The sequence below is a fragment of the Erigeron canadensis genome, chromosome 3, assembly GCF_010389155.1.
Source record: "Erigeron canadensis isolate Cc75 chromosome 3, C_canadensis_v1, whole genome shotgun sequence".
Lineage (NCBI taxonomy): Eukaryota > Viridiplantae > Streptophyta > Magnoliopsida > Asterales > Asteraceae > Erigeron > Erigeron canadensis.
In genome coordinates this window covers 44,628,612-44,700,700 of record NC_057763.1, presented here as the reverse complement: position 1 = coordinate 44,700,700, position 72,089 = coordinate 44,628,612, and the positions used below count along the sequence as shown (strand labels likewise).

General features: G+C 32.1%; 4 protein-coding genes and 1 long non-coding RNA gene across 7 annotated transcripts; 3 read left to right on the top strand and 2 right to left on the bottom strand.

The window, feature by feature from the left end:
• The first annotated feature begins 5,363 nt into the window (after nucleotides 1-5,363).
• LOC122590912 lies at nucleotides 5,364-5,799 on the top strand. Its single transcript, XR_006322629.1, has 3 exons — nucleotides 5,364-5,436; nucleotides 5,518-5,636; nucleotides 5,722-5,799. It is a non-coding gene; the product is annotated as an uncharacterized LOC122590912 (long non-coding RNA).
• Nucleotides 5,800-12,823: 7,024 nt separating this feature from the next.
• On the bottom strand, nucleotides 12,824-18,592 carry LOC122592952 (transcription factor TCP24-like). Of its 3 annotated transcripts, XR_006322776.1 has the most exons (3): nucleotides 16,958-18,592; nucleotides 15,579-15,709; nucleotides 14,343-14,633 (listed from the first exon to the last, which is right to left on the bottom strand). XR_006322776.1 is itself a non-coding variant. In XM_043765285.1 (2 exons), exon 1 carries the CDS (start codon nucleotides 18,170-18,172, stop codon nucleotides 16,994-16,996), a length of 1,179 nt encoding a protein of 392 aa, XP_043621220.1. In that variant the 5' UTR covers nucleotides 18,173-18,592; the 3' UTR covers nucleotides 12,824-13,101; nucleotides 16,958-16,993. The 3 variants fall into 3 exon arrangements, 2 of the variants coding, with proteins under 2 accessions (XP_043621220.1, XP_043621222.1); XM_043765285.1 differs by lacking the exons at nucleotides 14,343-14,633; nucleotides 15,579-15,709 and adding an exon at nucleotides 12,824-13,101; XM_043765287.1 differs by lacking the exon at nucleotides 15,579-15,709.
• A 4,711-nt stretch (nucleotides 18,593-23,303) lies between these two features.
• Nucleotides 23,304-32,179, bottom strand: LOC122593262 (probable inositol transporter 2). Its single transcript, XM_043765650.1, has 6 exons — nucleotides 31,883-32,179; nucleotides 31,690-31,760; nucleotides 26,065-26,400; nucleotides 25,080-25,187; nucleotides 24,277-24,873; nucleotides 23,304-24,117 (listed from the first exon to the last, which is right to left on the bottom strand). The coding sequence occupies exons 1-6, from the start codon at nucleotides 32,013-32,015 to the stop codon at nucleotides 23,617-23,619; spliced, it is 1,746 nt and encodes a 581-aa protein (XP_043621585.1). The 5' UTR covers nucleotides 32,016-32,179; the 3' UTR covers nucleotides 23,304-23,616.
• A 22,774-nt stretch (nucleotides 32,180-54,953) lies between these two features.
• Nucleotides 54,954-55,370, top strand: LOC122592210 (glutaredoxin-C9-like). Its single transcript, XM_043764408.1, has one exon. The coding sequence runs from the start codon at nucleotides 54,954-54,956 to the stop codon at nucleotides 55,368-55,370; it is 417 nt and encodes a 138-aa protein (XP_043620343.1).
• Nucleotides 55,371-59,120: 3,750 nt separating this feature from the next.
• LOC122593157 (cell division cycle protein 27 homolog B) lies at nucleotides 59,121-68,791 on the top strand. Its single transcript, XM_043765522.1, has 16 exons — nucleotides 59,121-59,348; nucleotides 59,585-59,708; nucleotides 60,047-60,119; nucleotides 61,126-61,235; nucleotides 61,354-61,400; nucleotides 61,580-61,677; nucleotides 61,822-62,123; nucleotides 62,232-62,390; nucleotides 62,839-63,273; nucleotides 63,672-63,737; nucleotides 63,892-64,011; nucleotides 64,238-64,314; nucleotides 64,406-64,525; nucleotides 64,637-64,856; nucleotides 65,298-65,579; nucleotides 68,323-68,791. Exons 2-16 carry the CDS (start codon nucleotides 59,604-59,606, stop codon nucleotides 68,368-68,370), a joined length of 2,262 nt encoding a protein of 753 aa, XP_043621457.1. The 5' UTR covers nucleotides 59,121-59,348; nucleotides 59,585-59,603; the 3' UTR covers nucleotides 68,371-68,791.
• Nucleotides 68,792-72,089: the final 3,298 nt, after the last annotated feature.

Genomic DNA, 72,089 nt, shown 5'->3' with positions numbered 1-72,089 from the left:
TAAAGTTGTTAAACATAATTCTAGTTGTAGATTCGTTTTAAAAAATATTAATGTAGAACTCATTATTAAAAAAAAATTATATCCTTAAAATATTAAAAAGAAAAAAAAACACATGTGAGGATCGAACTCACAATGGCTACATCAACAAAGCCTTTCTTAAACCAATGCACCAAACTTCACTTCTAGTTTATATTTTCACACTTAAAACTTATATCTGTTTAATATATTGGTAAAAACTCAATAAAACTAACCCTAATAAGTTCTATCTCCCGCCCCATTTTCATTCTTTAGGTTTTCAGTCAAAAGGAGGGTGATTTGGCGACGGACGACTTCATCTCCCGCCCCTTTCTTCATTACGGTTTCACTTTCCTTCAATTTCAATTCCTTGTTCCTTGTTTATAGATAAACAGATCGATGTATATATATACACACACAGATCGATGTATATATATATATCAAGACCTAATTTAATTGTTTCTCTTTTTCAGATTTGTTTCTTCTTCTTGACCAAATTTCAGGTTCGTTTCTTTTTTCAGACTCAATTTCGTTTCTTCTTCTTTTACAGGTTCATTATATATGTATATATATGTATATATATACACTTATATGTATTATTGTTGTATTTGGTTTAATATGCTTAGAGTTTACAGTAATTGAAGAGAAAAAAACTTATTTTTATGAATTAAAAACCGAACTAAGTCGAGTTCAATTACATAGTTTAGTTTTTGATGTCATCAATTTATTTATTCAGTTTTGTGGTATGTTTTGGAGTAACGATTGGTGTTGTATTTTATGATTGTCTAGCTCACTAGCTGCTTACTTATTTTTATGGATTAAACAATCCTTCTTTTCAAGTCGTCTTGATCATTTTGAGCGTTGAATGATATGTAAATGCCTTGTTTTTGTTTAAAGTGAGTGATATTTTGTGTTTTCTCAGTTGATTATTTGTTTTTATAGTAGTGCTGTTACTTTAGGAGTATGTCGACTAATGATAGGGGATGGATGTACAAAAGAACAGAAGGTAGATTTATTAGTGAAGAATGGATAACGAGACTAGAGACACAATTTTTGAATACTACCTTTTCTAACGAAGCAATTGTTAAAAGTAAAAATGTTGGTGGAACCATGATACAAGTTATTAGATGTCCATGTTCAAAATGCAAATGTAGAAAGTATAAATGTAGAAATGATGTTCATTTAGACTTGATGAAGTATGGGTTTCATCCCGATTATACAACTTGGTGGGCACATGGTGAAGTATTTTCTTATGCTCAAGAGGCTGGAGAGTCTTCCAATACGACGAGGGATGATAACGACTTTGATGGTTGTACACGCATGGTGTTGGATAACATGCATCCCGGTGATTTTCATAACTGGGAAGAGCAAGCCCCAAATTCATCAGCAAAGGGATTCTATGACATGTTACAAGCTGCTGATAAGCCTTTGTATCTTGGTTGCGAAACATTTTCAACATTAGAATGGGCTACAAGATTGCTGAATTGGAAGTCAGAATGCAATGTACCCGTGTCCACCTATAATAGATTGCTTCGGGACTTGAATGAAGCATTTCCCGTGGGAAGTAATGTGGACCAGAACTTCTACCAGACAAAGAGAAGATTGTCTAAACTTAGTCTACCGGCTGAAAGAATTGATGCTTGTAAAAACCATTGCATGTTATACTACAAAGAAAAGAAGGAGCTGGTCAATTGTGAAGTATGCGAGTTATCTCGTTACAAGAGTAATGGGTCAAGTAAGATACCGAATTTGGTATTGCGGTACTTCCCAATTGCTCCCAGACTTCAAAGAATGTATATGTCAAAAAAGACGGCGAAAGACATGATTTGGCACTATGATCATCCTAGAGAAGATGGTAAAATGGTACATCCAAGTGACGGTGAAGCTTGGAAGCATTTTGATAGGACTCATCCCTCATTTGCAAATGAAATCCGAAATGTTCGCCTTGGGTTATGTACTGATGGTTTTACTCCGAATAACCAATCATCCAATCCTTATTCATTATGGCCCGTGTCTCTAACAATCTATAACCTACCTCCATGGATGTGCTTGAAAGATGATTATGTTAACTTAAGCTTGGTTATTCCAGGAAGAAAAAGCCCGGGTCAAAACTTAGACGTGTTTCTACAACCATTAATTGATGAGCTTAAAATGTTGTACGAAGATGGTGTTGAAACTTATGACAAATATTGTAGAAATAATTTTATAATGAGAGCTATCCTTCTGTGGACAGTTAGTGACTTCCCTGCATATGCAATGTTGTCGGGTTGGAGCACGCATGGAAGGTTAGCTTGCCCAACTTGCATGGGCGATATTGGCTCATTTCAGTTACATAACGGGGGGAAACCATCTTGGTTTGACTGTCATAGAAGATGTTTGCCTAAAAATCATCAATTCCGTCGTGACGTGAAAGGTTTTACAGTTGGAAAAATAGTATCATGTGGTCCACCACCACAGTTGACTGGTGATGAGATATGGGAGCAAGTTAGGCAAATTCCAACGGTATATGAAGGCGTTCCTTACAATCCAAAGAATAAAAAACTCCAAGGTTTCGGGCAAACTCATAATTGGGTTAAAAGAAGTATTTTTTGGGAGTTGCCCTATTGGCGAACTATGTTAATCCGCCACAACCTTGACGTCATGCATATAGAGAAGAATGTTTTTGAGAATCTTTTTCACACTGTTATGGGTACTTCGAAATCTAAAGACAATTTGAAGTCGAGAAAGGACATTGAATTGTATTGTGATAGATCGGAGTTGCATGTTTCCAATGTCAACAATAAACTCATGAAACCAAAAGCATCTTACACACTATCCAAGCCACAAGTCACAAAGGTATGTGAGTGGTTAAAGAATGTTAAGTTTCCGGATGGGTATGCTTCAAATATAGGAGGGTGTGTAAACCTTACAGATCATACTTTTTATAGTTTTAAAAGTCATGACTGTCATGTAATGATGCAACGCTTGCTTCCGATTGCATTAAGAGGCATGATACCAAATCCAATATGGGATGTAATCACGGAGTTGTGTACATTCTTTCGTGCAATATGCTCAAAGGTTCTCCATGTTAATGATTTGCAAGATTTGGAAAAAAGTATCACAATCACAATTTGCAAGTTGGAGAAATTTTTCCCTCCTGGATTCTTCGACTCAATGGACTTGTAATACATTTAGCACGAGAAGCTATTCTTGGTGGTCCAGTGATCCATACGAGAGGTAGTACTTTAAGTCTTTCTACTTGTTAAATTAAGATAGTTCACTTACTTAAATTCTAAAACTTCTATTTTACTTACTTTAAGGAAGTTGGGGTCATTAACGAAAACGGTGAGAAACCACTCAAAGGTTGAGGGGTCCATTGTTGAGGCTTATCTTGTCAAAGAACTTTCTACCCATTGCTCGCTATATTTTGATCCAACTGTAGAAACCCGATTGAACCGTGAGCCGAGGAATTATGCCCCCGATATTCCTTGTTCTTCAAAGGTCGATAATCGATTAAGCATATTTAAAGTTGCATCCCGAAGATTATTCAAATACGGAGGAACAAAAAGATCTTTGATTGGGGATGAAAAACATAAGGCTCATACTTATATCTTGCTTAATTGTCCAGAGGTTTATCCTTTTGTAAGGATGTTCAATGAAGCAATGATACATAAGAACCCTTGTATTGATGATGCAACACTTGATAGGGCTAGAGACAAAGATTTTGCAACGTGGTTTTATAATCACTTGCTAAATGAGCCGAATGATATCAATCAAAATTTGAAGAATCTTGCACGAGGACCGTTACGCTATGTTTTTTCACATAAAGGATACTTTGTCAATGGCTATAAGTTTCACACGAAGCAATATGGAGCCGGAAAGGTTACACAAAATAGTGGTGTATGTGTGAAAGGGTCTGTTTATGATGACTCAGAGTGTGACTACTATGGATCTTTGGTCGAAGTTTTGGAGGTTGAATATCATGGTGGAAAAGATGATCGGTGCATCGTTGTCTTGTTTAAATGTGATTGGTTTCATCCCCACGAAGGGGTAAGGATCATAAGCAAACATAGTATGGTTGATGTCAAATTCAATAAGAAGGGATGTCTTGAAGACCCATTTATCCTTGCATCACAAGCACAACAAGTCTACTATGCAACTTATCCTTCAATGACAAAGGACTTGAAAGAGTGGTGGGCCGTTGTAAAGACAAAGACAAGAAGCGTATATGAAGTTACAGAAGCTGCTAGTGAAGTGTGTGATGATGATATCATGGACGGGGAACCTTTTTTTCAAGAAAATGAAAGAATAACATGTGCACCTGACTTAAGTACACATGAACAGGTTTGTCTTGCAACCGATGAACCATCGAGGAGGTTGCACAAGGTAGCAATAATGATGGCATCGAAGATACCATGGAAGATAGTGACGAGGAAGCAGAGTTTCAAGATATGCTTAGTGACTCGGATGAGGATTGTGATGACGATCTTGTTTTTTCAGATCATTCATCAGATGAGTAGTATTTATATCATGTGGGTTTTTTATTTATTTATCTCATTGATTATGTTCATTGATTGTATGTCTATAGACTATATGTTTACAAAATGGATATTTTATTTCTTTCTTTATTGATCTGGTTGACTTTGTGTTTACTAATTAGTCATTTCTTTGAATAGTATTTGCAAAATTTATGGGCCATGGAGGTGGAAATAGCAAGAGAAAGAGTTATGTTGGACGACGGAATACTACTCAAGGTAGCAACAGTTCAGTACTTGAGCATGAGCATGTGTCGTCACATATGGATGTCAGAACTGATGATAGCTCTCCTAATACCCCTTCCAATACTGATGATTACACTAGTGAGTCGTCACAACGTCTAGCTCTTGGGTCGAACACAACACCACAAATTGGGTCAGACACAATACAACACATGTTTGCTGGTTCATTACATAAGACCTATCTCCTTCCACTTGGGAATGTGTATAGCAAGGTTCCAAAAACCAACCAAGACTTGATGTTTGAACGTTTCCAAGTAAATGTTCATGTTTCAAGGTCCCTTTTTTATTTTTTTTATTCTGAACTTATCTTCTTTTAATCAATATTGACAACCGATCAAACAAAATGGATTAGTTGGTGTTTCTGTTAGTTTAAAGCTATTGCTGCTACTTTTTTCTAGTTTTTGTTTCGGTTGGTCTGTTTAACGCTACTCTCTGCTGCTAGTTTGCTATCGTGTTTTTTATGTTTTTGTTATAAAACATGTGTTGGTCTTGTTCTGCTGGTCTGCTTGTGCCTTGGTCTACCGTTTGCCTACTGTTATATATATTATGCTTACTGCTCCTTTTTTCTAGTTTCCGTTTCAGTTGGTATATAACATTAAAAGAGGGGAAGACGGCTAGACATTCTGGTGGTTCAAGGAGCATGATCCATACGCAAGTGTACCTGGTAACTTGTAATTGCATAATATTATTTCTGTATGGTGTTTAAATTATTTATGATTTATAATCTCGATTACAATTCTTGTAGGAAAAAAAAAGGGTGGTCCAGTGTCTTTCATAGACGTTTTTGAAAGCTATTACACAAAGACAAAGAAAGATCTCTCCGCGCCGCGTGAGTTTACTATTCCAAAAGCTGAGATTGTCCGGGTAACCTCTCTTTTGATTAATTGGAGTCTTAAAAATATCTGATAATTATATTAGTTGGTAGATATTGTGCTTCCAAATACTATAGGATGAGTATAAGCGACTCTTGGTGGAGGAATTTGGGTCGAGTGAGGATGAACATCCAACACAGATTGTGTCAAGTCTTTGGGAGAGGGCATGTAGAGGGATGAAAAAGGGAACTTTATTTGGGGCGACCAAAGATATATTGTCTATGGCTGGAGAGACATTGAACAACGGTAGTTTGTTTGGAAGTTATAAGGTCGGTCCTTCTACTGAAGAGGTTAGTTATTTCTCGACCTTATCCTTTATGATTAGCTTTCTGTATTTTTCCTCTTTATGGGTCGAATGTTTCCATTATAGCCTCATTCAAATATGCCATCAGTTTTGTTAGTATTAATATGTTAGCTTATCCGGCGAGATTTCCCTTGTTTAGTTGCTGAGTTGTCCGGTTACATATGTTGGATTAGTAAGTGAACTCGTCGGCCTGTCTAGTTTTGGTTGTTCGTGGTCGGTTTGCTGGTATGTAGGACAAATATAGCAGTTACAAGAAAAGGCTCAAAGATGAGAATTGCAACAAGTATATGTTTATACTATTAACTAAGTGCGACTATTCTCATCAGTTACTTGATTGGGTATCTATAGGGTATCTGGTCCGTTGGTTACTTGTATTAATATGTCCAGCTACTTGATCGGCTATATATATTTTTAGTTAAGTAATGGAGTTCAGTGTGAGTGTATATTATGTGATCGGTATTGTTTTTCTAGCTTAGCTGGTTTTAGTTTATATACAAGGCATCAAGGCCGAGATATTGAAATTTTAGTTGTACTGGCCTTATATTTGTGCATGGTGCCTTGGTCAATATATAAGAAGAGTCGAGATTTTGGAAAAAATTTAGATGTATTGGTTGTATGTCTTCACATAAAAACATTAATTGTACTCCTACTTGTGTGAGTGTGTCAGGTCGATTTCTCTGATTGCAGCCTAACTGTGATTTTTTGTGCTATTTCATTATGCTGCCTTTTGAAATCTCGTATGAGTTGGCAACAAAAGTATGCAACTTTAAGGTTATACACTATGATAGCCCATTTGCTTATAGCCGATATACTAGATAGCTCGCCGGGATGGTTGTAGTAGTTAGCAAAATCTGGTTTAATAATTTACATGTACTCCAGCTGCTAGTTATGTATGTACTTATTTTTATAGGTGGAAACTTTGAAAGAAGAAGTAAAAAGGCAAAAGAGTGAACATGAAAAGACTAAGAAACAAGCTGAGATAGCTGAGAGGGAGGCCGATGAACTGAAGTCCAAGGTAGCCGAGTTGCAAGAGCGCGAACAAGCAAGGGAACTTGAGATGAAAAGATTGGAAGAACGAGAGAAAACAAGAGAACTAAACCTAAAAGGTTTGGAAGATCAAATGGAAGTTGTTACCAAGTTCATGCAAAGCCAAGCCCAAATCCAACAATCTATCTAGTATGAATATAATCTAAGCCTCTTTTGTCTTGAATCTGATCTAACCTACTAATATATATATATTATATATATGTATTGATCTTTGCACGCTTTTGGAACTAAGATACCTTGTGCATGTGGATCCTATTGTATTTTGAAGTTAGAATTGGCAAATTGTATCTTGTTATGTAAATTATGAAATGGTATTTGGATGTTCGTAGTATATTTTTAGTTTCCGTTAGCCTTTCATTTTTAGCTTTTACAGCCTACAGGTAGGAAAATTAATGTGTATTTACCCACAGATTTTGTGTGTTAAAATTCTGTCAAAAAGTCGTAGGAATAAATCTGTCGGTAGATCTGTCAAAAAATGTTTAATAATTCGGTAAAAACTCTGTGAGAAATCCGTCACAAATTGTGCCAGTTCATCCTCGTAATCTATATTATTTCATGCATGTCAATAAACTTAATTAACCTTTTTAATATTTGAGTTCCATAGTGGTTTAAAAAATATAAATTTCGAAGATAGACAGGTTAATTAAAGCATAAACAAATAGAATGGTTAGAAAAAAGTAACAATAGAAAATATATTTTGGACCAGGAAAAATGTTACTACAGGAAGGAAACCAAAAATAATATCATACCATAAGATAGTGGTACTTCTATATATTTTTGTGGATGGAGGTACTATAATAATATATGTATGATATAGAATATGAAATGTAATTTGGAAAACAAATTCAAACAGATAAGACTTGATTGATTATTGATGGAAGTACCTCTTATACATTCATACATAGATAATTAAAATGAGATTTATCGCATATATGGATTTTCCCAGAATTACCTGTAACAGCTTATAGTTTATATATCGTAGTCTAGAGTACGTGCAAAGTTATTCCCTAATGTTGATTGTTAAATAATGACTCTGTTCAAAAAAATATACGAGTATATATGGATTTTATTTTATTTATAAAAGAAAAAAATTCTCAATCACTCAATAAATGTTGTATCTGGTGCATTCTGTCAATTTTATTTACTACAGTGGTACCATATGTGCGGCCTTGTCAGTTTTGTCCTTCCACGATCCTATACCAGAAGATATTTTGGATAAATATACAAAAATAAAGATGAAAGGGCAGCAATGTCACTTTTGGATTTATATAAACGGGGTAAATGAGTGGAGATTATTTTATTCAGATTATTTGACATAAGATAGATTTTTACTCGAATGTATATAACTTAATATCCGCATGACGCTAAGTTATTCTGAACTCTTGACAATTTCAGGGCTAGAATGTACTTAGCAAAACCTGAAGCTATAATATGTGGTAAAAATCAAGCCATGTCCTGCTAGTTAATGTTAGAGATCTTAGTTTAATTGGATTAACTCGTAGTAATATATCATATAAGTATGGCGGTGCGTAGTACACGCTTATATGAATTTATTATGACTTTAAGGGCGAGGTCCGGGGGCAATACCCCGAGGAGCGAGGTCCAAGGGGCGGCAGCCCCTGGCGTCCAAGGGGCAGAGCCCCTGGGGTCGAGCTTGAAGGACTACTTTTGTCAATCTTGTAAATTAATGTTTAACTGCTTAAAAGGCAGTTAAGGGCCCTAAATCCATTAGGCCTCTGCTTATAGGGCATCGTCCCTGCGTCTTCTATGCTTCCGACACAACCATTTGTTCAGATGCAATTATTATGGGTTGCGTCTTGTGAGCGTCTGAGAGGTGACTTCTGAAGTTAGACGCGGAAAGGAGAGAGAAGTGGGGCCCGATTTGTTGAATCGTTGAAGAAAAAGGAAAATTAAGTGTGTGGCTGTGTGCTGTGGTGTTTATATATATATATATCATCTATATGTATATACATTTGAAGAAGATGATAAGATTTGCTAAATTTTCATTTTAGCCCCCTAACTTTTGTTCATTTTCGAAATGATAACTAGAGTTTTGAGAGTTTACTTTTAAACCTTAACTTATATATATATGGTTTAACATTGTATGATGTTTATTGTCATTATTAATAAAGGTTTTCTAAATTAAAATGTGTTTTTTTCATTTTGTGAAAAATTAAAATGATACAATAAATTAATAGATAAATAGTGTTAGAAGTGGAGGTTATAAGGAGGGGTGTGTCTAGAAGAGAGAGAAACTGATGAATAGTGTTATATGTGGGTTAGAAGTGACTTCCTATAAGGATAGACCTTATTCAGTTGTTACGAATTCTTCCAAGAATTCTCTTTGGTTCACATACACATTCAACCACAAAAACATACATAAACTTCTTAATCACCGATTGTATCCGGTTGAAGAATTTGGGGGGAATCACCGAATTGATTAAATCTGAAAGTGTATCGTGCCTTCGGTGATTGTTCAATATCCATTTTGTTCGTTATCTACTGCATATCCCCAATAGTTAATGGTTGGAGTCATAGTTGTCGACTCGTAACTTTTCACTCGGCTCGAAAACATGATTTTTTGACTCGTGACTCAGAACGTGAGTCGACTCGTAAGAGTCAGGACATTTTTAAGTGCTACATAATATAGTATAATTATATATATGTAACGTTTGTAGAAGTATATTAAGTTCGTTATCATAATAAATTTACCAAAATATTACTTATTTAATAGGTTTTGAGGCATAAACTTACAATTTATCTCTAAATTCACAATAAAATGCTCAAAACTACATAGATAACACCTAAAATAATATAGCAAATAAAGTATAATATATAACCATAGTATCAAATTAAAATAATAATAAATTTGCAACTTGTGACTCGGTCCAAGTTTACATAACGACTCGTAAGAGTCTAGACAAAAACGAGTCATCTAACGAGTTGACTCGTTTTCGGTGTAAATTGACTCAACTCGTAAGAGTTTAACAACTATGGTTGGAGTATTATGTATAGACGAATCGGGTTAAGTATGGATCCTGTCATTAAAAACAGTGTCGGGGACTATAAATTGAAAGATCGTCACTGACATTTGTCAAGAAAACACAAAATGAGGGGGGCGTTTCGGAAAAGTTGGAGGTGTACACCAAAAAGAGACACAACACTGAATAAACACAAAGAAAACATAGACAAGATATACTAAACATGTGAATAGCCAAGTCGCGAGCAATTTGTATCATTCTAGAAATAAGGTCTAAATACTTGGTAGGAGATGAAAAGACAAAACTAGTCATGTGTCATAAGGTGTAAAAGTTTTGTCTTTTAACTCTTAATTCTTATAAATAATTTGCATTAGCCACTTGGTCTTAGATCAAGTGGCTAATTAAGGCCTCTTTGAAAGGCCTAATGAAAGGGATATTGACTTGGAGATCTTGGATCAAATATTAAATCCTTATGATTTTGGACATTTACCTTTTAAGCGTTCGGACATACGTGTTATTACTTTTGTTTTGCAGGAGTGCGCGAGTTACAACTTTCAGCGTACTGTCAACTTTTGATGTCTGTTGGGTTCGAATCATTAACATCTTACCCTTACCGTTCTAATTATTTTTTTTATTTTTTTTTTGACATTCCTTCTACCATTCTACGCAATCCAAACATCATCTTTTGTGTTTTGTCATTGATAAAGTCGACTTCTTTTTTTTTTTCCCCTGAGAGGTACAAGAATTGCAAACGAAAGCTTATTATATCAATTTGACAAAGACTATTATTATGATTTCGTACAGATCTTTCTTTTTGACAATCTTTCTCTTAGTCTGAAAAGAAATGCATTGAAGATATGTGCAAATTTTCCTTTGGTTGGACATCTCAATCTCCATTTCAGGTGGATTGTCTAGTTACATGACTATCACTATGGCGGTGGATTCGTATCGTGTTTAATTAGTTAACGATGTTTGGTTTGCGAGTTCAGGTATGCATGTGTGGATTACCAACCATAACCTACCTGTTAAGTTCACTTTAACACAAGGCCAAGAATGTGAAAATGAAATCACATAAAGTTTCTAACCAAAAGAAATTCTTGTGAACTATAGTTTAAATGATAAAATATTGTATTTTTCTATTTCTAAGCAAATGGTTTCCTTTGAGAAATGAATTCTATTAATTGCAGGCATTATAAGCTGTAAAATATGGTGAAATTGTTAATTTTAATATATAGTATTATTTTTCTATTTACCTATATATTAAAAAAAACTAGATGAGGGAATATTTTGTCCCCGGAACCCCTTTGTATTTTCATCATTCTGTCCTGTTGTGATGCAAGTAAAATACATTTTGTTTATACCCATATGATTTGGACATTTCTAAAGATTGAACCTGTGACTTTCAATTTTACATGTACCTGTCAAACTTCATTGATAGCAGGTAACACTCCATTATTGATAGATTGGTCATGTACGTATATGATAGGAAGTAACATACACAGTATTCTAATTCTTAAATCAATCAATAACAAAGTTTTTTTTTAGAACCTTTTTTTTTTGCGAGAACCTTTGAGAACTTTTCAAATTAAGCCCAACCGAAGATTGTTCTTTACATGAAAATTGTTTTTTAATTGTTTTCTGAATAACTTATGTGTAATTTTAAAGTTTATAATTGTGTGGAGGCATTGATTATCATCCGTTATACAATTATGTGGAGATTTGGATTCTTGATCACATGTGCACGTATATTGCTATGATCACATGTATGCAAGTCGATCACATGTAATCATAGCAATATTTGTGCACATATGATCAAGAATCCAAATCTCCATATAATTATATAACGGATGATAATTTATGCCTCCACACAATTATAAATTTTAAAATTACACATAAGTTATTCAAAAAATAATTTTCATGTAAAGAACAATCATCGGTTGAGCTTGATTTGAAAAGTTCTCAAAGATTCTCGTAAAAAAAAAGTTTTTAAAATAACTTTTCAATATATATATATATATATATATCAGATTCATGGTTTTAGACTTTTATTGTAAACCTTTTTTTTAGAGTAATACTGTAACTCTGTAAGTCATAACCTCAGAAATTCAGTCTCATTTTGAACAAGACTTGAAAGCCCACAACCATAGTAATCCATTGTTTCACGAATAAAGTTTTGCTTTCATCGAAAAAAGATTGGCCCAACTTAAGCCCATTAGACCACTTGCATAAAGAATGTTTTTAGTTTGAAAATGAAACTAAGGTTGTAACACAAATACACAGTCAAACTATTCGCGATTTACTCAAACTTAGACTTGTGGAAAGCTCGACTCAAACCAAGCTTAAGACATTAAACTCGATTAGGCTTACAAGCACAAATGAGCTTTTTATTTACAGGTATACAAAATAATAATTGTATAACGAAAGATGATACATATGCCTAAACTTATATCTCAAAAAGAGACCTAAATATAGATCAACATTTATGTTTAGATTTAAGTAGATTCAAGGTGAAAATAATGAAAGAGATCGAATGGAATCCATGTATTAAAATGTGGATGAATCCGGCATGTTTAGTCACATGAAAATTAAGACTATATAGCATTTACTCTTGTATAATGTGTGGTTACATATTAGATACGTATAATGTGAGGCTCGAGACGAGCAAGCTCGGGCTTGTTCTCTCTAAAACTAAACGAATCGAGTTCTGGCTCAACCCGTCCCGTCTCACAGCCCTACGTATTGAAAAAACTGACCAGGGTATGATCCTAAAAATTACCACCATCTCATTTCTATGATTTCTGACAAGCCTTAATTATCTCAATCTCAATTCTAAGATTTTGTAGTGTATATGTCAAAAATAATCACATTCAAAGCATAGAATAGAATCAACAACGTATTGATCAAAAGTCTTTACCGGAACATGACAGTTTGTACTCGGAAATGCAAAAACACAAAAATAAATAAGCAATGGAAGATGAGAGTTATTGTTTGATCCGCCTTGATTAATTCCTTGTGAAAACTATTACTTGTAAACACGGCAAAACAAAACACCAGATCTGCCATATGAAGCATCATAAGCTAGATCTTGTGGTAGTACCCAAACCACGCAATCAGCTTTCCATCTTCTGCATCACATTAACATAAATTGGTCAATATCATCAAATATAACAAACAAACCATATAAACTTCAACTATAAATGTACATCTTTCCATTCCTTACAAAAACAAAATAAGAAACCTAAAGTCTAAAACTAAAGTATCATGTTCAAAGCAAAATTAATATGAATCACAAGACAAGGCTGTCTAATTGTATGCATACTTTGCCAACTACCAACAAAGAAAGATTTATGTTCATGTGACTGCTACTAACATGTTTTTAGACTATTTGTAGAATACAATTTGATATTTTGATCCGACAAAATAAACTTTAGCTACCAGCCTGGAAACAAACATACATATTGTCAAACTTTAAAATTCCACTCCTGAGTATGCTTCCCAATTTGGGTATATATGGTCAAATTTACAAGTCTAATCGGCTTGAAGTTCCATACCTGGCTATTCCTTCATCTTCACATGAAGAATTCAAATGATTTATAAACAAAAAAACAGTATATGAATACATCTGATGTTCTGATGAAAAGAGTTTGCTAGAAAGCTTAATTGGAGAAGACCTCAATGAGCTTTACTACCTAAGTATAGTACTTAAATCATACACGCTAATTGTTTTAGAGCTACAAGTTTCTGTCATTTTTTTCTTCCTAACGCTCCACCAATTTATCATGAATTTTTGGCGACACGGATTACATGTATGAGCTTGTAATTCATATAGTAGCATGTTAGCTAGCAGCTCAAAGTGTTCATCAAAATAGGCTAATCTATGCCTTAGGAAAGGAGAGAGTGTTAATATCATGATATAAATCTCTTCTAATGCTATAGTTTTGTAATCCTACAGTTTTGTTCTGTTATTGTTGCACTTTCAAAATTATGATTCTACTACAATTGTTTTTGCAAGCCATTGTTTCCTTCCATTCTCAGTTCGTTGTGTCCATGTTCTTCAGTATCCTAAGATCATGATATAGATCTCTTTTATTGCTACTCTAACATCTTCAAATTGTAAAAATTTCTTGCTCTTAAATCCCAAATGCTAAGGTATACGACATATGCATCAGCTCATACTTTGAGCCATTTACAATTCTTGAAGGAGAACCAGAACCTTTGCACAGCTAAGACAAACTCAGTTGGCTACACGAGTCCTAAGTTGTTGCTCCCTAATGACTTTTGATTCATATCATTGTCATTTGGCTACCACAAATTACAAATACACCTTATACTAAAGACTCTGTCCAGAATTGGTTTACATGAAACATCCTGCAACTTTTGTGGTTCAAAAGAGGTCATGTGAGGTATACAGAATAATGTCAAGATACAAAAATCATCCCATGACTTAGAAATAGTATTACTATTACTAATAGTACTATGAAAAAAGTGCCCACTCGAGGGGATAAATGACAAGTAAATAATCAGCACACGTTTGATGTAGTTCAAAGAATAAAAACTGTAGAAGTTCTTAGTTACAACCACTTCATTTATCCATATCCAGATATGCAGAATAAAAAGAAGAATCTCCCAAGAGTATCATTTCTCCAGAAGTTTGCATCTGTAATTATATGCTCCAAAATCAAAATCATAGCTCCAAAAGAAGTAGTAAATAGGTGCCTAATGATGTTCAGTAGAAGACTAGAAGACTACTTAAAATGCAAGTGTCATCATAAAAACTATCTAGGATGGATTGATACCACCCAATTCACCTAATACATATGTTCACTGTCTTATCCATTGGTGGTCATCTTAGCTATTCGTAGCCCTTAACCATAACCTAGAGGCTATATTTTGCAAACTCCATATATTTGTTTTCAAAGTTGAAATACCTTTATGTAATTATCTTTTTATGTTTTACACTTTTACTTATGAATAAGAAACAATCAAATAAGTTAAGTTTATACCCAATCTTGCCTTTTTTTAATACAGATTTCTTTTTGAAAACATCATTGGGAAAGTATTTGCATAAGTCATCAGAATAAACAACTTAAAAGTTTGACCCTTACTAAAGGAATCTTCCTAGTGGTGTAAAGCCTATCTTTGTTTGACACTATTTTTGACCCTGCCCTATATGTGGTGGTTGAAAAGATGAAATGTCCAATACTACATGAAGTTTACATGTGTATTTCAAATTTTTAATTTCATTTGTCGTTATTGTCTCTCTTAGAACTTTTATTAGGGAAGACAAACATCTATAAAAATCTGTATACTTTTCTAATTTGTCTATGATAAACTATAAGCTACAACTTCATGATTGATAAATTATCTAAAATATTATTAATTTAAAAACCTTTAAAGTATTTAATTATGGCTTTTATATATGCATCAGTGGGTTTTGTCCTAGTGGCCTTTTACTACTATTGTTGTACAAGTAAATGGTGGTATCATAACAACTTTTCTATCAATTTTTTTCAACCTTTGAGTAGTAAAAATCATAATTGAAGCCAACATATCGTGAGTGATGCTTAACGGATTGACAATGATAGAAACTGTGAATGTTTACCTGATCTTGCGTAGGGCTTTCAAAACTCATTACCGGCACTGAGTGTGTGACACTTCAATAAACCATCTTCAATACGACCCGATATGACACCATATGGGTTTACCTATGATTCTAAACCTGATTTCTATGATCTGTGTATATGTCCATTTCACAACTCTTAGGCGTGCCGAAAAGAAAAACTTATATGAAACTAACATATGTCTTGAAAATCTTTCAATATCTCAAACAAAATCAAAGAATGTTCAACATTTTAAATTTTTAACAAACTTTCTCAAAAGTGACTATATGAAAAGCATAAAGATGTGTTTTGGGTGCAATAAGCACTGGATTAGTCACATAATTAAAGGTCATCCGTACGTGCATGGTGGTTAAAGAAAATATAAAATATACCATAAATGGCCCACCTATGTAACCCTAGGCCTAGGGAGGTATAGGGTCAATGAGATGAGGTGCGTGCCTGCCATATTATTCCCATTGCTCGAGAATCCAGTAGGGTGCGGTGACTCAGAGCCCAGTAACAAAAAAAATAATAAAAATTTCGGTTTCAGTGTAACACCACTCCCATTGGCTTTTAAAACAAGATTTATTTTTAGGAAACTTGTCGGATTATTTAGTATAAGTTGCTTCATTTGGATCTCAGTGGTTAACACCTGTCTTTTCCTCTAGACATGCTTGATATTAAGGAAACCAAACTACCATAATGTAAATACTACTACTATATGTCAATCCCACTAACCACATCCTAAAATGAAACCCAAATTTTGTAGCATTATAATAATAACATATATATAAAATATATGTATGTATGTCGTTTTTTCTTTCCATCATCCTAAAGTAGTAAAGTTGATCGAAAGGGACAAAAAGGTAACGACACTTAAACGTCGTCGTCCTATTGCCAAAATCCTCAAATGGTATTATTATTATCATTATTATATATTAATATAACAAAGTATTGTTGGTAATCCAGTTTATTTACCAGATTATATGAATGCTAGTGGTATATTTTTTTTTCTAGCTATAACAAAGAGTGAAAGACACTAATATCAAATATACTACACAGCTTTCTTATCTTTAACCGATTCATTATATGGATCGGCCGTGGACTTAATGTGGTTATCTATATACTCCGTATATATTATTCAAACAAACTATAATAGAATTTTAGTTAGTGTTGGAACATAAATAGTTGATGTCATGAATAATTAATTCGACTAGGTTCATCTAGCTTGATATTTTCCCTTACTGAAATCAGAATCCAAATCTCACAATTGCTAAAAGTAATAGCCGGCAGGATCATCATATATTAAAACCACAAGTAATAAAGCAAGCAAAATATATATTAAGAAGAGAATAAATCAAAAAGCTAGAGTACTAATTACCGGCCACATATATATGCTGGAGACAAATGTAGCAAGCTAGCTCTTGGATTTATCCTTGTGATGATCAGCATAGTAGTGCCCTCCACTATCTCCTCCGTACAGCCGCAGTCGCTGCGACTCAAGACCGGCTGCCAGAAATTGATTAGTACCACCAGCTGCACCACCCATGTTTGGAGCAAGGAAAAACGGAGAAATTGAAGAAGTAGAAGTAGTAGATCCAATATTATCCACCATGGGCAGTTGAAACCTCTGGAAAACATGATTATGATGATGAGGCAAATCAGACATTAAATTGGACTGAAGGGTCCCCCTATTATTGTTATTGTTATTGTAACCAGAATAACTTAAATTCTCTTGTAAAAAAGAGAAATGAGGCTGAGATTGGCTACAATTGTTATTGTTTCCAAATTGTTGTTCCATTTGAAAATAATCCATAGGAGTAGTACTTGAACTATCATTGTTTCTTCTAATTCCACCAGACATCGTCGACGTCAGAAGATCTGTAAATGAAGGAGTCGTTGTAGTCGTCGTTTGCGAAACACTATCTTGATCTTTTTTAGCCGCGGCTAACCCTCTAGCTCGTTCCCTAGCCCGAATCCGATTCTCAGATCTCGAAAGACAAAGCCCACCTGAACCACCCTTACTGGTCTCCTCCGATGCACTACTTGAATTATTATTATTATTACAAGATTTCGACAACATTAATTCCTCATCTCCAACCAATAATTTCTTTTCATAAGCAACAACATTATTATTGCTACTGTTGATATTATTGAAATGGACAAAAGACGGATCGAGTGACGGAAGCTCAGCAATAGAACTCTCAGCAGCTTTAATCAGCCACTCCACGGCTTTACTAGGCTGGTCATACCCTAACCGATCTTGCAAATCATAAAACTGAATAGCCGTCGGTACCGAAAGCCGTACGCGCCGATCTCGCAACCCTTTTGATGTCAACACTTTGCTATGCCTATCTTTACCACCAGAACCTCTTGAAACCCTAACAATTCTTGATGATGGCCACCTCCCATCTGTTGCTGCTGCTTCATATCTACTACTTACTTTATTCCTATTATTATTATTACTAATTATACCTATTTGGTTGTTACTACTACTATCAATATTATTATCTATTTTTTCATTATTATTATTATTATTGCAACAGATTCTTTGAAACTTACTAACTTGTGTTTGAAAACTCTCATCAACCTCCATATTCTTCTTCTTCTTCTTCTTCTTCTTTCATACCTTGTGTTTCCACCCCCCAATAGTACTACCTAGCTAGATCTTTTTTTTTTTTCCCTTTCTCTCAGAAAGAAAATATATATATATATATATATACTTATATAAATGTATATAGCTAATTAAAGAGAAAGAGAAAAAGAAAAGTTAGAAAGAGCCAGCTAGTTGTTGTTACTGTACTATTGCATTGATGACAAATATTTTACTGTGAACATACATATGACTTGATGAGTACATATAGATATAGAAGATGTTTGTATATATTTTGTGGGTTTGGTTTGATGTATCAGGTTCACAAGAGGTTTTGCAGGCCAGAAAAATATGTCAGAAGGGGAAGCTCCGTTTAAAGCTTATCTTTTTACAGTGTCATAAACATACAGAAAAAAGCAAGGCCTGTTTCTTTATTCAGACAAAGATAATATAGAAAGACAGAATTGAAGCAGTTAAAAAGTACAACAACTACTATCAAAGCATTTTTAATTTATAGTTAATAATTGTGCCACTTATGGGGGGTTTTAATTAATTAATCAAAAAGTTTATTTTCCTTGCATATTATAAATTACATCTAGGGGTGTTTAAAGTCGGATATCCGAAGTTTCGTATATCCGAATTTATGATATCTGAAGTTTCGGATAGTGGATTTCAATATCCGAACTTATACCCGAAATTTCAGATTTCAGAACTATCTGAAATATCTGAATTTTAAGATATATATATTCGGATATTTTCGGATAGGATCGGATATTTTTAGATATTTTTTGATATTAAATAATAAAATATTGAATTTTTTTTGAAGAATAAGGTTTTCGGATATTTCATATATCCGAATATCCAAAATTTTCAAAAATCACTATCTGAATCCGAAATTCTGATATCCGACTTTTCGGATATAATCGGATCGGATTTTCGGATATTCGAATAACGGATTCAGATACGGATAATTTTGAACACCCCTAATTACTATTCTATACAAAAGATTGTGAAATTTTCAAAAACACTCGTCAAGGCCTTTTCAAAAACTCCGTAAAATCCTATAATCTTTCCTAGTAAAATTTTTAAGCTGTATAAATAGGTGTATTTGTCTTCATGTGTGGGAAAAAAAATATTATGCAACTTTTGGTTGCCTTTTGCGGACAAATTTGATTAATGAAAGAAAATGTGATGATTTCTTGTAAAAACACTTTTTACAGGGTGGTAGCTATTGTAGCTACCAAATTTGGTACACGGAATTAAAAGGTTCCTGCCGATTTAGCCTTAGGTTGAAAAATAAGTTTACAACCAGTGTAAATTGTAGACAGTTAACTTAATTTTATAGGACCATATATTCGGGCAATGTAGGTTTTTAAACAAGCAATTTAAAATATTTTATGCAGATTACTGTTAGTTTTTACATTCTAGCCGTAAATTTACGGTCCATGACCATAAATTTACGTCTGGTGCAAAACTTGGTGACTGTTTAAGATATGTTGGATTGCTATACTTTAATTAAGTTGTATGTATGTATGTATGTATGTATGTATGTATGTATGTTTGTTTGTTTTATAAAAATTTTTATATATTTATATAAAATATAAAATATACTTTGGGTCGTTTTAAATTGGTATTGATTTTTTAAAAAGGTCAAAATGTCAGTAAGTTTAAAAGTCAACATTAGGAGTGATTAGACATGAAAGTACGTTAAGCACTTAGATGAGAAAACATAAAATATGTAACACAAAAAGAATGAAAGAAAATATACTATGAAAATAAAGGAATGACATATTAAAGAAACCTAACTATTAAAACGCTAGTGGTTGCCTGCATTTGTTGTTTTACCACTAAACATAAGTGCAAGTTAGGTAAAAACTGAAAGTTATCATGGGAAAAAAGTTCCAAAAAAACGAACATAAGATAAAGTTAAACTAGTGCCAATGGCTTTGTTGTGTGTATATATGTACGTGTAAGAAGGTTCAGTAATACGGAGTATTTAATTTATAAATGTAGTGTGTTAATTTGTAAAAAAAAAAGAAATAATAATAAGTAAAGAAAATAACAAAAGAAGTGAAGATGTGTTGTAAGGAGAAATATTTCAGTTTAATATATAGTTCTACTTATATTATGTTGAAATGACACAATTGATAAAAGTGAATAAGATATCGTGAGTGATAATTCGCTACCTTCAACAAAAAGAAAATGACAACAACATAATGATCTAATATCTGAGAAAGGACTCTAAAAGAGGTGTTATAAGAAATAAAAATAACAATATAAGTGAAGATTTGTTGTAAGGAGAAATATTTCAGTTTAATATTAATATATAGTTCTACTTATATGATGTTGAAATGATAAAATTGATAAAAGTGAATAAGATGTCGTGAGTGATAATTCGCTACCTTCAACAAAAAGAAAATGACAACAATAACATGATCTAATCTCTAAGAAAGGGTCTGAAAGATGTGAGATTTAGATAGTTTTGCTTTTATCTTAAGATAAAAAAAAACTTGTTTTTATGAAAACCTCCGGTCAAAAATAAAAAGTAAATGAAGCACTCCAAAATATCAGTCGACATTTTATGCTTGGTGTCTAGTCAATTATAGTGTAACATAGACAATGACACAACTTGTGTATATTATAATTAAACACAAAATCACAAAACTTTTTTTTATTATTGTTAGTAACTGGTTTAAGTCAATAAGATATTAATCTACTTTTTTTAAGTAACTAATTTTATTTTTATATTCATTTTATCATATATAGGAGTTGATAAGCGTACCATTGCTTTTAATATTTTACCCACAATATACTATACAAATATCAACTGCATAGTGTGATAATATGATTAAAAACATTGATACAAATATAATTCTCTTCATGTATGGTATACTAGTTTCCGATTGCCCTAATAACACAACACTTGTTTAAAAATGAAAAGGTAATAAAGAAAAAAAAAAAGTCAGTAACTCAATGTAGGATAGTGGGATATAACAAGAGTTTGTACTTGTAATATGTGTTTTGGGAGGGTTAACATCCACTAAAATTATTATTAACTTTATAAGTAAAGTTGATGATTTAGATATTTAGATTAAAAGCAAGAGTTCATATTCAAATATTAACTTTGAATCTTAACATTTGATTTTAATACAAATATCAAGATTCCTCGAAACGAAAAGGAGACAAAGGCCTCCACCTCCACCGAAATATCTAAAGCTAAAACTTTGTTTTTGAGGAAGCAATACATTGCAATAGGTACACTACTGAATTTTAGATGTACATTATTAAATGTATTTTATAGTATTATACAATACTGTAAAAACTTATTTAGTGATGTATTGTTAAAATCTGTTATTGTATAGACTAAAAACGACTAGCAACTTCCGCGACTTTAGTCTTTTGTGTTATTCTCGTTTAATCTATGAGCTTATGGACAAACATGGAAGGGTGCTAATTGAAAGTGCAAAGAGAAGAAAGTTTGGATATGCCAGGCTCAGTTTCTAGTATGTGCCCATATTAAAACATAAACATTAAGACTAGGACATTAAGCACAAATGCACATGTTAATATATAATTAATGAGCTCAGTTTTTCTTAAATAAACTAAAACTAATCCATTAGCCTTATTTAAAAATCTACTTTTAGTATTGATAATAAATATAGTTTTACAAAATATCAAGTTTATTAAATATTTATACAATTATATAAAGCAAACTACCCATTTCCCCTTTAGGTAATTAAGATTTTAAAATGACCATATTATCCATTTTCTTTATTCAATAATTTAAACATCTTCACATATTTACTTATAATACTCTCAATGAAATAAATTACAACATAGATACTCCAACCCACCCTCTTACATCAGTTACCACCACGCCACCACCATCATCACCGTCGTACATTCCCGCCAACAATGTCGTCGTCGCCACACCTTCAGTGTACATACATCTAGTTTTTTAACATGTGTCTCGAATAGCAAGTTAGCAAAAGCGTTGTAATTTAATTTTGTAACTTTATCCAATTTATTTGTTTTTATAAATGATAATATATGTTATATAATTCCTACTTTTAAATTATATGAATGCCTAAAATGCAAGTTAAAAGTTTATTTTATAGAAGACTCCATAAAAATACACAAGTGTTGAATGGAAAGATACAATGCATCTTTAACGTATGATGGAAGACTAGAATAAGGAAAATGAAAAGAGGCCTGTTAAAGTATCATAATCCATAAAGTCATAAACTATTTGTTAGCCCAATGAGCTCTGTCTTGGGCTAAGACGTCTTTCAAATTCAAGCCTAATGTGTTCATCATTTTCTTAGCTATTGCATAATTGTATCTATACTAACAAGAATGTCATCAACAACGTAATAATATGAACAAATTTCATAAAGATAGATTTAAAATTTTTAAATCTAGTACAAAGTTGGTTGAAGTAAATGGAACATAAGATATATAACAACGAAATAATGATAAGTATTGCAATTAATTAGGTGACATACATGCTATAATCATTTAATTTATATAGGTCGTTTTGGTTAATTACATAAACAGTCGAACACATATTGGCTACGAACTGGATTTCGTCTGGTGACACTTTAAGCTGTCTATCAAAACGACTTTTGTAGCGTGCCACTCTTTGGTTCACAATCATGCTTTGCTTTATAAAGCTTTGTGTCCCAGTCAAAAGTTTAAGGTCCCGCTAGACACGACTTTAGCAATGGCCAAACGTAGCCACGACTCTTCTCTTTATCCTTATTGATAAGTTATGGCTACGTACTAAGCTAGCTTTGTGCTTTCTTTTGCTTTTCCCCGTTTGATCATTATGTGCTATTGCGTCTTTGTCTCTCACAACGACGTGCTTGTGACCAAGAAATTTATGCTTTCTTAAATGGAATGGCATCATCTCTCACTTGATTATCTATAAACATGATTGTAAGATACATAACAGTGACATAGATTGTTTTATTTGTCATTTTAATGTTGTTTGTAACTTGTTACGTTTCTCTAAATGAAAAAAAAAAACAAAGAAGCTTTTTGGGAGTTTGGACGAAAGTTACACCAGAAGAAAAACCAGAAGTTACAGTACTGGTTCAGATTCTATATATATAAATAAATGCAACTATCGGGATTAATGGGCAAAAATTGCACTTTATGATAATCTTGATAATTCGTCGAGTAATAACTTCTCGATCAAACGGTGAATTACACTTGACGAATGATGACACCAAAGTGTTTTAGGCCTTTTGGCACATTACAATATTGTGCTCTTACTGGCACTTTCTTAATTAAACACAATTCATTCGACGGGATACCTAAAACACAATCCCCGTTAATTAGTAATCTAATACCAACTAGTTCGAATCTTCAATATCACTAATACGACGTTGCATATAACTATCTATGATACGCATCAATGGCATTTTTTTTTTGCAAACTATCATTCAAACGTCGGAAGTTTTCTTCACAACAATCGGCTTCTTCACAACCTCTGGCCTTTTGACCCAAAACTTTAACTGAAATGCCCTTTCTTCAAGCATCTTTTCAACATCTTCAATTGGCAGACCTTTAGTTTCTGGCACGAAAATGATGACAAACAACAACGCTACAACTGATATCACCCCAAAACCGAAGAAAGTCCATGAAGTACCAATGGCTTCAGTCAATGATAAAAAGGATTGTGCCACAATGAGGTTTGAAATCCAGTTTGCAGTTGCAGCTATTCCTCCACATACACCTCGGTATCTTAACGGATATATCTCAGAGTTGACAATCCATGGGACGGTACCCATCCCTGGGGAGAAGAATATGATGTAGAGGGCTAGACCAACTAGTGCAAGCCACCCGAGTTTGCTTGGACAGCCACGAGTGTACCATAATCGTCCATCGTTGTGGCATGTATCCTTTACCGTGTTATTTGCAATCAAACAAGCACCAGGTAGCAGCTGTCATGACAAACAAGATAATAACAGTTACTCCCTTTGTTGACTTTTTAAAGTTTTTTTTTTTTTTCTAACTTTGACCGTGAATATTTTGTTTGTATATTAGCACTATAAATTTATGATAATTAATTTTAGAAAAAGATTGAGAGTAAAGATTGTTACCTTATCAACAGATGAAGCACAGAAACCACAGTGTGAAACCTTTAAGCATTTCATACAATCCCAGTGAGCTGAAGGGGTAACCGACCCGAAAGCATGGCAGGTGAAGTTTCCAAAGTTAGACGTCTCAGCGACGCTAACAGGTGGTGAATGAGACGTGGTCTCGTTAAAAACAGCCGAAAGAAGTCCTAACGAGAGTATAACACCGATCAAACTAATTACCAAAAGTTTCTTTCTCCCGGTCCGGTCAATGAAATAAATGCTAACAATCGAGCCCAAGGCATTTAGACCGGCTGTCACGAGCGACAGAAGGAGGGCGGTTTGGTTTGATGCAATGCCGGCTAACTGAACAATGGTCGGGCTGTAGTACATAACGGTGTTGATTCCCACAAATTGTTGGAAAACTTGAAGCCCTACCCCAGCTATAAGACCTCTCCTAACGGTCTTTGTTTTCATTAGTTGGACCATCTCGATTTTCTGGGATGAACCCGTTTCCTCGACCTCTTTTTCAACTGAATCCTTGAGAGCTTCGATTTCTGCTTCAACATCTTCCGCAGGATATATCTTTTTTAGTATCGCTATCGCCTCTGCTTCCCTACCCTGCCATCATATCGTTACATACAATTAGTATATTGTTTGTATACTTTCATGTATATGTGTGTATTATTTATTACTCGTATATCTTTTTAGAATTTCAAGTTGTCATTGAGGATTTGTTAAATTTAAAGTACAAATCGTTCAAAGTTTTGCGATTGATTTAACGCAACCAACTTTGAACGATATACGTAGAGATATTGGGTACGAACCTTGCGATAAAGCCAACGAGGAGACTCGGGAAGGGCAAGCATGAGTACAAATTGCAAGAGAGCAGGGACCCCAGCAACTCCAAGCATCCAACGCCATGTTCCCGGTGCCTGATGAACCATCAAATAAGTACGAGTATAGTCTTTCTCAAACATCATACTAACTAATAACGTTACATAATGCTATAATTTAGAGCCTTCTCATTATTTAGTTTGCAACTAAAAGTACAAAGCATGATACATTTAGGAAATGATATACCAAGTTACTATATTTGATTCATTTGCAACTTTTATATATGTTCATACTAAAGTAACTTTTTCATAAACATTGTTAATAGGTGACCTTATGCAAATTTCCTGTTATTTTTTGGCATACATTTATATGAAATTACCGAACTCCCGAGTGAAACTTTGAATACAAGCACATTATGTCTAAATAAAAGTGACTTTTAGTTTTACTAGGTGAGTGCACAAGAGATACAGATACATCATGATATGATATATGGACTTGAGTTGATTGATGGGAGCATATTGCAAAATGCAAAAGTAGCCATTGTTTCCACAAGAAGAGGAATAATAAATAATGGAGTAGGGGAGCATATTGGTCACATGCATCTGCCTAATCAGTAAAGTCAATGGAAGTTCTTTCAAGTAATCATTTTCTAGTGTGCATATGTGAAAGAACCTATTAACTACCACCACTTAGTATACTTGGATTCTACAAATTTTAGTAATTCAAAAATACTAAAACTCTACTAATTATGTTTTCTTTTTCTAAGATTGAATTATCTACTTTGCATTGTAGTTGTCAGTTGACTTACAGTATCAAATATCAAAATGATAATTATAACTTAGAGATACAATGGATATAACTTGTGCAACCATTTTACTTGAGAAAAAAATTGGAGAAAAATGTTCTATGTTTTGACAAGTAAAAACACAAAGTCACACAAAATAAAATAGATGCAAGAGTAGCGGTTTCTCTTACCTTTGTGAAGGCCAAATTGATGAGGTAGGAAAGAAACTGGCCTCCAGTGATCAAAAACCCATTTGTGCTGACCAAAGCGCCTCGGATTTTGGCTGGAGAAGCTTCGGATATGTACAAGGGGGAGGTCATTGATGCCATTCCCACTCCAAATCCAACGAAAATACGACCCATGATAAGGACACTAGGGTTGGGTGCAGCGGCCATGAGGACAGCTCCAATGAAGAATAGAAAATCCGCAAATAAAAGTGCAAATCTCCGCCCATAACGGTCGTTTAGCCACCCTCCTATTGCCGCCCCAATGATTGCTCCTGCAACTGCCATGCTCACTATGCTTTCCTGTTGAATTCATCATGCATAAACTTGTCATAAATTATTACTCAAGTACATGGGTATAGACTATCTCATAAAAATATTAAATTTATCAAACATAACAACTATGCTACGTTTTATATGAGACGAATAAAATAAAATTGTTTTAAAAAGTTATTAAATCATCTACAACAACAAAAACATTTTCAAATAATTAAATATATTCCCTAAAATTATTTTTAATTTTACATTATTATAACTATAAAAAAAATATATAACATGCATGTCCCGATAGCATGTTTAGGCGTGAATACAAAAAAATAAATTTAATAACAATACATCATACATCAATATGTTATATTTATAACTACTAATTATATTATGTGTCACATGGACCCACAAATGAAGGATGCAAGTTATATATTCAAACATTATCAATCTTATGATCCATCATATATGTGTAAAAATGGTAAGTCAACGTTCATGAGTTTTATACGATGTGTGCTCTGATCGGTACTAAAAAAAGGTTCTCACACATTTACCATTTTTTCTAATATGTTTATCAATGCGAAAAATCTACTTTTATCATAAATGCCATAATATACACAGTAATCCGTAAAAGCTATATATTTGGTAAAAAATCTTGATAATTTATTTCTTTACTCCCAAGTTATTATCCCGGTTCTCGTTTTGGAATGTCCAAAATTGATTGTTAACTAGTTTTTTGTCCCCAGGCGTTGCCCCGGGAGACATTACGTGACATGTAAACATGTGAAAAATTATATAAAATGAAATTTTCATGACAAAAGTTAAAAAGTAAAAAGTTATGTGATAAAAAGTAAAGAAAAATGAAACATTTGTGGCTGAAGTTGAAAAAATAAAAGTATAAAAAGTAAATAGAACAAAACTGTGTGAAAAGTAGAAAAAATAAAAGTGATGTGGCAAAAAGTAAAATGACGAAAACTTCATAAATTTATGTAATAAAAAGTAAAGAGAATGAAACTTTCGTGACAAAAGTTAGAAAAACAAATGTATAAAAAGTAAATAACACAAAATTTTCGTGCAAGAAATAAAAGAAATAAAAGTTATGTGACAAAAAGTAAAAGTTTAAAAGTTTCTGTGATAAAAAGTAAAAAGAATGAATTTTCGTGGAAGAAATTAGAAAAATAAAAGTTTAAAAACTAAATAAAACAAAGCTTTCGTGCCAAAAATAAAAGAAATTAAAATTAAGTGAAATAAAGTTAATAGTTTTCGTCATAAAAAGTAAAAAAATGAAACTTTCGTGGCAAAAGTTAGAAAAAAATATGTTTAAAAACTAAATAAAAGCAAACTTTTGTGCTAAAAGTAAAAGAAATTAAAGTTATGTGACAAAAGTTAAAAGGTTAAAGTTATGTGGCACATATTTAGAAACCTAAAGTTAAAAGGTTAGAGTTAGCTGATAGGGATCATTGTTGTAACAAATTTAACAACAGGGACTAAAACTGCAGGAAAAAATTAACAGCCGTTAGCTGATGAGGACCATTGCTGCAACAAATTTAACGACAAGGACTAAAATTTTTAAAAATGTATGACACACGCAAACCGATTCATGCTTTTTAGTATATATAATAATTTATAGGTTTTATTAACTTATATTTTTTTTCATATACAAATGGTAAAAGGAATGTCATTTGGATCGATCTCTTTTGTTATTGGGATCTCCTTTTTATTATCATAGTTGTTATTAAAATCGTGTGTATCTATTTTATACTCATATTAGAGTTTTTGTTATAGATATGCATCGAATTGAGTATATTTTTTGTAATTGCTTAGTCATTTAATAGCATTTTTTTATAAAGTTTTAATGTGTTTAAAGAAGTCGAATATTATTGGTAACAGAAGATAAATGGACTAACATGGGATAATTACTGCCGTTGAAAAGGGATAATTACTACTAACTAAGGAGTATCAAAAAGACTTTATCTAAATATAGATAAGTGTAAAATAAGGTCGGTTGTTGGTTGACTACCAAATTAAAACGTCTATTAGTTTCTGTAACTTCTCTGGATCCTATTAAACCGACTAAAAATTAGTTGAAGCCTGACCCAACAAAAAAAAAAAACATATGATCAACCAATTAACCGCTAAAAAGAATGTCAGACTTGACTTTTTACCAGAGCCGGTGAAAAAGTAACAGTATCAAATTAATATCAAATTAACAGTTGGACTACTTTCACTGAGTGGATTTATCAAACAACAATAAATTTTCAGCCCATTAACTAAATCGAAAAATGGTCACAAGTTGCCAAGTTGGTAATTATCGAATCTGCAACATCTTTTTTAAATAGACAAATTTTCAAATTACAGAAAGACATTTTAGGAAAACCTTACGAACATCCTATCATTAACAATCAAGCATTCAAGCCCATGACTTGTGATTTGTAACTTATTAAACATATCATGTTAAACAAAAAGAATATATGTGATATATATAATTTGTAGTAATTATAAGTTTGTAACTTTGTATCGTACTCAATGTTTTAATAAGACATGGAAAAAGAGGTAGAGTGGTCAAAATTGGAGTGTCAGTTTCAATACACAAAATTCCAAGTCAAGACTTTGACTTGTTGAGTGAAAATGAAGCGACTAGAACCTACTCGTCTCATATTGGTAGGTCATATGTGTTGTTTTTGCTTTGCTTTTTCACATGACTCTTAATCATTTGGTATCTTTAGAGGGTAAATCGTCATGCCCATAATAATAGTATACATGTGATATATAATTCCACGAATTCATATATATTAAAAAAGGGGATATACATATATATATATATATATATATATATATATATATATATATATATATATATATTCTGTATTATCAGTTTAAATATGAACAAAATAAGTGTCAAAATTTTAATAAATACCTGATTTTACATCAGGATTAGAGCTGGCAATTTTCGACACGGACCTGTTAGCACGACACGACATGACCTGGTTTTTTCGTGTTTCGTGTCTTAACATGTCCGGACCTATTAAGACACGAATAGTTATCGTGTCTTAAAGACACGTTAAAGACCTGTTAAAGACACGTTAAAGACATGTTAAAGACACGTTAAGGACACGTTAAGAAACGATAAGGACACGTTAAGAAACGATAAGACACGTTATCAGGTCTCTTAACAAGTCCCTTATCGTGTAACTTTTAACAAGTCTCTTAACAGGTCTCATAACAGGTCTCTTATCGTGTAACCTGTTAAAAATCGTGTCGTGTTTGTGTTTGAAAAAACTGACACGAATAGCTATCGTGTCGTGTTCGTGTTTAACCCTATCGTGTTCGTGTCTTATCGTGTTCGTATCGGACACGATATGCCAGCTCTAATCAGGATACATGACATGGACATTCCAATAAATTAAGTTTTCTATTTAGAAATTAGAAGAATATTATAGTTCCTATTTATATTTTCTTTCTTTACAGCTATGTCTCTGACCTTTTTGTTCACTTGAAGTGTCAAAATTGGACTCTTCCCAAAGAAAACAAAATTGAAAATATTTTATTGTATGTTTCACAAACGACATTGCCAAGTATACTAGGAACAAACTTAACATATCTATATAAATCCAAAGTATCAAACTAATAAAACAATTTAACACTTTTAACAATACTTTTTACTAATGTGATATTTTATTATAAAATTTGAATAATAAATTATTATAAAATTCATTTTCTAGCCTCCAAAACTTCAAAAAGTTTTAAAATTCCTACTTTTAATCAGGATCATCAAATATATAATCAAAATACGTAAAGAATATGTGTGACACCTATTAAATGCGACTCACTACAATAGACAACAAGAACATATGTACCAAACACATCTTTTTCGTACGTTATTTTATATTATCTTTGCAATTTTAATTTAATCTTGTGTATTTTATATGTTTCTAAATATATATAAACATTTTCCTTTAATTGCTAAAGGAACCCTAAACACTTTCGTTAAAGTGCCTTAAATAGTTGTACACTTACCACAAAATTCAGGGGTGAGTTTTTAATATAAAAAGTTACAATCGTTTATGCACGTTAAGTGAAGTTAAGGTTTAATTTAGCATTTTCGTATAATTAAAATGTATGTCGTGATAGAAATATTTTTTGGAATAATTTAAAAGGGGATAACTTTAATACCATTCAAAAATTTATTCTCATTTAAATTATCCGTTAAGTCTTTAGAAATTAATACTCACTCGCCCTTACATGAAGTATTTTGACATTAATCAAGATTATCCAACTTAAACTAACTAATTTTTTTAAAATCTAAAAGCATTTCAAATTTTCAATTCGACACCAAAAAAGATTAAAATATTGTTTCCTCCGAATAACAGAATATACTTTTCATATAAAAAAAATGTTTGGATTAAATGCCATGTTTATCCATACATACAATTACTCAAAGCTAACTATCCAACTTAAACTAACGAATTCAATTAAAATCCAAAAGCACACTATTATAATCGTCGTCGTTATTATGTGTGTGTAACGAGCTACTAGCATGACTACATGACCCGGTTTCTTTGGTACCACAAAACACAATCAAATTTAAAGTTACCAAAAATAACTTAAGAATCATATCATATAAAGTTATATGGGATCATACTTTATCTTTTCAAATAAATGAATCCATATAAATTATATACTTATAAAATAAATATTTATACTATATTATAAAGCAGATTCCTTCCAGATTTTCAACATTGAGTTGAAATTTTCAACATTGATTTTAAGTACATCCTTAAAATACCCCTCTCATCTATTCTATATTTATCTAAAATAATTATAATATCCTTTATCTCTCCTCAAATCTCAACCAATCATCTTTTTTCTCTCTCCTCCATAAATCATTTATTCCTCCAATTCATTCAAAATCTTTTATCTCAAAAACCGTACATCGATAAATTATAAAAATTGTATGGGTGTTCTTAAGATTTCATGCATTTTCATTAGAGATGTTATTCGATATACTTTCGACAAATTTTTAAATCTGAGGGCCGAGCCCGTACGGCTAAGGCATTTGACTATCATACTCTATCACATATCAACTCTTATAACCTATCATACTTTATGAACTAGGTATTACCTCACCATCTCACCGCCGCAACGCGCGAGTACTTGCTCTAGTTAGGTGTAAAATACGGAGTATTAGGATCAGCAAAATGTTAAAAACATTCCAAGAATATTTAACATTCTCACTTAACCATTTTGACCATTAAATTAATTAATATTATAAGATAGAAGTACGTGTATTCACTCATTGGCTAACAAGAAAAGGCGAACGCTACTCACCTGTAAAACAGTCTTCTTATCCACAGACTCAAAGTCATCCCTGATGTATAGCAGGGCTCCAGATATCACCCCTACATGAGATCACCACAAAACGTACAATATCATCATATAATTTACAAACTATATACTCCATTTATATATATATAATTATATATATAGAGTGACAATAAAATAGATATAGTAGATAATATACCTGTGTCATATCCAAAAAGTAGTCCACCTATACCAGCAGAGAAAGCAAGTCGAAGAATATAAGGATTTTTCCATGCTAGCGAAAAACAGTCTCTGAAAGCCGAAGCATCAGCTGGGTGTATTCCACCTTCCATTGGACACTTATCTAATTATTAGACGACTACACCAATATGATTATTATTATTATTTTATGTAACAAACAATTACTATATATTATTATAGTATATAGTAGTAGTATATAAACAACTTATTGGAATTTATAAGAAGTTAATAAGTAGAGAGAAAATATAAAAAAACTTATGAGAATGAGACGAGTGCCGAAAATGGAGAGGCTAGTGGGTATTTATAGACAATCAATGCCGAATTATGTGTCAAAAGGCTTTTTATTTTGTTTCCTATTTAGCATTTCAATGTTTTAATAAAATTAAATTATTATTTAAGGTTGTTGTGATTAGATAATTTAAAATAGTAGTACAGGATATCGAATGGATATGGTAAATAAACAATTAACAAAAATAATTGACGGTAAATTCTTTGTTTAAAAGATAAATTAAATAATTGAGTAGCTACTTTTTTTCCCCTGATAAATACAAGTTTCCTTATTTTTGGCACATAAGTTTGTTGTGTGTATGTTAGGAAAGTTGGTATTTTGGTAGTCGTAGACTTCGGTATCAAGATCCGAATAATAAATTGGTATTGTTGGCGTTTGTATTAAAAGTGAAGATCAGAAGTCACCATTTAGTCAATTTTTGCCAAGAATAAGTTGCCGTGGTGAATCTACTCAATGATCCTTTTTTTTGGCTCCGATGGCAACTTTTTAGAACAATTGATCAATTATAATTTTAATATGGAAAATGTAAAAAATGAAGCCCTTAGGGCTTTACTTAACGTGCATAAAAAGGTTATACATTTTCATATTAATTGTTGGCCCCTAAATTTTATGGTAAGTGTACAACTAATTAATGCACCTTAACGAAAGCTCTTAAGGCTTTATTTAGTAAAACCTTTTTAATATAGGGAAATGCTAAATACAACTCTAAGGGCTGTATTTAACGTGCATAAAAAACTTGTACCTTCTATATTAAAAGTCCGCCCCCTGATTTTCATGATAAATGTACAAACAATTTATGCACCTTAAACACAGCCCTAAAGTTGTATTTAGCAAACCCCTTTAATATATTATGTGTTATTGTCAAAGTCAATGTCGTATTGTCTTTTTTTTCCACTAACCCACTCGAATTTCGTTAACATCCACACAATATAGGCTTCTCTTGATAGATATATATAGACTTGTTTTTCTTGTAAAATAACATCTGATGTTCTTGCAGCTCAACATTGTCACTTATGAAACGATGCTATACCCTGATATATTAAAGCCAATCATGCATTATCCAAATGAAGTTAATTTTCAAGGCAATATATATGTCATTCTACTTTATTACTCCGTATGTCAGTAATCAGTTAGCTTAATGTTCCCACTTAATGGTATTTTATTTAAAGCTTTTCTTTTCTTCACTAAGTTCATACAAAACTAAAAGTAATTCATAAATAAACAAAATATTATGAGTCTTGGTTAAGTATCGCATGATATATTTTGATATTTAAACAAAATTGTAGTTATGACACAATTTCATTAAACATATTCAATTTATTTGTCTAACATTTTCAATTGATTTATCAATTTCGTTTGTTGAATATAGATATATAATCATATAAATTTACAGATTGAACATCCGCAACTTTGCATATATCTTTACTCATCTATACATCATATCCTTATCATCCACCTATTTTACTATTTTTCAATCTCTGTCACATATATTATACCGAAATTTAACACGATAATATATTTTACTTTTAATAACGATCAATTAAGTAATAAGTTAGAACTTGTAACTACTTATGGTTGGGTTACAAGTCCGTTGGTTGAAAATAAACATTATTAAGTTTAGTTCTTCGTAATTTCTTATTAAAGAAATTTAATCCATCACCGACCTTCCATAATTTCTTGTTAAAAAGCCAACCTGTCACTGACCTGAAATAGATTATGACATTGATTGAGATAAGAAACCATTTCGTTTGCGGTTTTATGACACAAAATTTGTTTATATTGTCATTTTCGAAGAATTTGCCAATCTCTTGTTTCTCTAATTTTGGTTAATGAGCACTGTTTAGGGTCATATTTTCTATAACTATGATCCTAAATAAAGATATTATTAAGATAAGTTTTTGTTGTACACGATAATACTTTTTATGTTTTGCAGGATCCTAAACTAAGGATCATTATCCAGGATATTAAGGAATTAGCCAACGGTCGGAAATAAATGTCTACATTCATTCAGCTTATTGAGCAAGAAAATAAACGTGCTATCCCGAGGAAATCGCAACGAACTCGAAGAATAAACGTGTCAATGAAGACTCAACGTCCACTTTTCAACCTCAACACGTTAAATATTATCACACGAAAGATCCCAGATATTTCGGATAGTTAGTTAGGAATTTACATTATAAATAAGAGGTGATTGATCGAGATTAGGTTAACTACTCACACACACTTGTACTCCGACACACTTATTCACTACATACTTAATTTCTTTTTCGTTCATTAGCTCGATCAAATCACTCTCACCCTCATTGTATTGTAATCAACCAAAATAATAAAAGAACTAAGGAAGGGTCGATTGAATCCTCTCGGGGTTTTTTACGTAAGATCACTTAACTGGATCAAGGGTTTTTCCTCGTCAACAAAATTCTGGTGTCATTATCTTTTACATTTTTTCTTTAAGATCATAGCGTTAATTTACAATACTTTATCTTCAACAATTTTTTTAAATGCTCCAAGTATTTCTGTCTCAAAGTCTTTTTCAAAACTCTTTTTAGTCAAAACTCTTAGTTTTAATTATTTTTGTTAAGAAAACTTTCCTTTTAATTTAAGAACCTTGAACACCAAAACCCACTTACAAATCTTCGGTTATTGAGTTGTCTAAAATATTTTATAAAATTATCTTAGGTAATTTTTGACTGAAATAAGCACGATGCCAAATAATACTTAAAAATGCCGTTCTTACTAGATAACATGACCTATATGGCGTTTGAGATAGAATCAAACGCCTTTATCTGTATTTTCTTTTGATTTTGAATTTTCGATACTTCATTTCCTAATCACCTAATGTATCCTTTATAGTCACATTTTACATGTTTTTATGCGATATATAATCACTACTCATAAAAGTAAAGATACTAAATCGTCAAAAGTATTTATCCCTCCCACTTTCTTCCAATCTGTTTTAAGCTACATAAATATGTTCTGTGTGAATATTATGGGATTAACTTACTTGATTGTAGTTTTATTTGGTGTAACATTAGAACTCGGATAGGAAGAATCCAGCTTTTGTCAACACATTTATATATACTATACTTTAATGCCATAAACGTGATGTTTCATTGTTTTTTCAATGATATTTTTTATTATTATTATTATTATTATTATTATTATTATTATTATTATTATTATTATTATTATTATTATTATTATTATTATTATTATTATTATTATTAACGAATCACCTATATATAGCGAAACACAGAACTTCGTCAGGGTGAACTAATGCTCCAATGGTCGGAGCCCAAGCGGCCCAATGGTCCAGTTGATCCATTTCAGTAAAAACCCATAGGATCACAACCAGAAATTTAAACCGTCTAATGCTATGTTTTTGAGTTGCTTATTAAAAGAAAAGAAGTGATAAGATGAGATTAGAAGATATTGAATCCTTTCAAACCATCCCAAAAGTGGGAAGAAGATTTAGGAAACAAAATCAACTAGATTATCACTCCACTTCCTATCATTTCATTTCTCTTCCATCCTTAAAAAAAACTCAAGAACACAAATTGTTTTAAAATTATTTGGATTCCTTTCTTTTCTAATCTCTTAAAAAAACTCAAGAACATAGCATAAGTGTTTCTTTAAAGTTTTAGTTGTTTATAACAAATTAACAATATACAATTGTCATAAAGAGTATAAACATGATTTTCTTACTATGTAAATGTCCTTTTTTATATGCTTTATACTTTAATTAGAGAGACGATGACCGGCAACTGACGATTATGACCGACAACCAACTTTAGCGATCATCGATATTGAATTATCTAACACACGGTATATAAAAATTGGTTATGTGTTGGCAAGATACTGATAAAAAAAAATAACTGCTTTAACGTTCTGTGCCGACAAGTCAACGTATTTGAGGGAATACGTTGGGGTTATGAGTTGCGTTAAAGTTGGTCTTAAAAAGAATGGTTTTATGCCTTAGTTTTTGAAATTTTGGAATAAGCCCATTATTAGTATATTATCATAACCGAGAAATTTCTTTTTCTTTTTTTAACGAGTTAGTATTTAGAATTCGAAACACCACAATAACATTCAATTGAACAGTATGCGGTGTTCGAACCACGTATTCTTGAGATAAAATCCAGGACTCTAGAAAACCCCCCTAATAAACTTAAAATTTGTATAAACAACTAATGTTTTGATAAGGGTATTAGGGTATAAATTAATCTATTTAATAAAAACATTATGTTACATAGTTATAATAATTGTTAAAACTTTTATAAACAAAAAGTGAATTGACAAGTTTTTTTTGTTTTTTTTTTTTTGGTTATGGATATTTATTTCAAGTTAACGTGATAACTTTTTAGCCTTCTGTTTTTTGTAATTTGTACCTTTAGTGAAAAATGAAAGAAAAACTTTACAGGTACATTTTCTGGGTATTTCAAACAACAGAGTCGGTTGCTGATTTCTTTGAATATACTATATTTACTATTAAAATATGAAATCAAGTTTCCTTTTTCATTCATTCTTCTTATGCGAAACGTTTGTTCAGAGTTTTAATGCCTTTTTACCAATCAATGCTTTTTGTTATTAAAATTTGATTTTGATTTAGTTACTTCAAAACGCTTTTTGAGTTAGTTAGTAGTTACTACTCTATTTTATCTAAAGACGTGTTTGAGTACGTAAAAGTATGTGTATTCATAAGGATGACTATCTATTTTTATTTTTTTTTATCATATGCATGTCCGTACAATAAATGATTTGTGTTGTCAGTGGCGGAATGAGGTGGCAGCAAGGGGTGGTGATGACGACGACAACGACGGGAATAACAACGGCGGGTGACGGTAGTAGCGGCGGCACAGGTAATGGCGACTGCGGTGGTTTGAATTAACGGCGATATTATTAATGTAAAATAAGGGTAGCTAATATATTGGGTTGAAAAATGTAAATTGTAAATATTTTTCCATTAAAAGTAATATATGTACATTAGATAGACATATTTAAGTTAATTAATAAATGATAGGAATAATTTAAGTAGTCCGGTATATTTTTTTTTAAAAAAGTAAGAGGTTGTTACTGTATAGATAAAATAGATTAATGACTCTTATTGTAATGTTCTTTAAATTTCGTAAAATTTGCATTGTTTTTATCTTTTATCCTTGACCTCTCACTCTCGATCTCTTATTTTTAACTAGCACAGTATCCGTGCAATGGTCGTGTTGAAACGATGTGGTGGGCCTTACTGTTAATAGGATTGTGTCTATGAAAAAAAATTGATACAACAATGAGAAATAAGTGAAAAAATAATTATTGTTAGAAAGAAACATTACATACAAACTTTTTTTTTTTTTTAATGGTATAACAATATTCTTTCTATTGTCACACGTAGCATTTTCACATTGGGTCAAGTGGTCAAGTAGTGATCGATCTCTCACATTTTCTAATATTGGTGTTTACTGTTTAGTATTGGCATGTTTATTTTTTTCTTTACCATTTTCTATTACTAACATACAAACATCATTAGAAAGTAATCATAAGAAAAAAGCTTAATAATTGTTTTATCACCAAATCGTAGCTAGGGTCCTAACTATGTCTAGAAGGTTGATTATGGTTTAGGTAGAGACTCGTTGGCAATTACCAGATGGTAAGGCATAACAGTTTAACACTGAATTTTTAGGAAAGTGATTGGGGGTGATACATGTTTTCTTCTCAAGAAAATGACATAACTTCCCATGAAAGGGACTCTCTATATATATAGGCGAGGTGTTTAGTAGTCGAGAGCGATGGAATAAATTTCTTCTCTTTTTCTTCTCATCTTTTTTTTGAATGACTAGAATATGATATATTATATACAAAACGATCAACTAGCAAAGCTCCTAGTGATCAATATACACTAAATACGACCTAGATTCTTCTCAGAAGTTTAACTGCTAAAGTTGCTAAAAGTTTGAAACAAATTGTATGCTAATTACAGGAAACGCGAGACATAAGAAAAACTTATCAACAAATTAGCCACCAGTTTTTATTCCGTGATGTTTTTATTGCAACCCCAAACAAATTTTATAAGAGTAATAACTTATGACAAACACATTCTTAGTTAATAACAAAAACACGAAAAAACACAAACATTGATGTACATGTACTTTAATAGATTTGAAAGGTTGGACGAGTAAGAATGCATGCTTTAGACAAGAGTTGGAACTTGGAAGTCGTATTCCTGCATGATCCTCCTCCAATTTTATTATTTTATTATTTTTTATTTTTGCATATTCCGACATGATTGAATTTGGCTTGATATATATTACAGAGCATTCGATAACTTATTATTATTATTTTTTGAAAAGTAGATTTATCTATTCGACAACATGATTCTATCATACGTTGTTTTAACTGGGTCTGCGCTAGAGAGCTCCCTTGAAGTAGATTGAAAATCTCTACTAATCCGTCTGAAGACATGACAATTAATAGGGGTAAACCTTACTCATTCAGACTTAAACCAAAACCCTCACAAAGAGACTTAATTTCTATGTCTAAGGCTTACAAGAACTCATACAAGACGAGAGATGGTCTTACAACCATTAAGCTAAAATTCCAAAACAAACATTCGATAATTAATTTCATCTCGCACATATCTTTCAACTAGCTACCAAATATTTCTGTTCATTTACTTCAAAACTGCCATTATAAATGCATCGAATCTCATAGGCTTTCGAAAGTATGTTTGAAGGGACACTGTTGGTTTATTCATATATTAATAATTAAACATAGAGAAAATAATATGTGTCTATTAGGCATTCAAGTTTAAGTATATAAACCCTTCACATGCTATTTTTTTTAATATAAACATATAAATGCTTGGCTCCTATATTTTTTATGGATTAAAAAAACAAAATATGTGGAGTTTTATACCCAATCTTAATTGTATAACAGCAACATAAAAGACCCTAACATCTTAAGCATAAATCTAAACGTTAACTTTATATCCTATTTTGAAGAATTTCAGTCACATGTAAATATTCCCGTTCGGCTGTTCTTTATACAAAATGGGATATCGAAAAAGTTTCAATCAGAAGTTAAGAATTAAGTTTGAGTTCTCAACTTTCAACTTTACAAATTATGGAGCTTTCTATTACAACTAACATTCTAATAATGATGACAAACATTTAACACCATTAAATACTTTGTATCTCTTTAATCATCAACATAAACATTAGTAAACGAAAATGTTCTAACAAGAAATTAGTAAACGAAAGTAATTAGCTAATCAATTAAATTAGTATAATAAGTTGAAGTATATTATAAAATTCAAAAGATGAAATTTTGACTCTTCTCTTCTCACGTTCACATATATATGCGACTTTACTTTTTTATAAAACAAACATACATTCTTTTTCTCAAATAACGATCCAATATACTAAAAGTTATATATATAATATTCTGAAATTATTTAGTATATACACCCTCAACCCTTACAAACCCCCATTTTAAATCAACTACTTTTACATTAATATAATCACACTCCTACAGTTGCTATCACCGCCACCATCACCTGTTGTTGCATTACGCGAATACCCCTTTAACTATAAAACTATTATTTATTTTTATATAAACATATTAAATGGTGTTGTCTTATATGACATTTTCTAATACATACGATTTTTTTTATGTATTATTTTTATTATTAATTTTAATCAAATTCTCTTAATACTTGGATGACATTTATTATTATAGTTTTTATTGAAAAAGGAACATTAAAAGACTGTTAAGTAGTTAATTTCCATTTGCATTTTGAGCTTTTCATATAAAAGGTAAAACAATTGTTTTCTATTTATTTTTTAATATCATTTTTATGTTGATTTACGCTAAAAAGGTTATTTATCTTCAAGATAATATAAAATTATCTATAGAATTATCTATAGTTACAACTTACAACTTATAGTCATAAGTAAAAACTTTATTATAGGTCATGTCTGAATGATAGGGTATAACATAATTCATATGCTAGCACAATATCCGCGTAATGCGACAGTGTTCGTGGTGGTGACGGTGTGGTGATGGGGGTTGACTGTTGGTGGTAAAGGCAGCGTCGAATGGTGTTGATAACTGATGTATAAGTAATTGATGTAAAGGGTTGATGAAGATATTTAAAAGATAAAAGATTGATAATGTAATATAAACATTAAAGGTATTTTACATATTTCTCCATATAACTTTCAACATTGATTATTCTTTTATAATATATATATATATATATATATATTTTGAAAGATATGGATCATTTGCTCGCAACAGGAGATCTAGCTTACGTTGTCTTAATCCGGTCTGTGCTATAGAACCCCTCACCCTTAATACCTAGTAGGAGGAAAAACTCCCAACTAAACCGTCCGAAGACACGACATTTAATTGAGATAAAACCATGTCCCCCTGCATGATTCAAACATGCTTCCCTGGAGGACTCTATTGGTGAAATTCCTAAAAATATCTTTCACATGTCTCGAACTCGAGACCTCCAACATGTAAACTTGATGTTCTAACCATTGAGCTATAATGAGAAGTACACATAACACATACAAATATATCAAACCTTTGAGATATAACTCACATTTCATATGAAATAAAAACTCATAATTTTTATACTTTTATATTATAATATATATAATTAAAAAGAAAACTACCGATATGTGTGCAAACTACAGTGTGGGCTTTTGACCTGCATGATTTACATTTTGTGCCTTGCATGTGTCTTCTTTCGTGAGTAGGCCCATACATATGAAAAGTTACCGTAAACTTTTGTGTGTGTTCCATTTGATCAGATTTTATGTCGCTTATGTCATTAAAATGTTTTGTTCGGATGTAATTGTTGCGTGCCTGCATACATATTTTTCATATATGGTCATCTTATAATATAAGATTTAATTCTAACATTAGATTAATATCAAACATTAATGCTTATTTTTTATTAACCAATATATATCTACCCATCACTTTGAAATTTGTAGTAGAAATTATTGATGTAATGTGGTTGTGATGTATAGTACATCATGCATTAGAACTTGTACATTGTTGAAACTTAAAATCAATATTTAAACTTTAAATTCAATATTAAAAATCAAATTTTAGATTTCCTTTATAAGCAAGATATAAAGTCAAATATCTTCTTGTGTCATTAAGACAATGACCTATACATTTATTTTTATTTTTTTGGGAAAAATAGGTCAACGTCAATTCAGTTTGTTTTTGAAAAAAACTATAACGTTTACATGCGATTGTATGTTTCCCGGGGCAACGCCCGGGTGACATATCTTGTATATATTAAAAAGAAATGTATTTTTTTTGCGTGCAAACTACAGTAACAGGCTGTTTGTAATATTTGGGCTGTTTTAAATGACTTTGAGAATTTGTGTTTTTTGGGCTACAAGTGTCCATTGTTATAAAAAAAATTTTCCATACGGCTGACCATATTATATCATTGATAAGTATATACAAAATTTTCGACTTTTTCATTTTAAAGCAAATGTAAACATTTGTAAAAGGTATTTCACAAATATTTTTTTTGAAAGGCAGCAACGGATAAATGGCTAACATCCCCTACGCGGATGCGCCCACGCCGGTTCATCTCCTGGCAATGCCCTAAAGGGTTTGCTTCCCATGTGTTAGATGGATATAACATTGCTAAGGCTCCCTCACCACATTTGCATGTGGCAGGATTCGAACCTGAAACCCCTAGGAGAAAACCACTTTGTGGAAAACCCCCTGACTACTGGACTAACACCCCAATGGTGTATTTCACAAATTAAATTAAATAACATGTGAATTGGTACGTTTTTTGTTTTCCTTTCAATTTCTAACTTTTTTTATTTTTATCAACTCCTTTCTTAAATTATTATGTTTTTATTTTCGAGTTTTCTTTTTCTTATTTTTCTTTAAGATCATTTTTAAATAACGTATTTTAAATGACTTTGAGAATTTGTGTTTTTTGGGCCACAAGTGTCCATTGTTCTAAAAAAAATTTTCCATACGACTGACCATATTATCATTGATAAGTGTACACAAAATTTTCGACTTTTTCATTTTAAAGCAAATGTAAACATTTGTAAAAGGTATTTCACAATTATTTTTTTTGAAAGGGAACAACGGATAAATGGCTAACATCCCTACACGCGGATGCGCCCACGCCGATTCGTCTCATGGCAATGCCCTAAAGGGTATGCTCTCCATGTGTTGGATGGGTATAGCATTGCTAATTCGAACCTGAAACCCCCAGGAGGAAACCACTTTGTGGAAAACCTCCTGACCACTGGGCTAACACCCCAATAGAGTATTTTCACAAATTAAATTAAATAACATGTGAATTGGTACGTTTTTTGTTTTCCTTTCAATTTTTAACTTTTTTTATTATTATCAACTCCTTTCTTAAATTATTATGTTTTTGTTTTCGAGTTTTCTTTTTCTTATTTTTCTTTAAGATCATTTTTAAATAACGTAATATGTCCCGAAGCAACACATAACGTAATGTGTCCCGGAGCAACGCCCGGATAACATATCTCGTTATTATATAAAACAAATGTCTCATTCCTTTTTTGTTTCTCAAATAATTCATAATAAATATTTTTTAACTCTTAAAATAACTATAACATCCCTTTTTATTTCAATTAGTTTTACATCAATAACCTTTTATACTCGTTGTCGTCACTGTTGCCACCACCACAACCTATTGTTGTCGTCATCACGCTACCGTATTACGCGAATATCCTTTTGGTGTATTTTAAACCCAATGTATATTTTGGTCCGAATCTTCATCAACGAGTATACCTACAAAGATTCTTTATCATCATTTCCTATCTATACTTTTATATTTTATCTATATTACATAATAAAGAGAATACACACTGTTAAAAGTTACACAGGGGAAAATATCCAAAATACCCTTTCCATAAAAGTGCAACCATCATATAAAAAATCACTTTGTAGCTATTCACATACAAACCTCTATTGGAGCCACCGATTGTTTTCCCCATTCTTTCTTTTGCATGCATGTTCTGTCAATTGCATCCACTGCAACGCGTGGGTACCACGTTAGTACTATATTATAAAAGAATAGCTCATTATTTATGGAAATGTTAAAACTTGTGTAATACTTACACATAGCACCCTTAAAATGGTTTTATTTACACTTTCACTTAACATTAATAATTAATTACACTATCAATCATTTATCTATCAAAATATTTCCATTAACTATTTACATCAATTACTTTAACATCAATAACTTTCACCACTCGACACCGTCTCTGCCACTAACAATCGCCCCCACCACCACACCATCGCCGCAACGACTACCACTACATTGCGCGGGTACAGTTCTAGTTCAAAATAATAATAATCATGATATTCTAGGTTCCATTTTATGATTACAAGATATAAACTCTCATGCCTTACTGTTCATTTCAATTACTATTACTATTAATTTTAAAAAGGTAAAATATATTCGATTCTCCAATCTTTTTTTTAAACCACTTCAGAGTTACCTGAAAAAATCTCATTATAGTAGTCAACATGTTTGTAAGTGTAATCTAGAGGGGGGTGAATAGATTATACCAATTTTTAACTTCTTTTTGAAAACTTATAACTAGAAAACTAAGTCTTGAAGTTTAGTTTGTGAAAGGATGAATGATGAGACAATATAAATTAAAACTCACAACAATTTAAAAGATAGAGTTAGAGAAATATCACCAAACATATGAACACGGCAATATATAGTGGTTGGGGCGAATGTTAACGAATTCGCCTTAATCCACTCCCCGATTCACTAATCGAGATTTGTAGCACTATTTCAAACCCGATGAAGAATCCGTTCATACAATCTTGACACTTCAAGATACCAATAATTCCTAACCACTAGGAATCAACCAACTCTTGACACTTCAAGATACAAGCACAACTCTAGCCACTAGAGTATACTACAATCACTCTCACAAGAATGAATGTGTTCAACCAAATTTGTAGGCTCTCACTATTACACTTAATAGTATCCTCACTACAAATTTTCTCTCTTGCCAATATAGATTTAGAAAGGAAGGTTTTAATGATATTACAACTATAAGCTCAGTGATTAAGAAGCAAGAGGTGCCTCTAAAAACTCCCAAGTGTTGAATATATAGAAGGAAGAACATTTAGAGCCGTTTGAATCGACGGACGCTGCATCATCCGCCGATGTTCTTGAGCCTCTCAAAGTCCAGGAATCTTTCCTTGAATGACCCCCACAAGCATGAGCATATTACCTTCTTCATGTGTTCTTGAATTTGTAGCATATAAAGAGAAGAAAATGAAGGCCAAATATGGAGAGTTTTTGTAAAAGGTGAAGTCACAAGATGGAATAAGAAAAGAGAGAGGATAAGATTTACTATTGGCATATTTAATCAAATTTCTAGATGTTGACTCACTTCTTTAAAAACTTCAATTTTGACTTTGACCAATTTTGACTTTTCTATACTTAGAAAAAATATAGCCTCAAGTTTTAGTTAAAAATGAAAGTCATTAATTTTAAAATCCGACAAATTTAAACCTGTTAAAATGATGGTATAAGATAAGGAAAGCAAGTTTTAAGTCTTGGAAAAATCGTACGAAGGCTGGACGACAAAACTAGAACCTGAAACCGGAACAAACAATCTGCGGACAATGATGATCATCGTCCGCCAAAGGAGAACATCATCCGCCGAGGCTGCTGCTACACCAAAACTTTGCAATGCACAAACTTTGGTCGGGGAATAGCGTATGAATGCTTAAATCATTATTTATAGCAGTTTAGAATGATATGCATATTGTCAAACATTATCAAAACCAAAGAGATGTCTTATTTATCCATTTATGCTTAAAATGCACCAACAATGTTTTATAAAAAAAAACAAGTCTCATCACCACTTAAGGGTGTATTTGGTACGATAGATAGGTGAAAAAGCAAATGAAATTGTCTTGCCTTGTTTGGTTGCACCGGAAAATGGAATCGAAAATGAAAAAATGAAATTGAATTTCATTTTCTTCTTTCTCTACAAATTGTAGAGAATGGGTGAAATGAAATTTATTTATTTTTTATGATGTTATATGTATAAATTTTAACTATTAATTAAAATTTTGTATTTCACTTGTATACATTTTGCTGTTTGTATCAAATGACAAAATCAATTTTTTTTTTCTAAATATTCATTCTCGTTTCCATTACTTTCATTCTCTATTACATTTTCATTTCTTATGATTTCTTCCTACTAAACGCCCCCATATCCATATATATCTCTTTGGTAGCTAGTAAATCACATTCTGCAAATACATGTGTGTCAATAGGGTCTCGTAAGGCTAAGCCTAGCAATTTTGATGCATATTTTAAGAAAATCTGGAAAATTTTTTTTATGTAAATTGATATACTTTTAATTATATTATTTTCTCGTTGAAAAATTTATATACATACTTACATAGCCATATAAGGGTTTTATTACTTTATAAGGCCTTTGCTTATAAGGAGAGAAAGTCCTCTCAGCTTTTTGACTGTCACGTCAGCATCACATTACTTAAGACTCCCCTCAGAATTCTTATTGTCTATAAGACAAGATTCTTGGAACTTCTTTTCACATTTTCAATTATTTTATAATTTATCTCACACACATAAATACACATATATATACACTACACATATATAAAACAAAATTTTTTTGCAGCCGCCCCCACATGCTACCCCACATTCGAGTATCCTTCGCAGTCTCCATGAGGACTTCCGCTTGAAGACGCAACCCAAAGACTCCCCTTACCAATAACGTCATCCGTCCTTGTGGTTGAATACGCTAGTTTATGACTCTTAGACCATTCTTAAGGGTAGGTGAAAATCATAGGTGAAGGAAGAGGATTGTATCGGTGAACTATTACAGAGGTGAAAGTGAAAGCTAAGTGAAAGAGGAAGTTAGTGAAGAGTATCACCGAAGTGAAGAATTGCATGTCATCATTTCCTCTGTCTTTTTCATGTTTATTGCAATATTTAAATTTGAAATATATTAAGAATGAAGACAAGAAGACAAAAGGAGTGACACATGAGCTGTTGTGCAATATGTAGTATTTCTAGATTAAATATATTGTATTTTTAATGAAATAAAAGTGGGGACCAAATGATAGGTGAATGATTAAAGAAAAAATGAAAATGTGAAAGAGGTGAGAAGGTGATGCTGATATGACATAAAAAAGTGTAGGTAAAAAAGCTAAGGCCTAAAGGCTCAAACGGCCTCTTGGATCACTGTGATATGACTTTATTGCTCCGGCCCTTTTCAGTTATTTAAACCCTTCCCAAAGTGATGGGGTAAAGTAGACGTTTCAAATTGCAATGATATTGAAAGGACGTCTTTAGAATGGTTTGGGCCAAAAAGTATGGTTTTCTTCTAGAAATAGAAATCAAAGAATCCAAATAGTATATAAACTTTGCTATACAAAGAACCAAACCTAAACATAAAATACAATACTTTTCTAAGAATCTTTTTACTAAAACATTGGGACTATACTTTTAGGACTATGGTGTCAACAATTAAGATACTTGGTAGAAATGAATGTTTGTTCGTTCACCTTTTTGTTATGACAGTACATACCTTCTCATAGTCAATGTAAATTTTGTAAAAACATTGTCTTTTATTATTCACACAAAATTGTATACCTTCCAATAATTAAGTAGGTATAGCCTATGTAACTATGTATAAATATGCTTTACAATAAATAAATATATATATATATATATAAACTCACAAATGACGAAAACAAAAGCTTTATAGGTTTTACCAAGTAACATTTAGAAGAATTTGAAGAGTAATATCATATATCTATATCTATATATATATATCATATATCATTTGTTTGGTCATCCCATATGATTTTGATGCTATTTTTTACTGTAACAGGAAAATGCAAAAAAATATTCTATCATAATATTATCGTACACTGTACACGCTATATATTGCACGTTTAGGAAAATGATATATGTCACATTTTTTATTATACTAAAAACAGTTGCTCTAATAACTTATTAACCGATCACAACTCAATTTTTTTAAATTTTAATTTTGACTTATTTGAAAAAAAAGGCCACTGCCAAGATAAATATAGATATATAAATATTAGTATATCAAAACTACACAAAATAAAGAAGCCCGTTTTCAACTCGATTACTATAGATATGCAGAAACAATATAACACAATTTTTTTATTATATTAAAATACAGTTTTTCCAATAGCTTATTGACTAATCGTTATTCTTGATTTTAAAAATTTTTCAACTTTATGATATTAGATTGGATAATTATGAATTATAAGTGTAAATATATAATATCTAATATAGACAAAATACACCGTATCAACTCTAGAAATCTCAAACACAATAAGAACTACATGTCCCTATCTTAAATCCAACACCATATACAACAAAAATGTTAATTTATGATTATCTTACTTGAATCCTAAAATGGATAAGAATCATGATCAACGAGACTTAATAATCTCATTGTGTTACATTTTAAAAAACCGTAACGCTCTCGTGTTTACTAAAAAACAATAATTTTAAAATTGATCATTTTGAAGAACTAGGTTTCACCTCTGGTTTTACTTTGAAACAAATTCGGAATTTTAATGTTTATAATCTTTCGAAGTTTGAGAATAACACCTCAATATGTTTGTTTAGTTCTCTAATTACCAGTTAAACTTATGCTCCATTCTTGATTTTATTTTAAAAAAAGAGATCGAGAAGATTGGAAAGAGAAAGAAAGTAAAAAAAATATACATCAAAAAATACATTATTGAGTTGAAGGGAAAAGAAAAGAAAAATAAAAGTTTTACAATTATGTCTCTCTTAATATTTTTTTTATAACATTGGTTGGATGGTATATTAGTAATTTTGAATAGGTTATACCTTCCAAATCATCCCACTTTTCCTTTCTATTCCTTAAAAAAAAAAACTCAAGAATACACAAATACAAGTTTTCTTTTCTTCTCCTTTCTTATCCCTCAAAATAAAAACTCAAAATGAATTATATATTACTGTCATTGCTACTTTTTATTTTTCTAGTTTATTCTCCTTGAAATTTATATGGTGGAGGAATTAATCTAATTATGTTACATTGCTATGGCTTATGTGAGTATGTGACATCAACGTTATTATAATCTTCCTTTGCGTTTATAGCCCAAATCATTTGAAAAGTTCACCAAACTAGCCCAACAGTTTTTGAATTATTGTAGCCCAAATGATTTAATCGTTGGACCTATTGGGCCACAGTTATCTTGCTTTTTAGTCCAACTAGAAATTTGGAATAGCTCGTCTTTATTACGAGTACTAAAAATCACCAGTTATGTTAGTAACAGAGTGGTCAAAGTTACGAGTTCGGTTATGATATGATTTATTATTATATCTGATAATATTATTATCCTTTTACCAGTTCTGCCTATCCATTTGGATCCTTATCTTTATCATATATATAATATAAAGACAGAGTCCATTCCTAAAATTTTACTAAAAAACATCCTATTTAGCACAGCTATAACCTCTTCATTCATAAATTTTCTCTTTTAAATTTCGTTTATGACGTCATTGAAAGTTAAACAAACTAAATAGTTATTATTATTATTTTATAGAAACCAAACTCTACACTTATCTCTCTTACCATTCATTTTAGATCTCAAATTACAAACAATTGTATCAAATTACTTTTGAGTTTCTATTTTAACAATACTTTTAAATTTGCATTATTTTTAAATTCGAAAATCTTTCATACTTGAATAGCAATTATAACACCCTACCTGACTAATTTATTTAGAATCTCCTAACAAGAATTTGAATAACCCCCAAATTTGTTATAGAGACTATATAAATTTATTAGCATTTTAAAATTTAATAATATTATCAACATTTTGTTATATCATTTATCAAATCATAGGTGACCGGAATTACATATGTTATCGACAATTTGAAAACCTCAAACTTTTATATCGATAAATTGTTTTGAACTTTAACGGTATGCTATTATAAATGTCTACATAATACGAGTCAGCTATTTGTCTACATATCACATTTAACATTCATATCACAAATGCTATAATTATAAAAAAAATTATCTTAATATCAACCGGGTAATAGTTGTATTTAGTAAACGTTGCTTACACAATGCAATATGTATTTCATATTGACAATGTAAAACAAAAAAGGTTAAAAGGGTGGGAACCTCTGCTCACATGTACCATCTTGGGACCCAAATCGCGTACCTCATAGAACTCATACACGGTTCAATACATTCTCACACATAAAACATAATATATATATCTCCAGTTGCCTTTGACAAGATTTGAATTTATGACATTAGTCTTTATCTTGTGGTCACATTATAACGGTGCCAGTTGATCTATGATCAATTGGTTATTGACAATGTAGAATACACGTTCAGTATGTTGCATAGCGAAAATGAACTTTATCTGACCTACATGCATGTCTAATATACATCAAACAGTGTAGATTTTCTTAGGGATAAGTATCTTGTAATGTAACAAACTTTGAACGAATGTTTATAGTAGGAAATAACTAAAGTTGTGTGTATTGTATGTAAACAACTCGAAAATAATGTTTATTGTATGCAAGAAAATGTATTCAACCAATAAAAATCAGACAAGTGGCACCTCTATATGGTTGCCACGTATGTTTTCTTACATACAATAAACATTTTTTAAAGTTGTTTACATACAATACACAAAAATTTAGTTATTTCCTACTATAGACATTCGTCTAAAGTTTGTTATATTCCAGGATACTTATCCCATTTTCTTATTTAATCAAAATTTGAAACATTGCCAGTATAGTAAAATTTTTCTATTTGTGTTTTCTACGTTATAATAAACTTTAATGATATGCTATTATCAATGTTTACGTATAACCCTATATGGAAATGATAAATCCTCCTAATAATTAGTCTAATAATCTTCTAACAATCTTAAAATATGACAAGTGTAATCTTTTTATCCACTTTCATAATTTAATCATTTGATTTTGCCACTTGTCATCATGTTATAATTAAAAGGATATTTAGATTATTTAGCTAGGATGATTAATTATTTTCCTAGCTATATTGTCGTATACCACATTTAACATTTATATCTCAATTACTTTAACTATAAAAGTTATCTTAAAATACCCGGGTGCTTAAGCTAGTTTATATTAAAAGTTTGTCGATTCTCACGGTTGTAAGATCCTACATTGAAGGGCCATCACATATTCTTGTTGTCATGTTTTGACCTTTGAATAATAATCTCTTACAAACAAAACCACAATCTCTCGTAATTGTAAGAACAACAAAACCAAATCATTTTGCAAAAAACATGCTCACCAAAAACCTCAAACATTTGTTGATATATATACGTATGGATACAGAAACTCATAAGCCAAAACAAGGTCCGTTTGAGTTAAAACGAGCAGGTTCAAGCAGCATTATTAACAAAGAAGATCCAGAAATAATAATCGATTATCATGGGTATGTAAGTTTGAAGGATGTACTAACAAATTCATCATCAAATATTCAAGTGATAAATAATGACGATAATCAATTTATTAACTCTTCAAATATTTCAATAAAAAATGTCCTTGTGAAGCATGCAGCGTCGGCGTATGTTCAGTCAGCTTTTCTTGCACGACGGGATACAAATTGCTTAACGACCCTTCTAGAAAGGATTAGAGATCCAAATTATTGTGGATTGATTTGGTACATGTATGTTACCAAGCCCTTATATGCTTGTTTTAATGTAGTTTTTAATTTTTTTCATCTGTCGTATGATTGATATATGGGGTTATCATATATGCTGTTAACAGTATATAATATCGACTGCTGCATATGAAAATTGGAGGGGGGGATGGGTATTTAATTTAGCATACGTCAAATTGATGAAGAAAAAGTGTGAGGGCACAAATATGCTGTTAACAACATATCTGATTTTCCCTTGATATATAGAATTGGTCGATAGATTAAGGAGACATAGACTTTACTATATCGTAAGAAAAGAAATGAATTAGTCCAGGTTTTCGGTTTTAGCTCATCATGAGCAGGAGGTATGTAGCTAGGGCTGCGAAATAGCTAGGTGTTAGATTAGGTCAATGGAAGCTATGGTTAGATTTATGCATTTTCTAGTATTAGTTGTCAACATTATCCCTAATTTTGTACATGTGGCTTCATGTTTGATTCGTTAAATAGGTCTTTTGAGAAAGTTGGAAAAAGATCTTTTAACCCATGAAGCTCGTTTTGAGTAATATGATTGTTGATTTTTTGAATAAATTTGGTGGTTCACATATTCGACTGAATCGAAGATTGTTACGTACAATTGTCCTATCGTAGACTTAATTAAATTGTCGACGTATATATTGTTACGAGTTTGTGCTTTAACGTAAGTTGTGATTCGTATGAGTTAGCTAAAAACCAATTACATTTCCCATTTGATTATGAGAGAATTAACACACATAGTTGTCTACTCGTTAAGAATAATTAAGCAGATTATAAAGAGATGGATCCTGTTTAATCAAACCACAAATTTCATCAGAGTGCATGACATACCTTCAAACATTAAACATTGTTTTGAAAATATATGATTTATAATAAACACCGCAAAGTATTGCTTTAATTAAAATTTCCTCTGTTCTCGGTCTCCTCTATTGGGCCGAATCCACGGGTTTTGAAAAACCGAAGCCTGTCTATTATATTTCGAAAACATTATGGGTTAGCAATTAATACCTTAATTTACATAGTATTATATACAACCGTTTGCTGAAATTAAATAAAATCAATTTATATAATCCGAGTATTATTGTTAGTACATTAAAATAATTATGTTAGCAATTAAATATTATTGGTGGCAAAATTTCTTTAACTTTAATTTTAAATCGTATAAGTAGTATAACCAATTAAGCAAAACAATAGTCAGACTGGCACTTTCAACGTCTATCGGTGCCACGTACTGAAGCAGCCGGTTTTATGTCGGAATCCAATACATATATATACACATATATATATATATATATATATTACTACGAGTATAATTTATGTAACAAAAAAATAGAAATGTTATTGTTGTTGCAATTGGTATTGGCGTTGAACGTATACCGTACGAGTGCTCACGCCTCTTGGTCCTTTTTGACCACTCCGTACTCACACACACACATATATTATGTGTATAATATATATATATATATATGTATGTATTCTCTCTTTTTTTCTTTTTTCTGTTGGGATATATATATATAATTTCAGTACCATATATGCCAGTAGTATTTGCAGCAGTAGTTCTGAAATACATATATGTCATGGTCGTAGTCTTTCTGTTGAGACGGCGCGTGATCTGTTACGTGTCGGATCTTGTCTCTCTTTCTTTCTTTCTCTCAGCTCAATATTCTCGGGATTTCTCGGGATTGCTAGCTTCCTTCCTAATTAGTAAAGTAAAAGTAAAATAACTCCCAATGCCATCTTCTACGGGTTTTGGGTCCCAATACCGTCTTCGACAGTGTATGGGGAGGTTGATATGTAGACAGTCTTACCCCTACCAAAGGTAAAGAGGCTGGTCCCCCTTACTCCCTATTCTCTCTTAAAGCTTTATAAAGCTCTAAAATTGGTTAAGAACTATTGACTGTAAACGATAGCAGTTACAGTCACTCAATGGATATGCTCGCCTTTGGAATGAAGATGGATGAACAGGCACTTGAGCCTGGAACTGATGAAATTAGGGGAAAACATGGAACCGGTCACTATACCGGGGGGGCGAGACATGACCGCGACTTAAGATTCAAGTACCGTTGAAAAGACTAAAGGAACGGGGGAATGACTACCTGTAATAAAGCACAGGCTAATACGAGCCGACCAGAAGAAGCATGACCTCTGTTTCTAGAGGCATGAGCTCCAACCACTGATCCAACCCAGTTGGTTTTGCTTCCTAATTGGTACATACATTTATTTATGCATGCTACCTAGCCGGCCTGTTGATCGATAATCTATTCCTGATAGTTAATATATGTTGAATTTATATACCTTTAATTACATGACGTTATAAAAAAATTATATATGCTGCAGTGAATTGGCATACGGTGATATCGATCGAGATTAATTAATGGGTCATAAACTCATAATATACACTTAATTGAAGGGTCTAAAATAAGTTTAGAAACGGCATTCATCGGTACGTTTATCGCAAAATTTTAATTAGGGATAGTTTGCATGTATGTCCAGAGAGATTAATCAGAATTAGCTAGGGATAGTTTGGTACACCTGTCCGACCATCGGTACGTAGTTTTGGCATGGCTCGATCGAGCTAGTTTTCCAAATCAGGATATAGTGATCTAGCTAATTACAAGTTACAAGTTTGATTTGTAGACTTGTAGTATGTTTTACTAATTAAGTCAAGAAGATAAACATATATACTAGTAGTAGTATTTTTTGAACTTTAATTTTGCAATTATCTCTAATACTACTGCATGTTGTTATTATTATTTGTGTTACAAAATGCCAGTGTGATGACAAGCCAGATTTTGGATTTTTATTCACGTGATCATGTACGTGTAGGATAGAGATCGAGTATGGAATCAATGCCTAACTAGGTAATAAAGACTGGAACTTCATATACACTACGTACGTACTTTATGTTTCACCAAGTTACAAGGTTAATTTATTAAATTATTCAATTCGAATATATATAGTCAAATTAAAAATCAACATTGTTTGGCAAATATCCACACAAGGAAGGAATGAAGGATCGGATTTTAGATAGTATAGAAAAAATAAGTTGCCTTTTATCTTTTTTAATTTGTTACTGTTTATTTAAGTCAACTTAACAACTGAAATTTGTGTATTGTACATGCCCCAATTTAATTAGACTAGCTAATTGCAACAAATCTTTGTTCCTTGAGCTAGATACATACAATACAACGCCCGGTTATCTAATCAATTTAGAAATTTGATTCTCTAGTTACCGCCTGTATATATATATATACATTCCGATTACAAAATTTTTGTTGTTGTTATATTACTTCCCTTATTTACTATCAAGTAACTCGATCAGCTCCCGGCCAACTATTCCAAATATTGAGTTCTTGACTAAAGTCGCCCCAATCGATGGGTGTCTCGATCATCAGGATGTTCGCCCCAAGCCCCCAAATAAAAGGAGGTCAACGGGAGTCCTTTAATTACTACTACTATAAATTAAATAGCAGCCAAAAGCCCAAAACGTACAACTTGTAATACTCATAATATTCAAACAATAACTAACTAGTGGTTGTACCTCCTGCATCATAATTTGTCATTGTACTGGTCTCATGCATCAGAAGCTGTACGTACGTCCATAAAAAAAACTCTTATGATAATAAAATCAATGACACATGCATCTCTCATGTTTACAGTAGAAATTAGTTAGCCATATGAAATGTGTATTGTATAATATATTTCTATACATACTTATACAAATAAGCATGCTTTTAAAGCTGTTATGTATATGGGGCCCTTATCATGCATGTTATCAACAACAAAATGCATATGTATCTTCAAAAACTTCCAACGGTTCTCTCTCTATATAAACCTCTATAAATTTGATCTAAAGCCCTACAAAACGTTTTGAAGTGCATTGTACCCATAAATTAAACTCTCTCTATCTATATTTCCCTCTCCAACTCTGTCTAAAATTAAGTTATTTTTTAGAATTTCTTAGGAAAAATATGAAGATGGGTAACCCACAATCATCATCAGTCTTAATGGAAAGAACAACCGGAGCTGCCGTTGTAACCGTGGCTGCAAAAATGGAGACGGTCTACGAGAGGGTGCACCAACTAGCTAGTTGTAACGCGGTGGTGGTGTTTTCGGTAAGTGGATGTTGTATGGGACATGTAGCCAAGCAACTTCTTGTGGGCCTAGGGGTTGGCCCAACTGTGGTGGAATTGGACCGAGACACGGCGGGGCTAGAGATTCATGCTTTACTCTACCGCCTAGCATCAGCAGGGAACGAGCAACAGCAGCCCGTTCCCGCTATCTTTGTAGGTGGCAAGTTTCTTGGGGGAATTGAAACGCTCATTGCTTGTCATATCAATGGTACTCTTATTCCTCTTCTTAAGGATGCCGGTGCTCTTTGGCTTTAGTTATTATATCTATCTTCCACGTATCGTACGTGTACGTTCTCCATCAATCGTTTCGAAAGAGATTGATTATCTAGCTTAAATAAGTTTATTTGTCAATAACATACTAGCTAGCTATGTCAATTAGAATTATGAATGGCATTTTGCCAATCTAATTAATTAGATGATATAGTTCTGACACAACATGATATGTATCTCGTCGATCTGTTCGATCTACTGTATTAACAAAAATATATATAGTACAAAAATGATGTTTAAGACAATTAAGTATTTGAGTTTCTTGTACTCCTATTAACAAACGGCGTCTAGTATCCCGACCATATTTTTGGTAACCCGACCAGACTATTAATGACAGGAAGTCCGTTTTTACTATACCAGATTTGCCATTACAAGCATGGGGCACGCTATTTTGGTTGGAATACCAAAATATTGGTTGGGATACACCATCTGTCAACAAACTGGCATGCCTTTTCTTGTAATGTTAATTATTAGATCAGAAATATGTCAAAGTATAATTGTTTGATAATCATTGATCAGTAATTATAGTTGTTTGGTCAAATATATATTGGTGGGTGAGGTGAGGTTGAGAATTGCATGATATGGTGGTGGTAGCCAAATAGGAGACATAAAGGACAAGCCATGCAGATTTGGATGAGGGTACATGCAACAGTTGCCAGTCTATGTATGGTACTGTACAAACTAACCGAGTAATAACAAAGGATAGCTAGCAGCTAGGCAAACTAATTAAAAAAAAATGGTCAAACAAATATGAAAAAATCAAACTTATTAACCAGATTCAAATTGGTTATATTTGGTTATGTTTATATGGTTGAACCTCTTTTAAAAATGGGTGTGGTTCTAGTCTTTTTTGGAATTGAATTCAAACCAATGTTTTGGGGAACGATTATTTGAGCCGACCGGTTAGAACCATATATTTTTGGGATTAAGATCCGTTAAAGTTATGATAATTTTATAGGTAAGTTTGAGAGGATCTTAACCTTTAGATTGAAATCAAAGGTTAAGATTCAAAAATCAAGTTTGAATCTTGACCTTTGATTTTAACTCAAAAATTAGGATCTTCTCAACTTTACCGTTGTCATAACTTTAGAAGATCATAATCCATATTTTTAAAGGGTGCTTGATTTTTTTTGGCCCAGTGTTTTACCACTTGTTTATTATTACTTTGTTTCAAACTTTCCAATTTTCTTGTTTTTGGACGTTTCTTTGCCTGTTCAATTGGTATGATTAAATTGGTTTTGTGAGTTTTTATAATTATTGTAATGATTATGTATAACTTATTTGTTTCTTTGTAAACCATAAAACTTATAAAATTTTTAATTATAATTAATTATTTGGTATTATGTTTGATTAGATTATAATTGTATTATGACTATATATATATATATGGGAAAGATAATTTGAGACCAACTAAAAAAAGTCCAAAAAAGAACCATTGATTTTCGTAACTTACACACTACCACCATCATCTACTACGATATACAAGACTTTTTTTGTAAAAACACTAAGACTTTCCGGCGACGGGCGGTGTACAAAAATCAATGGTCCTAGTTGGTCCTAAAATAAGAGGTTGTCTCAAAATATCTCACCCATATATATATATATATATATATATATATTTTGTGTTTGATTCCGAATTTTCAAAACCAAATCTATTAATCAAACATATCCAACTAGTTAGTAATCAAATATACATTCTTTTACGGAGTATTTCATATCCACCAACCAAACACCTCATAAAACATTCTCTTAGGGCGCGTTTGGTTCGCGAAATGTTTTTGGAAAGAATGAAATCTTTAAAATGAATTGGAATCTGAAGGAATGGAATTTGACGAAATGTTTTTGATTTTTTGAATATTTAAGTGAGGGACGGAATGAGATTCCTTCCGTCATCCCTAAGGAATGGAGATTCCATCAAATGAGGGAATGTTAACATTCCAACAGAATGTGATTCCTCCATCTTTAACCAACCAAACACACTAAAGAATGGAATTCAATTCCAATTCCATCAGATTTCATCAAATTCTGTGAACCAAACGCGACCTTACGATTATGTGCCATTGATTGTGTTTAAGGGGTCTTAGGTTCGATCTATTTTTTTCTTCTTCAGGGAATCGTTGCTAGTTACACTGTTTAAAAGTTAAAACCTTATTTTTCAAAACTCGCTTGAGTCCTAGATTCGATATATGAATGCTTTATATATGCCCAACCCTGTTTTTTGTTTTAAGAAGCTAGATTTTGTGTTTACAAATCTTGCCACTTATTAAATACATACGAAATTAGATGAATGATAACCATGGACAGAAAATTGTTACTTGTTAGATATTACTACTAAAAAAAAAGTTTAGATGATATCGATATGCTTGGCCAACTTTGAGAAAATTGACAATCAAAACCGTGATTAGACCCACTTTGTACTTTTAAAATCCATTTCCATTTTCTATTCCTCGTAGAACTTATACTCATTATTTTCTATTCAAGTGTGGAAGTGTAGACACTAGACAATTATAATATTTATACAAATCACCCTGTTTTTTTAGCTGGAAATCTTTATGGAAACAATATCTCTATCATTGATTAGAGACAACATTGTCTATGTCTCATCTTCCCCCTACTCCAAGGATAGAGTTTTGTTGTTGTTGATATTGTGTTTAACTGTTTACAGTTGGCACATTGTTCTAAGCCCACAAATGCTCAAATAGATTGCCCAATTTTCTCAGTGCTCATTAGCCCAATAAGCTATAATAACCCAATAGTACTTCTCTAGTTCTGCAGTTCTGCGTTAATTCAATCAAAGCTCATTAGCCCATAATTTTGTCATCTCTACAACTCTACTGCAATGGTGGAGTCATCATAGGTCCATAGAGTTATAATATTGTTTATCGAATATAACATTTTTTTTAAACAGGAACCTACTCTATTTTAAAATTTTTAACTCTATTCAATAAACTCTATGACATATTATTGTCAAGATTCGAACCTAGATAATTTCTCTAACCATCTCACCTAAACGGTAATGGCTTGCTATAAGTTTTAATTTGATTTAATGTTTCACTAAAGTTTTAATTTATTTGTAAAAAAGAAAGGTGACAAACAATCTGGCCACAATGTACCTACATAGCACAAAAAGATAAAAGTGTTAGATCAAATCAATAGTAAATCTACATCTTATTTCTTTAACTATAAATATGTTAAACAATTATTATTCAACTCATACTAATGATAATAAAATAAAATCAGGATAACGAAACTAAACAGGTATAATAAAAAGACATACCACATGTTTTTTGAAATGAAAAGAAATTTGTAAAAAATGGTAATGGTCTAATTAATTGAGAATGAAGACGGAAATAATGAGATGTTATTTTTAAAAAGTTGATATATAGTTGGATGAATAAAAAATGTTATTTTATATTAAAAACTTCCTAATGAAGGATTAAAATTCAAAATGTAATTTTAACATAAAAAAAATAATAGGAATTTATCTAATGATGTTTTTTTTTGTGAAGATAATAATGTTATCATAATTTTACTTTACTTTATTATATAAAGGAAATAAAGGAAAAGACGTTTAGTTAAAGATAAATTAAATAGTTGTTCTTTTTATGTAAGAATGGATATATCTACGTTTAATATTTTCCAAGACATTTGTTTGATTTTTAGGTTAAATGAAGTGGTTTGTTTAATTAGATTCAAAATCCCCCAAAATACCCACCCACTGCAGCATCACTCACAAAAATTTGAATCTCTCTCTCTCTCTCTCGTTTGAACACACACACACAGACACACACTTGATACCAAATTTCAGTCTCTTTCTTTCATTCTTTAATTAATTACTCAAAAGCAAAATCAATCAATCAATTAATGTAAATATATACATTCTTTGTAATTTGTTTTCCCTGAAACATCACTTCCGAAATCCCCGGTTCCTTTAGCTTCAAATCCCTTCCCCACCAATTCCAGGTTTCCTTTCTCTCATTTATCATCATTATATTTTATTTACATACATATATGTATTGTATCTGTAGGTTCCTTCAGTTTATTTACTAGCTCTCCCTTAGATATACATATTGTGTATATATATATATAGATAGATAGGTGTGTAGTATAAATATATATATTTTCTAGGGTTTTGAATTTTGAACCGATTATATTTATTTATTGTGACGAGATCCTTATTATTATGTTATCATATTCAGTGTGTAAGTTTTGGCATCTATGGAGAGTTTGTTAACTGACTGTGTACAGAATAGTCTGCGGCATCTTTTATACCGAAATGCAATTTTCATGTGCGAGCGCCTCTGTTCCGAGTTTCCTTCCGAGGTATACTCAATCTTTCTTTTTGTTCAAATATGTTTAGGAATTTATCGTTTCCTTGCAAGTTGGTGCTATTGCTAGCTGGTATGTTTAAAGACTTCATTGAAAGTTCACTTTGAAACAAAAAAAAAGACACACCCGTCGAACTGTATCTGAAATTATCTCGTTAGTAGACACGAGTTTGTGCCAGTGAAATAAGTTACCTAATTTCTCTTGTCATCTCAGATATTGGTAAAGCAACGTAATTTGGAGTAATCGGGTTTCCTTATGTAAATAGTCAACTAGAGTTCTTTTGAGTATCTTATCTGACTTAAATTCTTTCTTGTTATTCGTGACAAATGCAGACAAATCTGCAATTGTTAGCAGCATGTTACTTGCAAAGCAATCAAGCTTATTCGGCTTACCATATCTTGAAAGGTGCGTGTAATCTCGGTTATTTTTCATGTTCAAAGTAGTTTTATGTCAATTCTCAGACCTGTGGATGAAGCATCTGACGGTTTTATAAGATATTAACTTGGGTCTGTGAACTTTAAAATTGATAACTATGTGTCTCCATCAAACTGATTAAGTCTGGTGCTTTCGTGCTGACCGTTGTCATTTTTAAGGCCTGTTGGTTCCATGACACTATTTTATTCTCATAATGAAGAAGTTTACCATCTATTTTAGAGATCAAGTGGATTAACACCTGTATATGTAAAATACGACGGGTAAAGAGGCCAGATTGAATTGCCAGTTGGAAGTAGCAAAGCTTTTTTGTATTAGTATTATTGAGATATTCCAGTGCTTTTTTTATTTTGATTGGAAATAAACCAAAAGTTGGCTGCTGCTGTTTCATTCAGTTTACAAATTTTCATCTAAATAAATCAAAATCATCTGAAATGAACCCATGCTCATTAGTCAGATATCAAAATCTGAACGGCATTGAGGTCTGATTGAAATTGGAAAGTAGATTTAGTTGGGTTTGAGATTTATATGACGATAGAGCTATTGGCTTGTTTTTGATGACACTTCCCAAGAGTTTTTAGTTTTAATCTTACTCAAAAGATTTTAATTGCTAGGCTGCACGTCTAGTTATTATTAACATCTGTTATCAAATTAAAAATATCATACACTTTATCTATGAATCTGTCTTGACCTGAATTGTTATTTTCTTCCTTTTCTACTATAAAAACGTGGAAAGTAAAATCTCGCATCTAATTAGGATAATGAAACAAAAACTATTATCATTAAAATAACCGAAGTATAATTTTCTTGGCTGTGCCCTGAGTTCATATGTTCAAATTGCACTTCACTAGCTATGTCTTTATGGGCTCTAAGTAATGATACCTTTCTTTTATGTAGTTACTTTACTAGTAGGTTATAAACAGTTATCCAATGAAGGGGAACTCAAATTATCTTTTTTTTTAATCATATGACTATGAAGGAACACAATTGCCTCAGTCCAGATACTTGTTTGCAATATCATGCTTTCAAATGGATCTCCTGAAGGAAGCCGAAATGGCATTATCGCCTTCTAATGAGCCTAGTGCTGAGGTAATCCGCTATTTTTTATTTTTTATTTTATCCTTTTCAGTTTCTTGTTAAAGTGCATATAATTGACTACAATTGATTGAAGATAAGCTACCTCATTACATTCACCTTTCATTTCCAGGTCCCAAATGGTGCAGCTGGTCATTATCTTCTTGGGCTCATCTACAGGTACATGACCTTAATCTTTTTACAATAAAGGAAGGAGGGATATTTTTCTATATATTTTGATTCTATCTTTAAAATGACCTGCTTATCATTTTTCGTTTCTTTTGTCCTATTTTATGTATATTGCATTTGTTTTGTCACATATTAAAATCCCAAATTCATCTGCTCATTATGTCGTTCAGATACACAGATAGAATAAAAAGTGCAGTTCATCAGTTTAACCAGGCCCTGTCGATGGATCCTCTGTTGTGGGCTGCATATGAGGAGTTGTGTAAATTAGGTTTGTTAATCTTTTCTACACTATAAGGCTTTAATGTGCTTTTGCGACAGTGAGCTTTATTTCTTTGTTTACTCCTTGTGTGTATGTGTAGTTTGATTGTTAATCATACGCACAGAAGTTATTGGTCATTATCTGATATTTCAGGGGCTGCTGGCGAAGCAACATCAGTGTTTGGGGAATTGGCCTCCGAATGTATCCAGAAGCAATACTTGAGTAACGATGTGGGTCCTGAGTTGCAGGCGTCTAATGGCGATCATAATCTGGTTGCTGGTAGACAAACAGCTGAAAGTGTTAGTCCAAGACAACTAAGAATGTTGCATAGCAATAACGTCAAGGATAATTCCGTAAATCATAATGGTGCAGTTTTTTCTGCCAGCCAACCCAACATTAATGGTGTTCATGCTAACATATCATTTTATAATACCCCTTCTCCAATGACCACCCAGGTATACATAGCTACTGCATTGACCTTGTATTTTTCTTAGATATTTTTTTTATTATAGATTCTTTCCTCTGTTCAAAGTATCATCATTTTATATTCTCTGAAATTGTAGCTGTCAGGTGTGGCCCCTCCACCTATATGTAGAAACATGCTCCAAAATGTTCCCACAAGCTCGAGTTCTGCTGGTGCTGACGCATCCCCAAGATCAACTGTAAAATCTACCATTCAAGCTCCTCGGAGAAAGTTTGTGGATGAGGGGAAGCTAAGAAAGGTTACTAATTTGTTACATTGTTAATCAGCTGTGTGCTGTATCTTGTATCTGCATGATATGAATTTAAAGGTGGCAAATTTGACCCTTTTTCTTATAGGCTACTGATTCGGGTTATATATTATCGCTATCGGGTCAAATGAGTAAATAAGAAATATTAAATTTGATGAAAGGGTCAAACGGGTTAACAGTCGAGCAGAGTGTTTCTTTAATGCTTGAAACTTTCTATTTCGTGTTATTCAAAAAATGTAAAGTTGCTGAGATGATATAATTTCTGCAATTATATTTTTACACGCTCCATATTGTAAGACAAAAAGTGTCTTGGCCTCTTAGGTCAACCCGACCTGACATATTCACCTGTTTAATTCAAATCTAATCATTTTGCCACCTGTTGATCTAATGGTCATATTCTGTATGCTATCACTTTTAAATGTTTCATGTTCTTCTCCAGATATCAGGAAGATTGTTCTCTGATTCTGGTCCTAGAAGAAGCACAAGACTTGCAGGAGAAGCGGGTGCTGTAGCAAATTCAAGTGGCACTAATGTAACCGTGAATGGTACAAATCACTCGTCTAGATATCCTTCTAAGTTAGCCTCTGCAGCATTTCGTTCAGTTACAGTTAGAAAGGGACCATCCTGGTCTACTGAAAGTCTTCATGAAGCTCAAAGTCGGTCCGAGCTTGATGATTCTCGATCAAATACTACAACCACTTCTGGTTCATCACCATCGCCTGATACAAGATCATGTGAACGTGATGATACAAGCATGTCAATGGGCCGGGCTTCAATGAGTGTATCGAAAGTTGCTAGTGGTGCTTCAGAAGTATTATCCCTGCTGAAAATTCTTGGGGACGGTTACAGACTTTCCTGTGTTTACCGCTGTCAGGTATTGTAAAGTGACTGGTAAAGTAGCGAGGAGTGTGCAAAATCCGGAAAATTGAACCTTATCCCGCACTGCATTGAAGATCAACATGAACTATATAGATTTTTTCTCTTGTATTTTATTGACCCAACCTAGTTCAGATAAGGATTTAGGCTTTAATTGCAGTCCCAAAAAGGTATTTACACTTGAAGTACCAACCCAAAGTTATATTCTGGCTTAAGGTGCTGTTTGGTACCGAACCGCTACTTTCCAGTACTTGATCCACTATATTCGAATTTTTGGTTTCTTGTTTTGATCGGTGTGGTGTGTTTTGGATTTTGCAATCGTGTCACAACTCTATAGTTAAAAAGTTTACTATTTAAGCTGGTGATATACTACTCTGATTACTAATCTTTAAACAGGATGCACTTGATGTATTTCTACAACTCCCTCATAAGCATTATAATACTGGCTGGGTGCTCTCCCAGGTGAATTAATTTTTACATGTATATGCATGAATTATATATGTTTGCTCAACCTATTGATTATTGATGATCTGGTATCTGTTTCTATGCTTTCTTTTTAAATATATTTATAGTTGATATTAATGGATTTCCGACCTTCTGGCATTATTAATTGCAGGTTGGAAAAGCTCATTTTGAATTGGTTGATTACTTAGAAGCTGAGCATGCCTTTAGCAATGCGCGCTTGGCTTCTCCTTATAGCTTAGAAGGAATGGATATTTATTCTACTGTTCTATATGTAAGTGCTTGTACTTACCAAATATTTACAATATGATATAAATGATTGTCACTACATTGGTACTAACAGCCGGATTTTTTTAGTATTTATTTTTGAATTGATTCCATATATTTCACTCATAGAAGAATCATTAAGTTAAGTTTACATCATTTATATAAGTAGTTATTGCAAAGGGGTTGGCTATACACAAATAGTTTTCCATAATCTTTGGTTTTTGACTTTGTAGCACTTGAAGGAGGATATGAGGTTGAGTTATTTGGCACAGGAGCTCATATCAACGGATCGTTTATCCCCTCAGTCGTGGTAAGGCGTTCAAAACAATTAGTTTTGGAGGTTGCTCTGCAAGTATGTGTTTTTAGATTCACTTCAACTTTTAATATTCCAAATATGGTAGGTGTGCTATGGGAAATTGCTATAGCATGCAGAAAGACCATGAAACTGCTCTCAAGAACTTTCAAAGAGCAGTGCAACTGAATTCTAGATTCGCCTATGCGCACACCCTTTGTGGTCATGAGTATGAATTTTGTACTTTAATCATCACATAATGAGAACATTATAATACCTAATTATTTGGAATGATCTTTTATCTCTGATGATATGCATATGAATATATTTTTAACCACAGATATGTGGCATTGGAGGATTTTGAGAATGGAATCAAGAGTTACCAGAATGCTCTTAAGATTGATACAAGACATTATAATGCCTGGTATGGCCTCGCGATGATATATCTTCGCCAGGAGAAATACCAGTTCTCAGAGCATCACTTTCGAAGGGCTCTACAAATTAACCCTCGTTCTTCTGTTATAATGTGTTACCTTGGGACTTCCTTGCATGCATTGAAGGTTTGATTATATCTTTTTACACATGAAAATCACTCCCACATTTTTCTAGTTATCATCATTGATGTTGGTGTCAATTTTTTTTAATAAATTTGGTTTATAGATTGTTGATAATAGGTCAAAAGGGTAAAAGTACTAAAATTAGTTATGATTTAACTTATACTCAACTACTCGAGTGTTTGAAAGTGATGTCCTAAATTGCACTAAATTGCTGGCCTTATTTCTTTAACTCTAAGAGTTTAACTGTTTTGCCCCCAAAATACTTTAGTCATTTTGCCATCAAAATACTTTAGGTGTAGGAAGTTCTAGATATTTTATTTAAATTATGTGACAAGTGGTCAAATATAATGCTGTAGTTTCTGGGAACTATAAACTTCAATTTTTTTTCTTCTCGCGTTACTAGCATTGCAATTTATCTTCAATTTTGTGAAACTTAATTGTCAGAGAAATGAAGAAGCTTTAGCAATGATGGAGAAATCTATAACAGCAGATAAAATGAACCCCCTCCCTATGTATCAAAAGGCTAACATTCTTGTGAGTATGGAGAACTTTGACAGTGCTTTACAAGTTCTGGCAGAGCTGAAAGAGTATGCCCCTCATGAAAGCAGTGTGTATGCATTGATGGGAAAGATATACAAACGTCGTTCTATGTATGACCAGGCAATGCTTCATTTTGGTCTAGCTCTGGATTTGAAGCCTTCTGCCACGGATGTGGCTACTATCAAGGTCAAAATCTTTTTTCCCTTAGTCATTTTTTAAAGATATAATTGCCTAAAATCAGTATTGGACTCGCTTCTCTGTTAGTTATTGATTGTCCAAAAATCAAGCATAAATCAACCAACTTGCGAAACCATCTTATGTAGCCTTACGATAATGTATTGTTGTCACAAACTCTGATGTGGCAATGGTGGGTAAATTTGTAAGTAGGGCAAACATCAGTGATCTCGTATCAGGTTAAAATCTTGGTTAATTAATCAAAGTGGGTGGCTCCACTAGATCTATCACCGCTTTCACTACTTGTGACTTTCTTAAGTGACATGTCGATAGGCAATTAAAAATAAGTCGATTTGGGTTCCTAATTCTAAACTTTTCAACTGTAATTGACGTGGTTAAATTTGCATGGTTTTTGGTAAAGGTGGCATATGGGACCTCTTTACTCATGAATGGACAATTTGTGTTTTATCTCAACGAGGTTTTCACAACCTCATAATCAAAACAGGTTTCTATATTCTTAAAACCTGTTTCTATATCCTTTAAAACTGGGTTCCTTTCTTTTGTAGGACTTTATATCCTTAAAACTGGTTTCCTTCCTCATTATTGTGCCTTTCACATTATGGGCCTTGGGCCTAGGTTTTCAGGCACTAGAGGTGGGCCTTGCCCTCGCCTTGCGTCTAGGCGCATGAGGCGCACACTTTTAACAACTATGATGTTGACAAATTTTTTGGTGAAACGGGTTTGAAGTGTACGAGTCTATTATTAATGTATACAGTCTTTTAAACCATTAAACTTAAAAGTTTATATTATCATTATTATTGTTATTAAACCAGGCAGTCATTATGGATGAACCAGTGTCATGGTTGTGGTCTAGCCCTATTTTAGCCAGGTTTGGCATGGTTTGGGTGTTTAATCATTGACAGACATTTGATTATTATTATCTTTTTTGTAGTTATAACTACCAAAATAAATGATTAACTAGAGTATAATATAAAAGGGCAAAAAAGTTTTGTGAATCCTGCCTGAATTGCCATCTTGCCATGTACTCACAGTTTTTAATTATCTGACTCATTTTCTCAAGAGTTTCTGCTCAAATCATGATATTCTAGCTAGGCATGGGCAAAAATCCCGAAATACCAAAACTGAACCGGTACTGGTACCGATTTTGGTATCGGTATCGGTTCTTGATTTGGGATGAATTCGGTTTCGGTATTATTCGGTTCGGTTCTGGTTCGGTACCGGTAAACCGAACATAGATACCGATTTTTCTAAAGCATATAATAAATTAGTTCTAGTAGTATGTTGTAGTGGAAATCTTACTTATTTTCATTATATAAATTTATGGATATAAAATACAATATATCTCTTTATCATCATCATCATCGATCAGCAAGTTTAAATTTTGAGATCTCACATGTTTATCTCTACATACATATAATAACCATATATGTCTATACAAAATATAAACACAGATTGCAATTGTTTTTTTCTTTTCTTTTTCTAATCATGTTCATAAATTTTTCTTTCTATAATTTGTAGTTTTTAACTCTTTAGTCTTCATAATTCATCACACTGATTGGGAGTAACAGTAGCCGCTAACAACGGCAATCATAAATAAACGATAGGAGCCTTTGTTTCAATTTTTGTGAGATATAAATCAACTTTTATTATCAAAAGCTTATGGAATCATGTGTATCTTGGTTACAGCTGTATCAAAGTCGACTAACAAATTAACAAAGAGATATATTAACTTGGCATGCCCGAATGAATGTTTCAGCCTAAGAATTTGGTACCAAATAGGTATAGATCCGAAAATCTCGTTACCGAAACCGGTACCGGTTTAGTGGATTCAGTACGGTATCGGGAGTTTATTTTTGGTACTTTCGGTTTCGGTACAGTTCGGTACCGGTACCAAACCGAAACCATCCCTAATTTTAGATACTTAGGTATATTTTGTTACTTTCAGTATTGATCCATGCAATGTCAAAAAGCTAGGCTATACCAAGTTGAAATTTCAGGTTTTATTTAATATACTACTTTTTGTTTCCCTGTTTTTATATCCACTCCCTTTGTTTGATGAAACTTGTAACTTTTGACCTGATGTGCAGTTCATGTATTATGCTTGACTTCTTTAAATATCTTAAGTCATGTATTAAAAACAAGAGAGCTTTTGGACCCATATCACTATATCAGTGTATATCTTTTTTTTTTTTTACCTAATGATGGTAATGGAATGTATGTAACCTATAACGACAAACCTTTGAAAAAATATAAATTTAAAAATGGAGAGTTCAGTTTTTCACGTGTTTTCATATTTTTGTAAACATGAAACTTTAGAGGTGGCAATTTTAAACATATCGGCTCAATTTGGACTGCGTTTTTACCCCTAATGGAGTAATGGGTCAGTATGTGTTGGAAATAGCGATGCAGGTCAACCTGACCTATCCTTTCTGGTCTGGGTGTATCAACTTTTTAGTTAAAATAAGAAAGGGATGAATAAAAGTCACAAAATAATGTAAATCTGGAAGAAAAATTTGGTATTGAGTGTTTATTTTGTCCGTACTTGTTAGTGTCTGAAAACGTTGGATAAGCTGATAAGGTCAACATGATTCAATCTTTTCTGACCTGCACCGCTTATAACACATGTTGACCCCCCCTGTTTTGACCTGTTTGCAACCCAGCTAGCTTGCCACCTCTAATGAACTTCAAAATAGAATGTTACGTATCTTACTTTGTACATTGTTCTATACCGCAGGCGGCCATTGAAAAATTACATGTCCCAGACGAATTAGAAGATGACTGAGCAGGTACAACTTGAGATGACATGCGGAGCAAGCGCAACTCAACTCTATTCCTGTAAAATATTTGTATCACGGACCTTTCCCCTCTGCTGCTCTGCTTTTGTCAGGATTTTTGATACAACAGATCTCCGTTCCTGGACGGAACCTCCTTCTTTGGATCATGCGACAGTTTTATAGGTGTTAGATTAAGGATACATGTAGTTTTGATGATTGATAATGTAATCACATATGTATGTGCCATTTAGTTAAACTGTTAGCGTAAGGCCTTGTAACAATAGTTATCTACTTTACCTTGGTAGTTACTCTTCTCGTTTTTCAGGTAAAACTTTATCCGTGTAGAAAATTTTAATACTTGAGGGGTGTACTCTTGGTGAACTAGGGTTGAGAATAGCAAATGAAGTGATGGATAGTTTGTTCTTTGTAGCTTACTTTTAGTATTCTTTTCTTCGAAAGTTTAAACTATTATTCTCTCGTTGTGAGGGTAAATTGAACTGTTTCTTGAGCAACATACTAAAAGTATTCTAACAAAGTTAATTGATATGTGACATTGATGCACAATTTGATTAACGATGATAAAATGAGGGGTTTATCCTCATCTTATTTGCGGGCTTTTTTACATTATGAACTTTTGAAGGATGGTAATAAGGTCGCGAAACTTGAGACAACCGTGAAACTTTCAAATCTATTCAACTATTAGAAGCACCAAGTAAAATAGCCTAGATACCCAAAAACCATTTTTAATATATGAAAATACCCAACTTTTTTCGAATTCACCAAAAATACCCATAAAATCGCAAGACCGCAAGGAGGAGTTGCGGATCGCAAGGAATCTTTGCGATTCGCAAGCAAGTCTTGCGATCCGCAAGCAAGTCTTGCGATCTGCAAGAAGTCCTTGCGATCCGCAAGCAAGTCTTGTACTTGTTAAGATAGCAATCAGATTTTTATGTATTTTTTTTAATTATGAATTTACCAACAACCTTACACCAAAAACAACACCATAGTTTATTGTTTTTTTTTCAATTTGCAAAGTAAAATGTATGTTTTTCTTAGCTAATAAGTATTTAGTATTTAATTTTGTTTTGTTTGAAACATAGAGTTAGGATGGAAGTTTGAGGCTGAACTCTAAGTCTTCTTAGGTACTTGTGTGTCACTAAGAACTGAGACGGTTTTTATGTTTTCATTATGAAAAATTGTTATTTAACAAGTGAAATTTGCTACCTGTTTGTGTTTCTTTGATCATGGTAATCTTGAAAGACATAAATCTAGTAACAAAGCTAAGATTAAAATTCATTAAATAGTAATTTCAACAGGTTTTATCAAGAAAATGGACCACGTTATTACTGGACTCGAGTCAGAAGTGTAAACTGGTCAATATTTTGTTGCTCTGTGCTTGAAACTTACAGAAACTCGATGATAAATATTTTTGAGCAAGCAGGTTTTTTAGTTGACTAGAGATAAAAGAAAGTTTCAACTTTGTACAGGTCATTACTTGGCTGGGTTTTTGGTAATTGGTAGTGTTGTTTCAAAAACCCTTGTATCTTTTTAGTAGTTGTTTATCAACATTGTAAATACAAAATTGGTCCTCGTGGTTTGCCACTTTTTGCAACGGCATTAAATACTAAATACTTATTAGCTTAGAAAAACATATCTTTTACTTTGCAAACTGAAAGAAACAAAAAATTATGGTGTTGTTTATGGTGAAAGGTTGTTCGTAAATTCATAAGTAAAAAAAAGTACATAAAAATCCGATTGCTATCTTAACAAGTACAAGAGAATCTCACAAAAAATCTTATTCATAAGTCAAAAAAAGGTCAAAATCGCAAGCCTTGCTTGCGGATCGCAAGACTTGCTTGCGCATCGCAAGGATTTCTTGCGATCCGCAACTCCTCCTTGTGGTCTTGCGATTTTATGGGTATTTTTGGTGAATTTGAAAAAAGTTGGGTATTTTCATATATTGAAGATGGTTTTGGGGTATCTAGGCTATTTTCTCTAAATTAAAAGCTTCCACATGAGGTATACAATAGAAAATCAACTAACTTCCACATTATGTTTTTGTTACCATCAAGCACGTCACGAGTCGATTACGTTGCACAGTTTTGATAGAAAATGGCAGAAAAACTCGAAACTAGTTGAGCATTAACGTTTGTATAAGCTAAACGCAAGCTCGGATATCATCAAGCTCGAACTCCATCTTGATTTGGAATAACTAATTAATTGCTAAGCTTGATTTGGAGTCATGGAACCATAAGCTACGAATTCTTCTAAAAAGGGCGAGGTTTGTTTTGGATAAAGATTTTATGGTTAACTTGATTTTTTTTTTCTTTTAATTATAAATTTAAGAAGTGAAATTCAAATCTTGATAAAATATCAAAAGGTAAAATATTTTACTAATGAGAAACCCCATTGTCAACGGTTGAGGTTTGTTATATAAAAGTAAGGGTTAATTACATAAATAGTACGTGGACTATACACCATATTACTGATTACCTAACTATAGTTTAAAATTTATGCTAGTCATACCCCCAACTTGTCATTTATGCACTCAAATCATACCTGAACCTGACGGGCATCAGTTTGGCCGTTAAGTTGGGTATAACTACCGTAAATTATAAATTATGGGTAGATAATCAGTAATATGGTGTATAGTCGATGTATCATTTATGTAATTAACCCTTATTATTATTATTTATATTGTTGTTGTTGTTGTTTTTATTTTTATTTATTTTTATTTTTTATTATTACATAAAGTATTATTTAGGAATAAATTATTTTAAAAAGTTTGTTGATATATTTTGTAAATAGAGACTTTTATTTTATAAAAGAATTCTTTATTTTTATAAAAAAATTATTTTATTAAAAACTATTCATATATCAAATTATAAATCCATGATGAATCTAACTGTGTATTTTCTTATTTATTTATTTTTAACAATAAATTCGAGTCTTATAAATAAGTTTTATTATTTATAAAATTAATTTTTTTAATAAAATAATATTTTATTTTTATAAAAGATCATTTTTAGAACAAAGTTTTTATTTTTATAAATTTTTATTTTTTTATTTTCAATTTTTTTTAAAGGGGTAAACCGAAAAAAATATCTTAATTTCTTGTAATGCATTAGTATCTGTACAACTAACATGCAAGGTTTGCGTTAGCTCAAATCGGATTTAATCAACTCCATGTGGTGGTATCAATTCAAAACTTCAAATAGATTTATCAATGCTTTACGTGAAATTAAGGTACTCCTTCCAATTTACTTATTTTTTTATATGAAAAGTAAATAAACATGAATATAAATAATTAAAATCATCATGAATTTATAATCTAATATATTAATAGTTTTTAATAAATAAATTTTTTATAAAAATGCTTACAAAAAATATCAATGAACTTTATAAATTATTTATTCTTAAATAATACTTTGTGTAATTAAAAAACAACAACAACAACAACAACAACAATAATAATAATAATAAGGGTTAATTACATAAATGGTGCCTGGACTATACACAATATTACTGATTACCTACATATAGTTTAATATTTACGATAGTCATACCCCAACTTAACGCCCAATCTGACGGCCATCAGGTTCAGGTATGATCCGAGTGCATAAATAACAAGTTGGGGTATGACTAGCGTAAATTTTAAACTATAGGTAGGTAATCAGTAATATGGTGTATGGTTCATGTACCATTTGTGTAATTAACCCTAAAAGTA

Coding starts and splice junctions, on each gene's coding strand:
- LOC122593157 (XM_043765522.1), top strand. CDS start 59,604: ATGGAGAGTTTGTTAACTGACTGTGTACAGAATAGTCTGCGGCATCTT. Junction 63,274..63,671: donor CCTGTGTTTACCGCTGTCAG/GTATTGTAAAGT, acceptor ATCTTTAAACAG/GATGCACTTGATGTATTTCT. Junction 64,315..64,405: donor CGTTTATCCCCTCAGTCGTG/GTAAGGCGTTCA, acceptor CAAATATGGTAG/GTGTGCTATGGGAAATTGCT.
- LOC122592952 (XM_043765285.1), bottom strand. CDS start 18,172: ATGGAGGTTGATGAGAGTTTTCAAACACAAGTTAGTAAGTTTCAAAGA.
- LOC122592210 (XM_043764408.1), top strand. CDS start 54,954: ATGAAGATGGGTAACCCACAATCATCATCAGTCTTAATGGAAAGAACA.
- LOC122593262 (XM_043765650.1), bottom strand. CDS start 32,015: ATGGAAGGTGGAATACACCCAGCTGATGCTTCGGCTTTCAGAGACTGT. Junction 26,401..31,689: donor ATAAGAAGACTGTTTTACAG/GTGAGTAGCGTT, acceptor TGAATTCAACAG/GAAAGCATAGTGAGCATGGC. Junction 25,188..26,064: donor TCAATTTGGCCTTCACAAAG/GTAAGAGAAACC, acceptor ATGGTTCATCAG/GCACCGGGAACATGGCGTTG.